This window comes from Micromesistius poutassou (assembly GCF_964030765.1).
Source record: "Micromesistius poutassou genome assembly, chromosome: 13".
Classification (NCBI taxonomy): Eukaryota; Metazoa; Chordata; class Actinopteri; order Gadiformes; family Gadidae; genus Micromesistius; species Micromesistius poutassou.
The window spans coordinates 15968835-16040923 of record NC_140283.1 but is presented as its reverse complement, the minus strand read 5'-3'; the positions used below and the strand labels follow the sequence as shown (position 1 = coordinate 16040923).

The following is a 72089-nucleotide window of genomic DNA, read 5'->3' as shown; positions in this document are numbered from 1 at the left end:
CCCTGTAGTATCGGCTGTGCCTATATCGCTGCAGCAGGGATTTAGTAAAGTATATTTATATTTGCTCAGAATTCACTGTATGCAACATGCATTTCTATTTACGTCATTTAAATGTGAGATGTTTTTACATCTGTTATCAGCCAGTGTTGTCTTACATTCTTTTGTTTTGTACAGTTTTTTATTAGTTGCTAGTTTTTATTAGATCTCCTATTTTCATGTCTCTGCATGTCATTTCCATCCACTGTTAAATACACAATGCACAGTGCCATTAAGTTAACAGGAGATGGTTCTTTATTAATCCCAGATGGGTCATTTGGATGTCGCAGCAGAAAGTACAGGATGTAGCAGAATTAAAATGAGATAGAGAATAGAACTACAAAGATATAAAATATAAATAAATAGAAAATTTCTCCATACTCACAATGAGAGTAATACAAAAAAAGACCAATATTTTTGGATGCAGTCATGGATTTTTTCTTTGTACCACAGCACAGCTACATTTCAAGAGGTTTTAAAAAGGTCCTCTGGATCTATATATAAAAACAGAAACACTTGAGAGCTCTCATATAAACAGTGGTACAATAGAGACTGTCCCTTTGACCAAGCTTTACTCAGGAAGTGATCTCTCAACGCCTGTTTGTTGACCCCACTGAGATGGCTGTCAATGACTCACAACTTGACAGCTTGTTGTACTGGCTAGATACATGAGCTCAAGCAAATGTACCTTCCTTGACTGTTGAAAGGCAATTTGAAACAATGCGAATGGTTAGGTCAGTGGTTTCCAACCTTTGCTTTCAGGTGTACATTTTTATCAAGACCTTTTGCTGACCACCTCATAAGCAACCGGTAAAAATAGATAAATGCGCACACACAGTGGCTGGGCAAAGAGTGCCAGCGTTCCCTTTCTAGACAAATATTACCGCTCTGCAAGAAGGCCATGGCCAGTGGGAAAAAGTGGAAATAAAAAGTCAGCAACTATGCTCCCAGTGGGTTAATTTAGCAAACACAAATCAACAAAAAACACCAATGGAATACATTTGATCAAATGCACAAAAGTGAATTAAAAAATATATATATTAAGCTATAATGCTATATATTTACTGAACAATATTTATAAAATGTCATCAATTATCTATATTATTTTTTTATATTATTAGTGTAAATGTGCCCAAGTCGGGAGTACCCCTGCGTACCACCAGCAGTATGTGTACCACAGGTTGAAAAACACTGGGTTAGGTAATCTAATGTGGTGTCTTCCTACTTTGTGTGTATTTAATTCAAATACTCCATAATTTAGAGCAAGGTAAGTGAAGCACTTGCAAAGCACTTGAATGTTATTGATTGTTGTGTATTTTGATGTGTTTGCATAGTATTCCTTCTTGACTGTGTGTGTGTGTGTGTGTGTGTGTGTGTGTGCGCGCGTGTGTGTCTCTCAGCTGACTGCTAAGAACATCCAGTGCATGCGGACCTTGCTGAACTTGGCCCACTGTCACGGTGCCGTACTGGGCACCTCCTGGCAGCTGGTCCTGGCCACGCTGCAGGTAATGCTCACACAACCCCTCTGTCCTTTCTCCCCATGCCCCACCCTCCCCCTCCTCACCACCACATGATGTGCTCCATGCAATGTATTCGCCATACACATTGGTTATTTTGACTAAGGTGCCCTAGGTACGATTTGACAGTTGTGTTACACAACTGTGTTTATAATAATGCATACCGACCACATTAAGTGGCACACATAACATCAAACGCACTTAAAAGCTGTATCCAGCAAGTGTGTTGCACCAGCAGTATCATCGTTTTCCTAATGGAGTTGGACCAGCCTTTTTAATGGTGTCTTGGCCCCTGCTAACGCTTGCCTCCCCCTCCCCCAGCACCTGGTGTGGATCCTGGGCCTGAAGCCTGGCCTCGGGGGGGCCCTGAAGCCCGGTCGGGCCGTGGAAGGACCCAGCACGGTCAGTGTCTCCATCTCAGCCACTCTGCATGTGTATGTGTGGAGTGACTGCGTTGTCAGGCACCAAACCCTTCACCCACTCACCCGTGTCTTTACTGTTATAGTACAAACTGTAACGTTCAACGGTCAACGGCACGTACACCAGTGAATATTGTAGTATGGTTCCCACTTGTTCCCGTCTAGCATGTAATAAAAAGCTGTGTCGGCACAAGCTGTCTCTGGGCTTGGCTTGAGTCACCGTACGAGTCAACATACGCACACACACCCGTGAACAAACTGTTGTTGTGTTTGCGTAGGTGTTGACCACAGCCGTAATGACGGACCTGCCCATCATCGCCAACGTCCTCTCCAGGCTTTTTGAGAGCTCACAGTAAGCATCGCCTCTTCATGGATAACGACGAATGGTCACAGCCTTTTCTGTCACGCCCTCTTCTTGACCAATGGTTGAGGGCTGACGGCCGGGGGTCGGTGGTTGTGGGCCAATGATTTTGGAGCAATGGTTATGGTTAACGGTTGTGGGGAATGGGTTCTGCTACGTGTCCTTCAACCAGGCAAAGGTAGAAAAAAACGTAGATGACCAACATTGTCTGGTGATTTGACGTTATCTTGTTTCGAAAGCATCAACATCGTCTTTTTTTTCCCCGGCTTCATAATAAACACTTTTTTTCCGATAAGCCTTAAAATCATCGGCTCATCTGGTAAGAACACCGACATATAGACAGCCGCCGGCCGGCTGAGTTCAAGCGCTGTGTGTTTGTGGCCCGCAGGTACCTAGACGACGTGTCTCTGCACCACCTGATCAACGCGCTGTGCTCTCTGTCCATGGAGGCCATGGAGATGGCCTACGGCAACAACAAGGTTGGCACGACGCACCGCCAGCCCTCACACTCGCCCTCCTGCTAATGCTGCTTACAAGAAAATGACTCCAAATGGTGTTTTCTGGCTCCGGCAAACCACTTAACGTTGTTCTGTGCAAAGATTATACAGTGCTGGGAATAAATGCCATGCTCTCAGAAACCATTAGGCTACAGTGTGATTTGCCCTTTTGGTAAAAGCAAGGCTTTTCTTTACTCTGTCGTTCACATTAATGTATTGGATCAATGCAAGATACTGGGGTGATTAATTCATACTGCCATAGTATCCGCGCTTTCCCATCTAACATGCCTCAAACCCTCAAGAAATCCAGTAAATCATTACTTTCTTTGACATCTTGCACATTCACTTTGTGGATGGGTTGTGGACAGCTTTTTTTTTAAATTATTTAAAAAAATTTTTTTATTTTTATTCAAAGCCTAGTATTGATCTTCTTGTGATGATGTTGTCATGTTAATTATCTTATATCATAATAGGATAATTGACCCATTTATCTGTAGTCTAACAGTCTATTTCCGTAGTGATGGGTGAACTTTGGTGTACTGTTACTGTTGTTTGGCCACTGTACAGTATATGCGCGCCTGCAGCACAGATGTACATAACCAGCATTCCACGAGAGAGAGAGGGCAGTGATCTTTGTATATATGTATTTATTTATTTGTTTATTTGCATTCTGTGTTTTCCTGTTGTGCCCCAGGAGCCCTCGCTGTTTGCGGTGGCTAAGCTGCTGGAGACGGGATTGGTCAACATGGATCGTATCGAGATCCTGTGGAGGCCTCTGACTGGTCACTTACTGGAGGTAAAGCCTCTCTCTCTTTCTCGCTCTCTCTTCTTTCTCAGTCTCTCTCTGTTTCTGTCTCTGTATCACTGGTGGTGTAATTTTTGTCAAACATACTGTTTTCGTATTTGTATATTTTCTTAATTGTGCTATTGATAGTGTGAAACAGTTTATAATGGCATAAAAGTATGGAATGGAAGTATGGAAGTATTGGACAACTGGTTCTAATGACCAAACAATGCCTTTCAAACCAAACAACAAATTTTCAACAACAAATCAAAGTTGTCTATCTGTTTGTCTTGTCTAATATGTCTGATATAATGATCTGGTCATCTTGTACTTGATTAATGTTGGTCTTCATCTACAGAACAACTCCCTCCGTTATGAAAGGTTGAATGTGTGTCACGAGTAAAATGTGATGCAAACGTTTTTTCTTCATCTTGTCTTTCTCCATCTCTCCTCTTTCCTGCTTCGCATGTGTTTTACAGAAGGTAAGCTGGGGTCCTCGACAATAAACTACTGCCCTGCTTTGCACTTGTGCTCGCGCTCTCTCTCTCTCTCTCGCTCTCTCTCTCTCTCTCCCTCTCTCTTGCGTGCACTCTCGCTTTCTCTCTCTCTCTCTCTCTCTCGTCCTCTCTAGCTCGCTCTCTTGCACCCTCGCTCTCTCACTCTCTCTCGCTCTGAATGTCTTTAAGTTCTTCAAGTTTTCAAGTCTTAGTTCAAGCTTCAAGTTCATCCTCCTGCGTCTTAACCCTTCCCGTCAGCATGTTGAGAGTTGTGTGGTTTTCATACTCTCTGTATTGCCTTGGCTCAGAGGCTTTGACCACATCTTGACCTAATCTCTCAAAATGTACACTATAGCCTTGGACTGTAGATGTACTACAGCTACAATGACCTCCCTCACACCTACACATTGAATCCTGCACCTTGCAAAAAGAATGATACTGACTCTTGCCAGCAAAGGATTGGGTTGGATCCTGTTGGCTACTCCTTATGAGAAACCAACAATTTGTTTACTTTAAACAGTTATTGACTGGCACATCGATAACAACAGTGGTGGTATAACTGCAGGCAAGCAAAAACAAACAGAAAAGACGATTATCTTGTCTTCGGAGCATCAGAGCTCTTTTATGCTCTTCTGAGCATAAAAACTCAAACACATCATTCAGATGTGAACCAGCAGGTTTGTGTGTGTAGGTCTGCCAGCACCCTAACTCCAGGATGAGGGAATGGGGGGCCGAGGCCCTGACAGCGCTCATCAAGGCCGGACTGGCCTACAAGCACGACCCGCCGCTGACACACAACCAGGTCAGTTCAACCACACAACCTCACGCTTCTGACAGCTCATTGGCTGAAAGGTCCCTTGTGATGCAACAGGAACACAAACATTAAAGGTGCGGTAGGTACGATTTGAGAGTCTTAAAGGGAAGGTCGGAAGAGGGCGATATTGTTTAACTAAACAACTAAAACAAGTCCCGTCAATAAGCAATCAAGATACTGTTATATGTCTACGAGTAAGACCATGAATCATACTTTAGAATATAGGCGTGGTAGAATAAACGGATCCATTTCATTCCCCTGAGAACCACAATATGCTTGGCTGAATGTACTTCTCTCGGTATACAAAATAAAACTAATAAAGGCTGATCCTGGGCCCATAAGAGCTTTATTCACTTCTTCCGAAATGCGTATTATTCCTCGACCGGTGTTTCGGCCGGCAGTGCAGGTCTTCTCTCGGCACACTCTCATATTGATCTCGCTCTTCCTGCTGACCAATTGAGTTGCATTTCATCCGAGCTCTCCAAAGAGCCTCCAACGCCCACCTGCCCCGATCCATAGGCAACGCTAGCAGGGTTGTGGTGCCCGCAGTGCTTTTAAGACCATGGAATTGTATTGGGACTGGGTAGCATTCAATACGTTGTGAATCTGTACTTTCGACAGCTTCTTCTTCTTGGCTCCGCTCCTTCTCTCTTAGAGAAGGACGAAACGCAAACACACCGAAACGCAAACACACGCTCATCTTATTTTTGTCTCCTTGTTTGTGAGACAACCAAAGATATGCATGTCTGCACATTTATTTTTACCAAATTATTATTTAGTAAGAAAATAAATGTGCTTGCATGCAATTCTTTGCATATACCAATTGAATTGTGGCGGTTAGGGATGGGTTAGAATATTTGATTATTCGATTATTCGTTCCCAAGGGTCAAAGCCGATTTTTAACATTTGGACCGTTAACATTTTTTCCCATTCAAATAAACAAGAATTAACAGACTGAACTAATGTTGGTTCTGTAGCACTATTCGTTTTTTTTATTACACAATACACAAGATATTACACAATACATAAGATATTAAGTGATTTCTTGCTGATGATCCATGGCTGCCTTTGTGAATGTCGGCACACCTCAAATAATTGATTATTCGTTCATACCACCCACTGATTATTCGATCATGAAAAATTTGAGTTATTCACATCCTGGCGGTATACTTTTCGGAAGCGTAAAGAGACAGATTTCACTTAAAATCTGCTCAAGGGTACCTAGATGTACCCTTGTTACATAAGTGCTTTGTTTTTGTACTAGGTAGATGACCCTTGCCTCTTCAATCTCATCGCACTTAATCAATACTGGCCCCTGTATGGTTCTTCAGCCTCAAAACACATCCATTTATGAAACATTTTCCCACCCTTTTTCTCAAATGTTTTCCCTCTCTTTCCCCACCATCCTAGCGGGTGCAGCTCCTGCTGCTCAGCCCCCTGAAGGAGTTGTCCAATGTGCTGCACGCAGACATCAGGCAGAAGCAGCTGGAGAGCGTGCTGCAGATCCTCCAGAGCCAAGGGGACAGCCTGGGGCCCGGGTGGCCCCTGGTCCTCGGGGTCATAGGGGCCATCCGCAACGACCAGGGGTGAGTGTAGAGGGGCAGAGGAAATCACGAGGATTCAGGAGGGGAGGGATGGTGGAGGACATGACACGACCAGTGGTCTCTGTTAATAAGTGGATATTTTAAAGGGGTTTGTACCTACATTATGTGTTGGTGCTTCACCCTGTTTTGGGAAGTGTCTTCACAGTTTTCTTTGTTTTGTCACCAATACATGCTTCATGTGGCTCTCGTCATTTGTTAGATATTTTGGTTGTCAATGTAAATGTTGTTCGTACCATTATTGCTTACATTGAGCTACACAAGCTAACTTGTATTGAATGATGAAAAACCCTGAGGACTCGGTGATCGTAACATTTTTGTTGTAGAAAAGTCGACACGTCTGTGTTTTCTACTGCTAATGTATAACACATAAGTTTCACACCAGCACCCTAACCACTATGTTTTCCCTTGCTTCACCCTCCCCTACCCAGGGAGTCCTTGATCAGAACAGCCTTCCAGTGCCTCCAGTTGGTGGTGACAGACTTCCTACCCACAATGCCTTGCACGTGCCTCCAGATCGTGGTGGACGTGGCCGGCAGCTTTGGCCTTCAGAACCAGGAGCTCAACATCAGCTTGACATCCATCGGCCTGCTGGTGAGATGAGACATGTGTCCACTAGCCGAGCAACAACAGATCTAGTCGTAGCAGTAGAAGAAGAAATATAGGTGTTTACCGGAGGTATAGCCAACTGAATGGTTTTGGTTGAATTCCCATTGTTCTCACATTGGGAATTGAGCAAGCCATACCATAAACCCCTTACTGCTCCTGAAGGACATGTTTCCTGTATCATTCTTTAGATGCACACTCCTGCTTACTGACCAAATCCAACTATATATGTGTTCCATCATCCACTCTGCTATGATTCCTGTTGCACAAATGGTTGCCCGGGAGATGACCTACTGAAGGGCTGACACCGCAGTTGTGAACCTGCCTGAATGGTCAAAATGATTCAGAGGTTCATCACAACTGAGACACTATGGAGAAAATAATGTTCCTGCACAAAACACCTTTTGTGCAGTCTTGTCGCCAAATCAATGTTGCATTTTTTACAGCGCGCTGGTTAATTATCCTGGCCTTCACCATAGATATTTTATACAAATTCTGTACAGTATTGAAGATGTGCAAGGCCCATTATCGACCTTTGGTCTCATGGCTTTCCTTTTATTCATAAGCCTTGTGAGATTCCATTATGGTAATAAGATAGCGATGCTGCCCGAGGCCTTTCTCCCACCCCTTGCTTCAACGAATCCCACTCCTTCTCTAAATGAGTGTTTTTCAAATTCAGAGATGCGTGTCGTGTATTGAGCCGGATGAGGGTTAGGCGTCGCGCTCAGGGACGCCCACAAGTGAGGCTGCGGATATGGTGGATCAAACCCAAAACCTATCCGGGGGCCTTAGGGAGTCAAACTCCCTAGCTTCTACACAAAACCATCCCGCCTCTTGTCATGTGAACATTGCATACGGATGTCTGCGGCTCCCATTAAAATATGCTTATTTTTTCCGCGTTATTTTCATCCTTCACCTCTCTCCTGCCCCGCCTCCGCAGTGGAACATCTCGGACTACTTCTTCCAGCGGGGCGAGGCCATCACCCTGGACCTGGAGCGGGAGGAGGCGGCGGTGCAGAAGCAGGCCCGGGAGCGCGGCGAGACCCTCAACCGGCCCTTCCACCCGGCGCCGCCCTTCGACTGCCTGTGGCTGTGTCTGTACGCCAAGCTGGGCGAGCTGTGCGTGGACCTGCGGCCCGCCGTGCGCAAGAGCGCCGGCCAGACGCTGTTCTCCACCATCGCGGCCCACGGCACGCTGCTGCAGCAGGCCACCTGGCACGTGGTGGTGTGGAAGGTAAGGTGCCTTGCGACGCCTCGGCGTTCGGTCCTCCGTTGTCGTCGAGGGCTTCGGGTTCGGTTTGAAGACGTTATCGTCGCCCCCCCTTTTCCGTTTGCGCCGCAAACACGCAAACGAGACAATGAACACAAAGCGTTATAAACAACACGGCAAACTCAGACAACAATCGACGGGGGAACCGTTGAAAACAGCAACGTTTGGTGGACAGTCAACGGAGCGTGGCCGTAGGGTTCCAGGTGACCGTGTTGTGTTCTACCGCTCGTTCCATCAAATAGAAGACTTGAACTCTGAACCTCCGTCTCCCAGGTGCTGTTCCACCTCCTGGACTGCGTCAGGCGCTCCTCCACCACCGCTGACAAGGAGAAGATCGAGTCCGGGGGCGGGAACATACTCATCCACCACTCCCGCGACACGGCGGAGAAGCAGTGGGCGGAGACCTGGGTGCTGACGCTGGCGGGCGTGGCGCGCATCTTCAACACCAAGAGATACCTGCTGCAGCAGCTCGGTGCGTATTCCACAGAGGGTCTTATCTTAGCAGGGGGCTTCATCTGGTGAAGGTGATATGTGATAGGTGATGGGTATGCTGTTGCTTATCTGAAGGTCACTTATTAAGAAATATATCTTGGTTGTTGAAGTAGCAGGGTGTCTATCTGGGAAAGGTCTGTTGAACTTTAAGGAGGCAAACTCACAAATATCTAAGGTAATATTCGTGACATTTCCCCCTCTGAAAACATCTTTGCCTTTTAGATTTTATCGAGCAATTTTAATTTGTAGATTGCATTAATCTCTGCATACTTGGTACTACTACTGCACACCACTGACTATTCTAATCTCTCCCCCCTCCCTCCCTCCCTCCCTCCCTCCAGGGGACTTCTTCAAGGCCTGGGAGGTTCTGCTGGACCACATCCAGTCCGCCGCCCTCAGCAAGAACAACGAGGTCTCCCTGGCGGCCCTCAAGAGCTTCCAGGAGATCCTGCAGATCGTCACGCCCGTCAGAGACTCGGACCGGCCCATGGACGCCCTGGCCTCCCTGGGGGTCCCCCCCGTGCTCATCGACCCCCTCTCCGCCTCCGGCCCGGGCAGACCCCTGGTGCGCTCCGATTCGCTGGTGGAGCGGCTGACGCGCTACAACGGCGCCGAGCTGCAGGCCCCGCCCCCGGGCGAGGAGTCGGCGCTGGAGGACTCGGCGCTGTGGTGGTCCGCGTGGAACACCTGGTTCCGGACGGGCACGGACAGCACGCGGCCCCCGCCCGCAGCCGGGGCCGGCGCCGCCGCCGCCCCGGAGAAGCACTCGTTCGTGCCCAGCCAGCCCTTCCTCACGGCCCTGGTGCAGATCTTCCCGGCGCTCTACCAGCACATCAAGGCGGGCTTCAGCATGGACGACCTGCGCAAGCTGGGGGTGATCCTGCACGGGGCCGTGTCGGTGCCCATCAGCAGCGACGCCTCGCCCTTCATCCTGCCCTCCTACACCGAGGCCGTGCTCACCAGCCTGCAGGAGGCCGTGCTCACCGCCCTGGACGTCCTGCAGAAGGTAACCGGGGCCCCTTCATTTTTTTGGGGGGGTCCCCTCTTCGGAGGGGGCCGATATCCATTTAATGTGAGACCACCTTCCCGTGCTAATTTCTAGCCCTACTGTTTTACATTTTACATTTTTCTAGCCCTAATTATTTACATAACTTGAATATTAGTTATTGGTATAAACAGGCTTGAGCCTCCCAACTTGCGATCACAAGTTGGAGTGATTCAAATGACTTGCACGTGTCTCGGGTTGAAGCTGTGCTATGGGAGAAGTGGCATCGGGGATGCAGTGCGTTCACTGAATGTCATCTTTCAGTGAAGATGGAATTCGGTGAAGGCGCACATCACCTCAATGCAGTTAGTAATACATGAAAGGAATGCATGAGGTGAACTAGCTGTATAATATACTTTGGCACTGAATAATTCCTCACTCAGGAGATAAGTTCTCCGTTAAAGTAGGAGGCCACTTGCACCATAACTGAACAAAACGCGACGTCCTTATATCACAGAATTATTGTTTTCATAATTAGAATTTTTTTGTGTTGGACTTTTCTTATTTTCATGTTAATCAATTAGATCATAAGACTGTAAGCCTGCCCCGGTTGAACCAGTTGTGTTCATTCCTTCATTGTTTCTCTCTCTCTCAATCTGTCTCTCTCTCTGTTCCCTTCTCTCTCACTCTCTTGCTCTCTCTCTCTCTCGCTCTCTCTCTCTCTCACTCTCTCCCTCGCTCTCTACGCATTCTCTCTTACTCTTTCTCTCTCACTTTCTCTTTCTCGCCATGCTCTCGTTCTCTCTCTATCGCTCCCCCCCTCCCCATCTCTAACTCTGCTTCTCTTTCTCTCTCTCTCTCTGTCTCTCTCCCTCCCTCTCTCTCTCTCTCTCGCTCCCCCCTGCTGCAGGCCATCTGCGTGGGCCCTGAGAGCCTGCAGGTCATGTACCCGGCCATCTTCCAGCAGCTCCTGCTCTTCGTGGAGTTCTCCTGCAAGCCGCCCCAGTACGGCAAGATGGAGACCAAGCACGTGGCCAATGCCAAATACAACCAGGTAGGGGAGCTGGGAACACGGTGGGGGGGCCCCAGGGACCGGGAAGGGGAATAAGACACTTCCTGTTGAGCCCATCTCTCTCCCTCTCCCTCTCTCCCTCTCCTCTGACTCCTCTGTCTATTTCCGTCTATGTACTCTGTGTGTGAGTCACAGTCCTTCTCCGTCCAGCTTATCGCTAAAGAAAACAACGTACCTCCGGTTCACCGGTCAAGGCATCGCGTGGCATTCCCGCCTGCCCGCCCACACACACACACACGCACACGCACGCACGCACGCACGCACACAGCACACTGCCGAAGTGCTGGGCACTGTGCGAGACACGAGATCCAGTAGATGTATGGTCTCTCCCTCGTGTTACGGACTTCCTTTGACGCTGTACCATAGTGAAGTGCCAGCGAGATGTACCTGTTTGCGTCATTAAGCTGATGCTCTCATCCCAAGCTACTCCCAGTGAATTATAGCAACGTGTCATTAAGGAACCAGTAGGGGTGAGGCATATTGTGCACGGATGCCTACAGGGAGACTGTGGATTCGGTTTGTAAAGTGTCTTCGCTTCAAACACAAAAGAGAACATCATTTCGTTTCCACAGGGAGGGAGCACGGTTCCTCGGGTTTGATTGCCTTATTCATTAGAAAACAGAATATCTTCAATCAAATTCTCTTCCATTGTTACTTACTTAACATAGAAGCCTTTGCTCGTCTTGGGTTGTTTTTTTACTTCCCTCGTTGTTCCCCCAAAGAGACCAGAACATCCCGTTTGTGTTTTTTATTTGATGAATTTATCAATTTGTTTTTATGAATAAATACAAGTGTCTCTTCCAGCAGCTGCAGGGCTGACATCAGCTTTGTCTTGGCTCTACCTTTAACCACTTGATGTGCTTGAAAGCAAACGAATGCTAGCGCTATACACGCTCCTGAAAACCCCCGTCCCGTTGGCCTCTGAGCCATGTAGGTCAGTTCATGTATCAATCACGCACAGATCTTCACCGCGTGGACATGTGTTGGTTTGAGAGGTTTACCCAAAGCCCTCAGTTGAAGTCCAAAACACGCCCAAACAGATGTTCCGGGTGGTCGCTGGCTCCCGGAGACGTTGTGTGTTTCTGGTCAGGCATTTGCGTCCTTTTGGGTCATGATCCAACAGTTACTCCTCAATGTGTTCCAGACCCATCCGTCCTAGACCATAACCACCCCCCCCCCCCCCTTTGCACATCTTCCCTGTTTAATGGAGGTCTTCTCTCGTTTTGTGTTTCTCTGGGACTGACTCGCGGGACGATTTGAAATCATTTTAATAGATCCAACTGTTTGCTCCGGTGAGTTCCACCACATGACACAGCCCCCCAAACCCCCCCCCCTCCCCTCCATCTCTCTATTAGTATTGACCTACCACTAATCGCTCTGTATGGTCGGCTAGCTGTATCTACCGCACTACCCTCCGCGGGTACTGGTTTGTTTCACTGCATGGTAGGCTTTTGTTTTTGTATGTCTCGCCTACATTGCTCACCCACTCACAGATACTAGTGTACCCCGGCTGCCGCCAAGGCGATGATGCGTTTCCTGTTCCTGTGCACAGCTACACGTGTCCGGTGTTTTCCCCCCCCCGTCTTAATTTTGGTTGTGTTTGGGTGGTGTCACATGTGCCCATTTTGTTCTGTTGTGTTCTCATTAGGGATGGGCGATAATGACTAGTTGTAAATTAGGATTGGTTGTTTTTATTGTTTTCGGCTGTGACTTATTGTGATGATGAGTAATGCATCCTAGAATTGTCACACGATAATGTTTTAGTAAACTAGAACTGGTAGAATCCAAATTCCCCCCTTTTTTGAAGTACATCATGAACATCCGTGAAGTCATGTTGTACTCAGATATCATAGCTTCCATTTGTTCTTATATGTAGTAAGATTTCCTATCCTACCGATTTCATCAGTCCCATGTCCAGTGTCCCATGGTTATCATGATGATGGATGTAATCCTCTCCTATCGCCCAACCCTAATGGTCATGCTTAAAGACACACTTTATAACAGTGGGTTGTTGTAGCCATTGTTGCATTTATTAAAATTATATAGCGGCAACAAATAACAAAAATCAAATTTACTTTGTGCAAATAAAAGTAGATATCTGTAAGCGTCGAAGCTCTGCCCAGCCAGAGTGTGTCTTTTAATGCTGCTTTGAATGTGGGCTTTGACTTATAGCGAGAGATTAACTACTTCTCCTGCTCTGTTTGGAAGGCCCTCTGTAATCACTGCTGTTTTCTGCTGCCTTCTGCAGGCGGAATGGGTTGCCTTAAACTACGTGCCCTTTGCTGAGCGCTCCTTGGAGGTGGTGGTGGACCTGTACCAGAAGACCGCCTGCCACAAGGCCGTCATCAGCGAGAAGGTCCTGCAGAACATCGTCAAGGTACTGTTCTGGTTCAAGTTATTGAATTATTTGTCAAATGCGCAATATAACAGGCAAGCAGTCATAGCTGGCAATGACATTTTTGTGTCCCACGTTCTCCTTAACAATGCAAACATTTTAATAAAACTAGAATATATGTACAGTATGTATATATATATATATATATATATATATTAAATTGTAGAATGCCTAGCCTAGTCCGGTTGAAACATGGAAGTCTACGTCCTCCGTAATCTCGGAGTGAATGCGATGATCTCTGAACTATAAGGCATGGAATAATATTTTTGTCTTTTACTCTTTCTCTCTTCCATTGGCTACATGGGCTGCTAACGTAGCCAGTGCTTTGCATCACTCGTCCTGCCTATATAATCTGACAGGCAGGCTGCCTGAAGGCTTCTTCAGCCCAAGCTACCATGTGCACAGTGGTTTGTCATAACATACTCTAACTGAAGGGCGTCTTGTGTTGAATGTATCGCCCTGAGTTTTACAGTGTTGTCTCTTCCGTCCTAACCTCTTCTAATGCACTGACATTGAGAGTGAACCCTTTAGTGGTGCTCTTAGACGCGGCTTCAGGAAAGCGGCAGGCTTCCCAGCACCGTAAAGTAGGATGTCTCAAAGTGTTTTGATAGGTCAACAGTAGAAGGTGAACTAGAGAGCAGTTGAGTTAAAATGAAACCTTGCCAAGTGCCGTATCCCTCTGTAGCTGAATTGAGGAAAAAGTTGACCTTTTATTGACACATCTATATGAAACATTGTATGCTCTCTCCCCTCTCTCTTCCCCTTCTTATCTGAACCCTGCCCAGACCCTGAGGATACCCCTGGGTCTGAAGTACTCCTGCCCGTCGGAGACCACCTGGCAGCTGGCCGTCTCGTCCCTGCTCAAGGTGCTGTCCATCGGGCTGCCGGTCGCGCGCCAGCACTCCTCCTCCGGGAAGTTTGACACCATGTGGCCGGAGCTGGCCCACGCCTTCGAAGACTTCCTGTTCACAAAAAGGTGCGTTTCACACACGGCCCCGACGCAGTGTTTTTAGGTCGAGGGGCAGGGCAGTCTTCTAGGGGTGAGGGCGTTTGACTCGTAGCAGAAGGGGTTGTGGGTTTGAACCCCGAGAGCCACGGTCTTACCTGTAAACCGGTCACCTACTTCTTAGTATAAAAAGATCCCAATGTTACTAAATGGTAATGGTTTAGAATACATGAAGGGGATGTTTGGAGCAGCGTGGTGATGGCTTTTGTGCGTGTCGGTCCTTCTACAGCAGCCCTCCGGATAACTTATCCATCCAGGAGTTCCAGAAGAACGAAGGCATCGACGTCGAGGTAAAAGCCGGTACCCGTGTGAACCCGGGTCAGCCCTCTGCTACGCCGGGGCTGGCGTTGACTCTGATGCCCTCTCTGCCCTCTCTGCCCCTGCCAGGTAGTGCAGCTGATCAGCACGGAAGTGCTGCCCTTCGCCAACTTCATCCCCAAAGACTTTGTGGGCCAGATCATGACCATGCTCAACAAGGGCTCCATCCACTCCCAATCCTCCTCCTTCACGGGTACGAGAGCGACGCTCCGCGCGGTATCGCATGACACGCAGCTCACCCGTAGCCCATCGTAGGCTGGCGCTAAAAGCTCCGGGTTCCCCTCTTCTCTTGCAGAGGCGGAGATCGACGTGCGGATGCGGGAGGAGTTCTCCAAGGTGTGCTTCGAGACGCTGCTGCAGTTCTCCTTCAGCAACAAGGTGTCCACCCCCCAGGAGGGCTACATCTCCCGCATGGCCCTCTCCGTGCTCCTCAAGAGGTCCCAGGACGTGCTGCACCGCTACGTGGAGGACGAGAAGCTCAGTGGCCGCTGTCCCCTGCCCAGGTATGGCTCTGTCCTAGTCAGCACCCCCCCCCCCCCGCTTTGTCTGTTAGTGGCGTGTCCTCGCTACACTGGCTCCCAGCAAGGGGACCAGGTGGGTCGTGGATTGGCCACAATAAGCGTGGTTAGAAAGGTTGTTTATTTTTCTGAGAGGCATGCATGCCCATTCTGATTCACCGCATCTTTGGTATGCTTAAATGATGCAAAGGGGAATACTATATTGAAGAGAGAAGACGTGGAGAATGTTATTCATCAGTTCTGACACGGTAATGAGATGATTTGTTTGTATTGTGTGTTATCATCTCAAAACGCAGTGAGAAATTCACTGTGGAGTCTTAAGGAATTTCTAAATGCATTTCTTTGGTCTTTTCTTTATCTGGGACCTGCTGTTCTGTGTTCAGCTCACAGTGGTGCTTTCTGTCCGTCTGTCTGTTCTTTTCAGGCAACAGGTGACTGAGATAATCTTTGTCTTGAAGGCGATCAGCACGTTGATGGATTCACTGAAAAAGACCCAGCCGGAAAACGGTGAGTTTGAAAATTGGCCGTTGAATTAAGTTGATGGGGAGAACGAGTAGAGGCGACAGAGAAAGAGAGCGAGAGATTTGAAAAATAGAATTTCAGATAAATATGCCATCGCACAATGGGAACCGATTTTCAAAATGCTTTTGATTTGTGAAAGCCTATTCGTGTTTATTTACCCAATAAAGTCGCCTGATGGGAAACTTTCAATAACAAAAAAAACTCCACAGAGATATCGCTTTGAACCGTCCTTGAAAGAAGCTTTTCTGTCCTACACAAAGGAAGAGAAAAAAACACCACAATCCTGTACGCTAAAGTCAATTTTTTGATTGCTTTCGATTCACATTTCATGTTCTCCTCCCCCCTCCTCCTCCTCTGTCTCCTCCTCCCACCATCCTCTCCCCTTTCCTTAACCTCCTCCACCTCTGTCTCCTCCTCCCACCATCCTCTCCCCCTTCTTTAACCACCTCCTCTTCCCACCATCCTCTCCCCCTTCCTTAACCACCTCCTCCTCCTCCTCCCTTCACCTCCTCCTCCTCTCCTCCTTCCTTCACCACCTCCTCCTCCTCCTCCTCCTCCGTGTGCTGGGCCTCCAGTGGACGGGGGTATGTGGGCCCAGGTGATCGCCCTGTACCCCACCCTGGTGGAGTGCATCCCCTGCTCCTCGTCGGAGGTGGGCCTGGCCCTGAAGGAGGCCCTCGGGCCCTTTAAAGACTTTATGCAACCCCCCGTCTCCAGAGTCCACAACGGGGAGTCCTGACCAGGCTAGCCCGGCTTTTCTATCACGTGGGCGGGGGCTGGTTGGCGTTTCTGTTTCCTTTTCTACAACGGAGCATTCATGAATGTCTTTCTTGACCCGATCCCACACTGGCTCATGCGCTCGTACACACACACACACACACACACACACACACACACACACACACACACACACACACACACACACACACACACACACATATACATGCGCGTGCACACATACAGGTATACACAAACGCAAACACACAGGTATACACACACACAAACACACACAGGTATACACACACACAAACACAGGTATAAAAACATGCAAACACACAAACACACCACACACAGGTATACACACACACACACACACACACACACACAGGTTTGTGTATACACACACGCAAACACACACTACCCACATCATGTGGACAGACTCTGAATCCGAAGTGACCCGCGGCCGAGTCAGACGTGAAGGCTGCTCGTACCGCACTGACATCTCTGACGACTTGATCTACTAAAACACAGAGGACTCCGCCTCTCTCACTCCACCCGCTCACACTGAGAAAAGAAACTCACTCCAGCACACCCCGAGTCATGGGGCCAGAAAAAAGAGAAAAACCCAGTGTGTCCTTTGGAGATTTGGTTTATTTTTTCCCTACTGAGGAAACTATGTACAGTGTGTGGTGTGGTGGTCATGATGTAATTAAATTAAAACAAAATTAATAATAATGATAATAATAATGATACTTGGGCTTTACTGATCGAACAGAGACTTTTGCACCATTTTCAACCATGTGGGATTTATGCAAGAGAAGAAGCAGTGTTTACTGTCACATTCCATGTCATCATTGGTCAGCCATTGGAGGAAGGGATGTTCTTGTCTGCGTAAAATAAATGGGACAGTTCTACGAACAACTTGCCATGTTTGCGTGATTGTGAACTATTGCTATTTGTTTGGCTGTGGTGTTTTGCATACAGACACCTTCATCAAAGTGTTTTTATTATTGCATTTAATATTATCAATGGAAAATGCAGTCTAAACAAGACTGCATTTTCTTGTTTAAACAAGAAATCTCATCAATAGCGCAATTAACAGTTTGGCAGTGTTCATTTGCAGAGGGTAGGCCTATTCATTAATGGATTTATCCAATGGTTGTTTGCATGATGAATTGCATACCGACGTGTTACAATAACACTGCTATTAATTTAATCTGAGAAAGGTTATGAAGGTGAATCAACATCCAAACACTGTGAACAATATACAACATTTCACTAGTACGGCACAATATTGCAACATCTTATAAAATAAATAAATAAAAGATATATTTAAATGCATGCATTATTGGATCCTTTTTACAATTGCTCTGCAGAAAAATATTTGTAGCTTTCCCAGGTCATCACCAGAGGTTAGGATTTAAACTCGTGGATTGCAAATATTCAGGTATGCGTGCCGCTGGTATCTCGTCATACTAAAACATAATTCACCATCGGATTTTCTACACGGCTCATTTTCAAACTGGACATACGGTGGTGTAACGAAGCCAAAGGCGGGCGTGGATGCTGTTGTCTTTCAGGTCATGTGAGGGAAAGGACCGCGGGTTGTCTGGGTGAGCTGGGGGAAACGGTGAGAGGAGGAGGTGGTGGTGGAGGAGGAGAAAGGGGGAGGTCTGCTTTGGGCGGGGTTTCCTCTCGTCTAGTATTTCAAGTCTGCTCTCTGAAGAAGGGGAAGAATCTGGTGCAAGGACTTGTGGGAATGTTGCTGTTCTATCGGAGCTGAAGCCGAAGTCATTTTATGTTGAGGGAATTTTTTCTTTTTTTGTACATTTCTTGCGTTTTCTCGATGATTTTTCTTCTCGATGATCCCGACTCCTGCGGTGGACCATGTACTGGCTGAGGTAGTAGTTTGTGCTGTTGGTTGGGTTGAGACACTGCCCGCTATGGAGATGACTGCGCAAGCTACTGCCTTGCCAGTGCTGGTGTTGTACTACAACTGAAGAATGTTATGCGCGTTTCAGGTAACCCTAGCTCATAGTATTCCCGAGGTTTAAAACTCATCTGTATGGAAAAATAAATATTTTTTTTAAATATATAATTCGCCTTTTAATCTGCCTTTTCCTGTACAGTAACGTATAGAGTCGTCCGTTAAACAGCAGCATTTGTAACTGTATCATGTGTCATCAAATAAAATTGGTTTTATCCATTGGAAAAGCTTGTCTTATGTATGCAACTTTGGTGACCACATTGCATGACACGATGGACAATCTGTGCAGACTCGACTTTGAGTTGGTTTGATTTTTGCTTCAGATCATGTTGAAGAATGCTCTTTCATAATGGAGAGAAAAAAATAAACCTTTATTTTCAGTATTGGAATGCAACTCGTTTTAAACATTCTTGTTTAAGTCGATAGAAGTAACGTGCCATCGGACAGAGCATCGAACCGATTATCAGGCATGGCGGGTTTAGTAGAAAGCATGTAGGTCATTGGGCTGTTTCTTATGGTAAGAGGATCGTGAATTGTAACGTTATCCCGGTCTACCGCAACGCAATTTCCGGGCCGTTACTTACTATGTACGTCTACGCCAGTTAACCGTTCCCGGAGCAAAAAGAATAACTAAACGAGATTGAAAACAAGAGAATAAATATGTAGTGTATTCAAATATTTAGACGAATATAAATTCAAAACGTATGACGGAAATGGATAACACTCCTTCTCGCGCCACTAAACCCACGTAATCGATAGTCCCGCCCTCTCTTTCGCCATAACGCTCATTTGGAGCATCCCGTTCCAGGCGTTTCGTCGTGATCCGAGAACGCCTGGGAACGAGGTTAGCTGTTGCTATAGAGAAGTGACGTGGCCACTGCTGCCCTGTAGCATGCAGTACTCCATCTGCTTCCATACACACGAGTCCTCTCCTTACCGTGGCCTTTGTTCATCTACAGTTCACAGCGCATACAGGGACAGAACATGCTTTGTGCCACCTATAGGCCCATGTCCGGGTAATAGCTCCCACCCGGACATGTTAAAAACGCCCACATACTTCAAGATGTTTGCTACCCAAGGGCATTAAAAAAAATAACATTCTCTATAGAAAGTATAAGATATACTCACACGAACACCTTTACAAAGAATTGTGTCTCCTCTACAGTTATAAATGCCTACCACGAATGCAGCCCATTTTTACACAATGAGGCTGCTACTACTAACCCACTGCATTGGTCCAATCGATATTCTAGATATCTTTCTTATTCTTTATCTATTTCATTACAGTTCTACACTTTTATTTGATTCGGATGAGATTGGAGGGGGGGGGGGGTGGCTACGATCTGATTGGCTGCGATGACAGACAGCCATGCGTAGTCCGTGCACAGGCTGCTGTTTTAATCCCCAACCCCAGGGACTGTGTGAGCCTGCATTTGACCCCCCAGGAGGACTAGCATGAAATATTTATGAGTTCACACTTCCTGGTGTGTTACGGAGTTATGTTCATTTCGGGGCCAGATTATTCACACACAACATCTGCTGTGATGAAGGGAGGAATTCGGAGGGCCCCAAGCAGAGCAGGGAAAATGTGTGGGTTGTACTTGTTTGTTGAATAGGGTATGTTTTGGGGGGTTTGGACAGTTGATGGCTTACTACACACACACTAGCAGAGTGGACGCCAGGTTTAAAGAGAGGACTGGCTTCTCATGGTAGAACAGGGTTATTACTATAGGGGGATTCATCTTTCCGTATCTTCCGTATCTGACTTCGATTCTTGGAGGTCACAATTCCAAATTGATTACCGATTTTTAACCAATTTTCGATTCTCGGTTTATTACATAGGGGGGCTAAATTCAGGTTATTCTCCATTCCTTTGTGCACTAATAAAGGTAATGTGGCAAATGATTTCAGAATTAAGTATAAGAGAATGTTTTCAAATTTGAAAAAGTTATATCACCTGATGCAATAATGCACACCCACAAAGGCAAACCTAATATCGGGAAAAACAAAAAAAGGTGTTCTTGGAGGTGTGAATCGTTGAAGATAACGCAGTTCTAACATAAATAGTTATTTTTATGTTCTCGTTGTGTGTGTATTTGAGGTGCAACATCCAAACCTCTCACGATCCATCCGTGATTCAAACACGCTCGGACCGATGCCGGTGTGTGCACACAGTGTGCTACTATTCCACGCACTGCCAAGGCAATTTCTCGACGTAATGAGGGGTCGCCTCTTGAGGGGGCCGGGAGTAATGGAGGGCATTACACCACTATTATCCGCCAGTCATCCAGGACCCATCCGCGAGTAAGTGGTCCTACACAATCCACATTCAAGCCTAGCACTGAACCATGAGCGCTGACTAGGCCGTAGACACACATTGGCTCTGTGACCCCGCCCCCCCCCCCCCCCCCCCCCCCCCACACACACACACACACACAGCTTTAAGGAATATGTGCGGACTGAGACTATGGCCACAGCTGCAGGTGTGTGTGTGTGTGTGTGTGTGTGTGAGGGGGGGGGGGGGGGGGGGGGGGGGGGGGGGGGGTTACACGGTAGCCAACATTCCTCGCATGCCTTCATACGATTGGCCGATGGCGACGCGTGACACCCGGGATTGTGTGAGGGGGGGGTAGAGGGGGTCGGAAAGCCCTTTGGTTTGGCAGGTGGATCCCTACCCGGGAGTACGCTGTGGGTACGGTCTGCTGGAGACCGGGCTGGGGTTGTGAAACCCAATAGGACCCGATCCGCTTTACACGTAAAAAAAAACCTGGAGAAGCAGACCAGTCAGGGAAAAAAAAAGGAAGATTGTTCTTCTCTCGTTGGAATGTGCTGAGAAGACGGACGGACACACACACACACACACACACACACACACACACACACACAGACACATAATAGTGGAGATGAGTAGGACTTCATCACCGCTTGCTGAAGCTGAAGCTACTCTTCGTTATTGGATGGGGCCTGTATACAGAGAGAGAGGGGGGGGGGGCGTGGGCGACCTTGGAAAAACAAGCCACCCACAGGAAAGCCTGTGTCATCATTGCCGTCATCCAATCTGGACCACACACACACACACACACGCACACACATACACACATAAGGAGTAGTGCCAGATCAGTGCTGGTCTGGGGGTAGGAGGACACTGGTCTGGTCTGCTGGGACCAGATGGCTCCACCCAGGGGGAGCTAGTCCAGCCACAGCCCACCAGCCTTTAAAGTTCAACTTTTTAAGGTTTATGGGGACACGCATGTAAAAACGTGACAGGTAGCAGGTGTGAAGCATTTACCTCACATTCATTTCACCCTCCCGATTAATACGTCTCGGGGTATAAAACGTCCCTTCACTGAACGTGGAATTCTGCATTCAGCTCCCTTACCCAGCTCGTGTTAGGATGGCCTCTGGGTAAATAAGCCTCATTTCCCCCGAGTCGTTCGCTTCCAATGTGTCGTCTCGATTTCCGTGGTTGCTTAATCAACCCTGAGCACATTTCTTTTGACGAGAGGCCACAGGGACCATTCCCGTTTTAACGTGAATGAGGCTGAATAGATGATGCAGTGTGTCGAACATAAACCAGTCAGTCTTGGCGGTTTGTCATCAAAGCTCATGCTTGAACCAATGTCTCCCAAAGGCCAGGATAGATTCAATAGTCTAGACTCTTTCATAACTTCCGCTGAACAACATCACCACAGGGAAATCTCACTGATTTTGATTGTTGTTGAATCTTTGTCATGGCACCGGTCTTAGCATTCTTATTGAGTATTACTCAGCAAGCACTGCAATTGGAAATTGAATGAACCAAACTTACATAGTTCAAGGTTTATGCAAATGTGTCATTCTGTGCTGTACACGCCCCTGTTGCCTCCAGAAGAAAACACAGTTGAGGGTGTGTACTGTGTTATAATTTCCCATCTGGAGTTTTCCGCTTTATCAGTGCTTGGCATCACTAGCCTAGTATTACTGGCTCAGAAAGGGAGTAGGCCTCACATGGTCCATCCATGAGAGGGTAAATGAGAATAATATCCTCTGACTGTAAGAGTAACCGCACACTAAAGTCTGACCTCAGGCACAGCCCCAAACACAACAGCAGTCAGTGCCAGGTAGTGACATCACTAGCTCGGCGACCATTTCAGCCAATCAGGAATAACCACTGTTTTAAGTGTTTGGTTACCCTACAAGTCAAGTCAACTTTATTTGTACAGCCCTTAATCACTGTTACAGTCTCAGAGGGCCTCACAGGCCACATTATACGCCACCCCCTATTAACCCTAAGCCCTCCAAAGGGCAAGGAACAACACCCTTCATTATCTTCAAGGAAGAAACCGTTAGAAGGAACGCAGAAAGAGGGACCCCTCCTTCTAGGGATGGTTAGGAGTGCAATGGCTGCCATGATGGACGGACATAATGATAGCATAACAAGCAAAGCAGTTTCAATAATAACAGTCCGGTTACCTTTGGCCCGATGTGGGGTTTTAGTTTCTATTTTAATTAACAATAATGGAACAGGAGCAGGACTTTCAGACTTTGCTAATTATTTACAAGTCAATAAATAAACACTCAATAATTAAGACAACTTGTAACTGGAGAGATCATGGCTTTATTCACGTCATCAATGCTACCACCACAAGGAGAGGACCGTAATGATCCATTTCTTCTTGTTACAGAGTAAGACATGGCTTCAAAGAGCTCTTATGGAGATACCACATCATGTTTTTACATTTAAAAGCCCATTACGTAGTCCTCTTCAAATTACATCACATTTCCGAAATCGTACGAATGACTACAGTTTCTTCAAGTATAGGAAAGAAAATATACAGTACTAAAGAAACGGCAGAAATAATGAGGAACCTTTGCCCTTGGAATGGTATTTACACAGTTGTCCTAAGTAACCTTGTGCTTTAACTTGTTTGAGAGAAGACCTCTACTTGATATAAATACAATTAATCATGCATACCAATCTAATGCAGAGGAGAAAAACAAAATTAACATAATTCAATATCATGTTAGAAAAACATTAAGTATGTAGGAAGTGTATATTGTAGTGACACAACTATGCAGACTTCATTACAAAGGGTTTAATCATTGGACAATCATTGTTTCATTGGAAAACAGAAATGAGCGTCGGTAAACCGCTGAATACAAACGTAACATAAGTATACGATAAACTCAATATAGCACTCTGTAAATCCATCACACAGCTTCCTGAGTGACTAAGTTTTTAACTGCAGTGCATTGCTGCACAAACGTATGGCACAGGATTCTTTCGGTGTGTATTAGAAAGTTGATGAGAATATCTACTATTTTAAGATGAATTAAAACAGAAAAGGAGGGAAACAACGAGGTAGATCACTGGATTTACACTAAATTATCATTTTTAAATCACATTGCAATATGACGTCATTTTAAGGTAGGGTGATGATGTCGTAGGAAGGGCTGTGTACATTAAACGGACACCAATAATCGGAATACTTCTCCTTCACTTTTGATGAAAGCACCAGGAAAAAAATGCTTTGTTTCCTTTGTCTTCTTAAATGATCTGTTACCAACAAAAGTCTTTAAATGATCACACACGGTAAAATAATTAAAGTTACAGCCTACCGCCTAGCCTGACATCAGTTAAAGTTTTGTTCCATTAAAGGACTCGTACGTTAATCCTTAGAGATCAATTCTGACCTTTCGGATACTGTTGACCTTTTTGAGGGCATTTATACAAATTGACTGAACAGATTATTTTCTTTTAAATATAAACATCAACTAGGGCCGACAGAAAGCAGTTATGATAAATATATATGCAGCGTGTTCACGGCCGTATTCTTCACTAGTCCTTCAAAATATTGTTAATTATTAACAATAATACCAAACGTACATTCACCTCTCATCTTGAGTCGCCAACCCATTTTCTCACAAACCGCAAAAAAAGAAAAACATACATATATAAACCAATACATTTCTTTGACCATAATATACAACATTTTACAGTCTGGGATTGTAATACACAAACACTATTGCCATTAAGCTGGGTAAAGAAGGCCTACTAGGAGTACACTTTAACACCATCCTTTGCCCTGTGCAGTTGCCTTTGAAATAAATTAAAGATTTTAATTGTTTAAGGTGCGACGGCAGGTCTAATTTGAAAGCTTGGCGTTGGGTTTCACTTTAATGGGAAAGTCTCAACCCATGAGTAAGTTCAGGGTCGCCTAACCTAAGGCCAGCAGAGGATTGGTCTAAGACATTTTAAAATGGTGGACTCCATTTTAAACGCTGCTCAGTGGGACTTGTGCTGCAGGGTTCCCCGGTCAGTCTTAATCCTCTGAATCTTTAAAACACCAGCAAATTGAAAGATGTACGCCCAATTTTTCCCAATTTAAATACTTGACTGCACCCACTAGGTTTCTGCAGTAGCAATGGTTACGGTCTGGGGTTTGTGACCTTGCATGAGCCTTAGCTCACTTCCTGAATCCTCTACATCTAAATCCTTTGAATCATCGCTGATCCAGTTGCAGTTGAGCTCTCCGTGCTGAAACTCCAGCGAGTAAATCTCCCGTTCCAAATTCTAGATTCAGTGTTATGCTGAAGAAAACCTGTGGGATTTAAATAATGTTCCGTGTTCACAATCACGCTGATGACACTTTGAAGGACGTTTGACATGGAGGATCGAAGGATTGACGAGAACACAGACACAACGGCGAGGGCGAGGGGAGGGGGGCGTGGCTACGTTTGCGTGTTGCCGTACATCAAGGGAATGAGATAGACGGAAATGTCGTCCCCGGAGCCCAGCCTGTCGCCAGAAATCCTCCACCCTCGGTCCTTCAGCATGCCCCGCGCTCGCATGACCAGGTCCTGGGCGGCCATTGTGTACCTGATTTTAAAAAAAGAAGAAGAAGAAAAAAGGTGTTGAGAGAATAGGACTGGAGTGCGGCTTGGACGCTCCTCTGTCTAAAAATACTAACACCAAATCAAGCCAAGTGGTAGGGCTGTGCAATTAATTGAATTTTGATTTTTGGGTCAAACAATCTCCAAACTAATATAATCAAGTTTAAACTTTTTTTTTTTTTTTTGTATTTTTATTTTATTCATTAAATGGTTTATCGAAATTGCAGAACAGCTGGATACATATTTTTACATTATTTTCTATTTTAACATTTGGTAAAGTTCTCAGTTACAAAGTTTTTTTTTTGTTATTTCGTGATTTCAATATTGACCAAATAGTGGTGATTATGACATTTTCCCTAATCGAGCAGCCCTACCATGTGGTCAGAAAACCTTCCAGAGCCACCGCTTTGAACTTGGACGGTTTGACATTGTAAGCAATTCACATTCATTTCACAACGACACTGGAATACAGTTGACTTTAGCGACGTGAGAAGCAGCAGGGGTTGAGGGAGAGTTCAGGGGGAATAACAATGAGCCAACGTGCCTGTGCTGGTCGTCGGGGTCGCAGTTGGCCAGGAAACCGGTGACGGCCTCGGCCACTTCCTGGTTGGACAGCACGTCCCACAGCCCGTCCGTTCCCAGCACCAGCACGTCATCGGCTCCGTGGTCGAACAGCGTCAGCGGGTAAACCTTGACCTGGAGGTTTCGATAGAGACAGCGTAGGGCAAGTAGGCAGGATGGTTGTGGTGGTGCGGTGGTTTGACCTGCAGCCGAAAGATCTCCGGTTCGAACCCCATTACCGTGGATGTAAACGTGCAGGCGTCCTTGAGCAAAACGCCCGACCCCCCCCCTATCTGCTCCTTTACATACCGAAAGATAATGACTGAGTTGCTTGATGATAAGCAGTTTAAGGGTGAAATGCAAAACGGGTAAAAGGAGTCCAACTTTGTATGTTTGATGTGTACAAGGGGTCTCCAGATGTTGGGCTCAATGTTGGGCTTAAAGGACGATTACAGCCTGGAACAAAGCATCGGAACCCTTCTCTCCTGGTTTCACTGAATAAATAAAAAATCACTTCCTTGTACATATTCTGCCCGATAGCATTAAGTGTTTATGCGCCTAACACAAATGTAAACAATGGTAATATAGCCCTTTGGTCTAAATGATACACAAACGCCGTGCTGACGCATGCACACTGATTCCACAAGACTGATTCCTTTCAACACTCGTGACAGGCGCGGGCACGCGACATGTTCTTTGCTAGAATCGGTACAAGTAAGTCTCTTTGACAAGACGATATTGGTAACAGGTGTTTTAGTGAAGCCAGGAGAGACGGTGACGACGGTTTGATCACCCAGACTGGTCACGTCTGTTAAAAAGGTCTTCACCCCTCGACAAGGAAGTCATTCCTTTATTCTGTTTACACGAAGAAAAATGCCAGCTTCCCCTTTGTTTACTCATCCTTCGGCGAACACCTCTAAAATAGCTTGTAGACTTGGTCTGTCTCTTGTGAGGCACAATCCTTCAACACAATCCTTCAACACAAACAGGATTATAAGTGTGTGTGTGTGTGTGTGTGTGTGTGTGTGTGTGTGTGTGTGTGTGTGTGTGTGTGTGTGTGTGTGTGTGTGTGTGTGTGTGTGTGTGTGTGTGTGTGTGTGTGTGTGTGTGTGTTGAGCTGAGCACACGCTCTCGTTCTGAAAGAGCGCAACGAACGTTGCCGCTGGCCTGGGCCGGCGTATTAATTAGAGATTTAACGATGGCAGAGGCCCCACCAGCTCTGTTGGACTTAACATCAGCCAGACGAGGACACAGGACGATAGTAGCAGCCTGACTGTGCCACAGCAGATTGAGATTAGAGGCATTTTTCCCAGAATCCATGTACAAAGTACAGACCCAGTGCAAGGCCCGCGGTCACGTTTCAGTCTCGTCGCCGTGACTCACGGACCCATTGCACCTTCCTGACAGCATACGGCCTTACCTATATTCAACCTTGGAGGTGCCGACTCAAACATGGTATTTTATTTGACGTTTTATTGATAAAAGCCAATTTGTTTTTGGCGGTATGTTAAAAGGAACATTGGTTGCCGTGTGAACAGTGAAGTGTTAGCGTGCCGAGTTGATTCTTTGTTCACCCTCTCCGTGACGTTCCATCATGAAAAGAGTAATTCCTATTTGATTATTTTCTTACCAAACACTTACCGAACATCCATGACACCTGGCCAACACATAACACGACAAACATGGTTTTCCCCATACAGAAACATTTTGAAGGACTTTCACAAAAGGAAGAAAAACTCCTCATGAAGAACAAACTTGTGACAAGGAATGTAAAATATAACCCCCTTCAACTATGAGTGAACTCTGAGGGCGGTGAATTAAAGATCACGCCAGCATGTGGACATCAGGACCACTGGGCTATCTGTGGTGGGAGACAGCGGGGAGTGAATATGCTTGCTGTGGAATTTTAATTCCACAGGTTTGACCAGGAGCCCTCCAGCCAGGACTATGAATGGCTTGGGGAGGGAAATGGGCTTTTCTGTTAGTGGCTGGTGTGTAGAGGGGGTGGACAGCACAGTGACCTTCTGTGTTTAAGTTGCACTTATTTGTTTGACAGTTGAGTGGAAAAAAAAAAAGCCCTGAAAATATCCATTGCCCTGAAGCCATGTTTCACAATCACATATGCCAAACACTTGTTTAAATTCCTGTCTAAAATCCCCGCACATGATGAGTCAGATTGAATGGTGAATGCTCTTCTCAATATGTTATGATTCTTAAATAAATAAGTGGGCTTCATTTAAACATATTCTATTTGGCAGCTCAGACTGAGAGCATACGTTGCTGTAGTAGAACTGGATTTACTCCAAATAGGCTTTAGTCCAGAACCAGCGTTGACAGCTTTACTTGTGGTTTACTAACGTCAGAGAGTTTGACTCCCAGCCAAAACGGTTCTGGGTTTGAACCCCAAATGTTCCTTGCCTCACTGTAATCCTTTAGCAAATTGCCTAACCCGTACCTGCTCCTCAATGGCATATATCAAAAATCCTTCATAGATAAAAGCTTTGGATAATTGCACCACTGATCATAATGATCATAAGTATGAAGCATGCGGTATGAAGTACGAAATGAGTTGATTCAACAACAATAACAACATGCAGAATGTGCAGCAGCCCTACCTCTGGACAGCAGGACAGGAACGGCTTGATGTAGATGTTGGAGTCATGCACCTTCAGATCGTGGTCTCCAAGACCTCTGGTGACGCCGATAGTGGCCAAGACCCGTGCCTGGGGAGAACCAATCAGAGTTCAGTAAGGCGCCTTCCGTCTCTGCCATGCTGTGTCTGTGGAGCGGTGCTGGAGGATGATTCCAGACTCCAGATTTCAACCCTCAAGTGTTGCAATTCCGAGCCGTTGCTAATTAGGCAACCCAGATGTTTGAGAGTCAATATAATAAGTAGACAGGCAGCACTTCATGAAGCTGCTATACCCAACTGTACTCTACAGGATTCCTGGGTGTTTGGTAAACTAGCATAATCATAATTTCCTGTTTGGAACCAACTTATACGTTGAAGCATGCATTAAGCAGCCGATCCTTTGCACCCTGTGATATGCAAGACGGCCTTCTCTAGGTTAATGAAGGCTAACAAATAGAGCATCAACCACCACGAACGATTGCACAAATGGTCAAACATGCCATCTTCCTCCATCTATCTCCTTTATATGACCATAGATGGGCTGCTCATTTGCATGACTAGCCAGCGATTAAACAAATATAAACAACTGGCGTGAAGGCATTATATGACTAACGCAGCTGAAGACATTGCTCTGGATACCAAGAGAAAAATGAAAGCATTTCAATTCGCCTGATGTACTCCGTTACACTCCCCAGGCAATGGCCTGATGAAACAGTTGACCTTATGAACTTTCCACATCGTCTTCCAAAAACCCCATCCCCAGCACAAAGCTAACACATTTAGTTAATTGAATCGTAGGGGCTGAGAGAGAGAGAAGCCCGCCACCACAGCCAGAGAGAGAGAGAGAGAGAGAGAGAGAGAGAGAGAGAGAGAGAGAGAGAGAGAGAGATGAGAGAGAGAGAGAGAGAGAGAGAGGAGAGAGAGAGAGAGAGAGAGAGATGAGAGATGCAGCAGGCACTCCTGCATGCAGAAGATATCTTGGTTTTCCGTAATTCTTTCTTCTTTACACACACACACACAGCGAATACCAAAGCCCCGTGGCATGGAAAATACCTTGGATGGATGTGGAGTAAGACATTGACTTAAACACAGAGACGAGGAGCGGGGGTGTGTGTATGCGTTTCAAAGTGGCGGCGGGGGCTCCTCGGGCATAAGAAGGTGGGGGGGGGGGGGGGGGGGGGGGGGGGAAATATCCCAGGATTAATCGCTGAGCGGCCTGGCCCGGCAGTCCGAACGCCGCTCTTTGAAGTGCTCTGGCATTCCTCTCTCTCCCCCTCCCCCCTCCCCCCCCTTCTCTTCCTTCAAACAGATCCTCCCATCCATCTCCCCCCCCCCCCTCTCACTTCAAAGGGAGGGAGGTTTGAGGTGGAGGATGTCAGGGGTGGGGGGGGGGGGGGGGGGGGTGGGCGGAGTAGGGGGGAGGGCACTGCCAACTGTCCGGGAGCTGTGTAGTGGGTAGTGTAGCGTGTGTTTGTGTAGTGTTGTGTTATCTGTGTGTGCGTGTGTGTGTAGTGTAGTGTAGTGCGTGTGTGCGTGTCTATATGTAGTGTAGTGCGGTGTGTGTGTGTGCATATGTGTGTGGGTGTGTATCGGGTGAACCCAAACAGAGGTTGGAGGTCTGCTGTGCCCCCAGCCAGACGGTCAAAGCACAACTCTGACGGCTGAGTTGTCTCTGTCTGTTCTACGTAGGCTGTGTGGGAATCAGGAGAACCCTTGTTCTGGGTGTGCGCGTGTGTGTGTGCGCGTGCGTGCGTGCATGTGTGTGCGCGCCAGGAGGGAGGGGGAAGGGGGGGTCGGTTCAATCTGTCAGCCGATTATATTTCAGCCATGACCTTTCGTGTCCGTGTCTCAAAGGCGAGACGCCGTGCAGTATGTGCAGTGTAGTATTGCTGCTAGGCTAGGCTAGGCTAGGCTAGGCTAGGCTAAATGTGAACACTCAAATTGGCAAGATGCCACTCGGGGTCTTGACTTTCTTCGTGACATTAAGCGTCGATCCACATTGGGATTCAATGCCGTTTTTTTTTTGTTACCTTCTTAACATACACCCGTTGATAGAAGCTTGTTTCTTTACGTCTCCGCTGCGGTGTTACAGCTGCATGAGTCCTTGGATGAGTCCTTTTGATTCTGTCCAATCAGTACCAACCACCCACACCCACACCCACCTCCACCTCCACACGGACCCTTTCCTTCGTCCGTCTAGCTCCCTCCCAGCAGCAGTTCTTGGATGCAGAGCTCACATGAGCCCCGTCCGGTGGACTGGGACACGGAGCCACAGCCATCTGAGTAATTGGAGATGTTTTCCATGCCACAGGGCTCGGGTGTGTGAATCGGTGTGTAAAAGAAAAAAGCGACGCGAGAAGGGGAAGATCAGGATGTTTTCTGCATCTCCCCCTCTGTCTGTGTCTGTGTGCCTCTCTCTCTCTCTCTCTCTCTCTCTCTCTCTCTCTCTCTCTCTCTCTCTCTCTCTCTCTCTCTCTCTCTCTCTCTCTCTCTCTCTCTCTCTCTCTCTCTCTCTCTCTCTCTCTCTCTCTCTCTCTCTCTCTCTCTCTCTCTCTCTCTCTCTCTCTCTCTCTCTCTCTCGGCGCCCTGGTGAGATGTTAATTACAGGCAAGGCTCTGCAGGGCTGTAGGGGTAACTCTCAGTGTGTGTGTGTGTGTGTGTAGTATGTAACCTGTGTGTGTGTGTGTGTGTAGTACATAACCTGTGTGTGTGTGTGTGTGTGGCTCCTACCTTCTTCCCCTCTCCGTAGATCAGGGGGAACTTGAGGTCGTCCTCCTCGATGCTCTTGTACGCCCTGGGAGGAGGAGGAGGAGGAGGAGGAACACATGTTGAGTGCAACGTATTTTGGGCTCAGTGCACACAGCGTACGCTCGCTCTTTAGACACACCCACCACACACACACACACACACACACACACACACACACACACACACACATACTATCACACACAAACAGACATACACTCTCAGACACGCAGACTCTTTCACTCACTCAAACACACACATACAAACACAGACTCTCACACTATCTCACATAGACATAGACACACACACACACACACACACACACAGTTGCCTCGTTGACTGGGAGAGGGGGAACTGATGAAATACAGGGAAGGCAACACACACTTCCACACACCCCCTCCCATTCCTCCTGGTTACTTCTTTTCTGTCAAATCTCCCTAGCGACAGCCAATGATGTGTCAACAGATGTCTGACATCTTATCTGTGACTACTGCCACTGAGGTGTGTGTGTGTGTGTGTGTGTGCATCTCTGTGTATTTTTGTATGTGTGTGTGTGTGTCTGTATGTATGTGTCTGTATCTCAGTGTGTCTTTGGTGTGTGTGTGTGTGTGTGTGTGTGTGTGTGTGTGTGTGTGTGTGTGTGTGTGTGTGTGTGTGCACGCACGTCTTTGCCGTGTGTGCATGTGCTCGTGTGCGCGTGTGTGTGTGCTTGTGAATAAGGAGCTGAGGGATGCAGTAAAGCTTATTCTCGTTTAAAATTCCCCCCGATTGATCAATAATTTAGCCTCTGCAGACAGGGACCAGACCAGCCGTAGAATATGCATTTAGGAAAAATATGCTGCATGTATTATTTAGGAACGTGAATATGTGTTCATAGTGTGTATGCAGAGTACATAATGAATTTGTCAAAAATGTGTGACAGGGCAGATGGTAAAACACACTAGAGGGGAATTCTGACAACATACGACGGCCCCAAAGGTTTTCTAATAGAAGTGTTAAAAAACTGTAGAAAATATAATGAGCAGACGGCTTGGGCAGAGCAATGCAACGATATCTACACGCATTGTTTTCTACATCCCGCATCGCTCACTTGCACCCGGAATCTACTAAAAGGATGCAAGCGGTATTAGCGTATCAAAAACGCTTAGAGCGGTTCCCCACCGGACATTATTAATTCAGAAGACAATTAACAGAACACTTATTTTTGCAGCCCTGTTAAACGCAAGCCGTGCGATGTACTCGAACAAAATATGATTTGCAAGTGCAGTAGAAGGCCAAGCAACACCTTGTAAAGCAGTGCTACTCTAGTCTCTGTGGAGAGGATTAAACACAGACCCAGCAGGGGGTGGAGTTACTGCTGCTTCCACTCCCAGCGACCATATGTTTCCACCTAAACCCGCGCACGTTGCACCACACTCAGCACTTTCCCTTCACTTGCTTTCTGACGTTTTTTTTTTTTTTTTTTTTTAAACACAGTCCGCTGTCTACGCGCAGTGCAGAAGAAATGCTCTTCTTAGGACATTAAAACACGAACATTAAGAGTCTAGACTATGAAGCGACTGCCTAGGGGCTTTGGCATGGACCTAAATATATAATAATAAAAAAAGAATACCACTGGCATCAAACGCTCTCTTGAAGAAGAGGGGTTGCTTTGTTTTGCTAGCTTTTAAAAGGATGTTGAATAAGATAAATCAAAAAAACAACTATTTCACTACTGTTCTAAGGCATGTAGACATGAAAGAAAGCAGGAAAGAAAACTCCCTGTCCCGAAAGCTCCCGTTTAGGGACAGTCTCTCCACACTACAGACAGACAGACGGGAGAGACAGTCCACGGACGGCGAGAGAGACAGGCAGCTAACCAGTTATGCGTGACAGCAGAGGATGACGTGGAGAGGTGATGGGGGATAATCCTGTCCATACCTGCTCTCTCCTGGGGATACAGTGGCCTTTAGAATAATGGAGGGACCTGTGCGTGTGTGTGTGTGCATGTGTGTGTGTGTGTGCGTGTGCGTGCGTGTGTGTGCGTGTGTGTGCGTGTGTGTGCGTGTGTGTGTGCACCTGCCTCCCTGCAGGTGAAGAAACTTGCACGGCTGATTAGCGTGCAAAAAAAAAAAAAAAAAAGGCTAGAGTGAAATCTAGCTTTGAGAGCTCAGCATTTTTATGTGCACACACACACTCTCTCTAACTCTCCTCTAACTGTATTTTGGGCTGACATTCAAAGGGAGCTCTGAGTCAGCACCGGATGAGTCGGACCGCCTGGCACACAGGACACTTCTGGCTTGGACGGGCGTTTCTTCACTTTGGTAGACAAGAGTAGTGGAGGACTTGGGTTTATGGTAGTCTCACAAATTGTTTTTGTGACTTGAGATTAAAAGTCGCTAAAGAACACTGAAGTTTGATGGCGGGTGAACGAGCACCAATCTGTCGAGCGGGCGTTTCACTTTCTTTCCCTTAGATTTTTTTTTTCTTTTTTTTTCTATCAATCGTGTTCCTGGGGGGCGGTGATCTGTCGGTGTGTGTTTGTCTTGACTGAAACAAAAAAGATAGGCCTGACCATTGTTGGAAGGGAAGACCAAACGGGTCAAGAAGGTTATTCGTCTGTCGATTATGCTGTCATGGCTTTCGATCTTTCGCCTGCAGCTCTAGCACAGTAGTGCGGCTGCGGCGGATTGTATTGGAGGTTTAATTAAACGCAGGCAATCCGAAGCATACACCAAAACCAAAATTTACCCGTAGCCGGTGGAAAGACAAGAGAAAACATCCTGTTTTCATGTGCGTGCGTGCGTGCGTGTGCGCGTGTGTGTCTCACACACACACACACACACACACACACACACACACACACACACACACACACACACACACACACACACACACACACACACACACACACACACACACACACACACACACACACACACACTCGGTTCTGCTGTGTGCTCGACTTGTCATCCACGTATCCGTCAGAGATAAAATCAAATCTGAGTAGCAGATTTGGCCTCTGTAGAAAAACACTCGTTCAAATTCGTCTTCTGAAGCCTCCATCTTGTTAATCCACCCAACAGTGTGCAGTATCCCACCAGAAGGTGTTGGCTTTACCATCGAACTTCTGGAACCGAGACTAGGGTTACGGTCCATGGCTGTGGGTAATGACACTGTGCTTTGGGCCTGTATTGATCTGGTATTGGTACCGGGTGAACTCCAGCGGTCTAGGACATGGATGTGACAGATGATAGTGGGACTGGAGGTGGAGTAGGAGAGGAGGGTGATGGACAGAAACAGATGAAAGTGTGTGTTGTTCTACTGAAGGAACCTGAGGGAGGCGTGAAGCGGGGATGGGAGAGGGGGGGCGGGCAGAGATGCCTTCAGGGCATCCTGGGGGGGAGAGAGGTGACAACTCCATCTCTCTCTCGCTCTCTCTCTTTCTTTCACTCACTTTCTGTCTGTCTCTCTTTCTCTCACTCTCTCTCTTACTCTTTCAGCCTCTATGTCTTCCTCTTTCTAATAATATAAATAATAGAAATCTATTGCATTTATATAACGACACCCAAAGCACTTTACATAGTGTGTGTGTGTGTGCATGTGTGTGTGTGTGTGTGTGTGTGTGTGTGTAAGTCACCTCTTCCACTACCTCATGCACTCTCTCTCTAAAACTCTCTGACTCCATCTATCCCTCTCTCTTCACTACCACCACCAACACCACCCCCCCAACACCATCACCACACCATCAACACAAACCATCAGCACCACCACCACCAGTACTCCAACGACTACCTGCACTCTCCCAATGCCCTAGATTGCATTTCTATCGACCTGACTAACGGACGGAGGGAGGGAGAGAGAGGAGAAGTGGGCGAGAGATAAAGAGAAAGCAGGAGGCGGGTGGTGTACTTTTCTGTTAGAGCCTGGCCTTGATCATCGCTGGTGCCTTTTGAGGAAACTGGAGGTTTGGCACGTGCCAATGCATGCACACACCCACATACATACTGATGTGTGCACACACACACACACACACATTTTGATGTGTGCCCACACACACACTCGTATGCACACACACACACACACACACACACACACACCAGTTTGTACACACCGACATACATTTTGATGTGTGCCTACACACACACTCATATGCACACACACACACACACACACACACACACACACACACACACCAGTTTGTACACACTGACATACATACTGATGTGCGCACACAGAGACACACGCCCACACACACTAATTACGGTATGAAAAGTACTCCATTTATTGTAAATAGCTGTTGTTGCACCCTGTCTAATTGAATGGCTCTATAGGGGGCTGCCATAGGAGCAGGTGTGACTGACTGGTGCATTTAGAAGCCAGACGAACACACCTCCAGGGGAAACTGGTTAAAAATACATCACAAACATTCTCTCCCTCTCCCTCCGACTCACTGCCTCTGCTGCAGCGGCCTGATTCTATTTTCTCTCAGACTAACCTATATTCTGAGTGTTTGAGCTTGCAGTCACATCACCACCAAACAGACCGTCTACCCTCTGTCTGTCTGGCTGGCCTTTTTATCTGCTCTCCTTTTTTGGGCGCAACTTCCCCTTCCCCTCACCTCAATGCTGTGTCCTTCTGACGCTGTTTTTAATGTTTGTCACCAACTCAACAAATGAATGAAGCAAATTGCTGATCAATAACTTAATTGAATTGGTACTCTTGGTTATCACACTATACATATGGATTTTCTTTAATCCATGACTCCACTTAAAGCACATAGTTAATTTCCTCACTCACTCAATCATACATTCACTATCGCCCTCATCCATACACACTCTCACACATTCACCTTCATTACATCCTCAGTCATCCACTCACACATGGACAACTGCCAAGCAGCTCATTGGGTAAGCAATTAGAGGTTAGATGTCTTGCTGAAGGGCACCTCCATAACTAGTTAGCTACAGCAGGAAAAAAGGGATTTAAACTGGCAACACTCCATCCTACTACACTTCGTTCACTTTCTCTCCCTTTCTTGCTCTTTTGGTTCTGCTGTGTGCTCGACTTGTCATCCATGTATCCGTCAGAGATGAATCCCAGCTATGTCACTAATGTTTTCCACATCAGCCATGTAGTAATGATTTCCTCCATGTAATGATTCACTGGGGCATAATTACACAGATTATGTCATTTGGCTCAAATTGTTCCTTTGTAAAATGCAATGAAATCCTCTGACCCGAGTTAAAGCTAGGGTAGGCAATTTGTAGAAACCAGCCGGAGCAGCTTGATTTCGAGAGCATCCAACCAACAAAATTTGAGCCGAATAAAATTGGACGGGTACAATTTCTGAGATAATGTGATATATTGATTGCTATTGGGATGTAAACAAATATGATGAAATGGCTCTAAAATAAATTGCCTACCCTTGCTTTAAAGAGATTAGAGATGGCCAGTAAATGGGTATATAAAAACCCTGTGTACAATTATACTAAAATGATATCTGGTTTCAGTAGATCTACATATCTGCCAGTCAGATCCAACAGTTCAAGGAAGCACAATGTAGAAAGTGTGTTTAGAGAATTCAAATCAAAATCCGATCAGCCAATCACCCACCAGCCTGACATGGTGAAGTCCCGGTACAGCATCCTCTTCCCCACCTCTTTCTTCTGAACTCTCCGGGCGAACTCCAGATGGGTGAACTCATTGCCCAGCAGGTGTGGGTGCATGTAGGCCTACAACATGAATACAGGCAAAAAACCAATACATCATCAAACTACACTTGAGGGAGATTTGATTTACTTTATTTTCTACTATTAATTAATTTCAAATTTAACTTAACTTTTGGAAAATATCTTTCTTAATCGTATCGAGAGATTCAGAGCAACAGGGTTAGAGTGAGCGAGAGGACGAGAAGTGTGAGATGGTGTGTGAGAGTGAGCAGCGCTCAGAGAGTCTAAGTAAAGCATTGTTTGACCAGCGCTGCACTAGGAACCAGTGTCTCTGTGTCGGTGTCCTTCTCACCAGGAACTGCAGCCGCTGTCTCTCAGACTCTGGAGTGAACTCGGTTGACATGGCGATGACCTCCCCTGACCGGATGATCACAGCTCTGAGGGAGAGGCACGCACACACACACACACACACGCACGCACACACACACACACACACACGCACACATGCACACGCACACACGCACACAGTGCAATATTGACAGATAAAACAAGAGCTTTAACAGTTGCTTGTGTATGGGTTCAGTTTCACTGGAACATATACAGTATCAGGATAGTAGAATTGTCTAGTTGTGTTATGCAGATATAATGCAAATGATTGAGTGTGTGCATGCGTGTGTGTGATTATGTCTCACCTGCTGTCCCCAGCATTAGCCACATAGAGCTTGCCGAGTAAATAAAGGACGGCCAGAGCCGTGCAGCCCCCAGAGACATTATAGACCCCCTTATCCTTCTCTATCTGGACATCCTGAGGACACACACACACACACACACACACACACACACACACACACACACACACACACACACACACACACACACACACACACACACACACACACACACACACACACACACACACACACACAGGTTATCCAGAGTTGAGGCATCGTAACATACATGACATGATTGTAAAAGCACCACGGTTAATTCAAGGTTGTTGTTTTAATCCACCGATGATATTCATTATTCAACACACCGAACACACCAACTTCTTCAAGATCAACTCAAGACAAACCCCCTGTTAATAAGCCAGTGCAGTAACCGACAGCGATTCCATGAGAATTAAAAGACCTGTAAGAAAAACTGAAACAAACATTCCTTTGTTATCACCATCGTTACTGGAGAATGTTGTTCACCATAAAAGGGAATTAAAACACCAACAACTATAAACCACAGAAGACTGATCAACATATGTACGCATCATACACAACCTACAGTGTTATATATGAGCATATGTATTCAAAGCCCTTATTTAAGGACTTAACCCTCCCACCCATCCCTATAAATAGCAGCATGGCTCTCATGGTATTACCCGTTTCCTTGCTGTGGTTCCATGAACATAATGCATAGAGCCGTGTATGTAATTGTGTTGTGTTTGAAATGTAAAAAGGGACACAGACAAAAAGAGACTGTGGGTTAAGGGTGGGATATGCACGTTTGACAGAATTAGCCAATTACATTTTTTGTTAGAATTTGGTTAAACTCTCATTACACAAGTTGCGTGATGATTTTATCATATTTTATTTAGTTAGCTGATAACAGCTATCTACAGAAGTAACCTCTTCAAAGTGGTGTCTTGTGTTTCATGTTGGAAAAGCATGCATAAGGGGAGTGGTGGGCGGGGCAGAGGGAAGCAATGAGACCAATAGGAACAACCTTTCTGAATTTCAAATGGCACAGCAAATCATACATAATGCAGCTTTTATGTATAGCTATGGATTCATGGTGTGTGTGTGTGTGTGCGTGCGTGCGTGCGTGCGTGCGTGCGTGCAAGAGAGACAGAGTCACAGAGAACAACATTGTATGAGGAAAAATGTGCAGACGACACACGGATAAATCATGAATCCATATCCAGGGAAACATATCTGTCAGGGGACTCTTGAAAAAAATGAAAGACGTCTGTTTGAACGACGACACCTTTCCTCCCCGTCTCCTGGCCCGCGGATTAGCATCTGGTTACAGTCTAATATATGTGGGGGCTTCTCCTAGCAGCCACAGCCCATAGAGGTTCCACTCTGCACTCCAACATGCTCTCTGCACTACAGGGTTTGGCGGGATTTCATACGGATTGTTATCATCAATGTCATGGACGGACCCAAACATGTCACGTGTGTACACACACACACACACACACACACACACACACACACACACACACACACACACACACACACACACACACACACACACACACACACACACACACACCATTGTGATGATAAACAGCAGGAAGGGATTCCTTTGTATAGCATTTCAATGTTTGGGGAAACACACACACACACACACACACACACACACACACACACACACACACACACACACACACACACACACACACACACACACACACACACACACACACACACACACACAATGAATGTCAGAAGAGAAAGGTCTGATGAGGACAGGCTGGAGGAGTCTCTACACCCGAGACCACTTTCCCTCCATTTCATTTCCAGGACCCAGGGTGAGAGACCTGGACCCCCCCACCCCCCCCCCCCCCCCCGTCCCCCCCTTCCCCCCTCCCACACCCGGGTCGTCCTTGATGTTTACACCTCCCTCTGTTGTTTATCAGGCTCTGGCAGCCCATTCTCAAACACCCTATTTCCACAGAACAGTGACTCATGTTTGGGGGCTGAGGTGGTGGAGGGTGGGAGGCTGATCTCGGTGGGTCTTTTTCCCGATAAGATAACAACGTTTAATGAAACCTGAGGTGAAGGAGAACAAAAACAACAAAACAACGGTTGGTTTCCCTCTCTACGGGAACTGTGGTCTGAAATGAGTTTGCCTGGCGACCACATGGGCGTTTCGCTTCTCGTAACGACACTGGAGCGACGCTCCCTCTGTTCCTCCAGGGGTCTTTTGATAGACGGATGGATTAACATTTGACATTAGCATTTTCCACTCCATTAAATAGTAAGCCATTGAAACATGAATTAACATCAAGACATTAGTAAGTCCGTTTGGTTCCTATCCAAGAGTGAACTTAAGCATATGATCTGCGCCAGTTGAGATTCTCTGATTTAGCAGACTAGGGTTATATCTAAAGCGAGGCTGAGCTCAATCAAAGCAAACAACCAAAACTGAATTCGCTTCAAAGAAAGTAAGACGAGATACAGAGACAGAGGGGGCAGATATAGAGAGACAGAGGGGCAGAGATAGAGAGACAGAGGGGGCAGAGAGAGACAGAGGGGGCAGAGAGAGAGACAGAGGGGGCAGAGAGAGACAGAGGGGGCAGAGAGAGAGACAGAGGGGGCAGAGAGAGACAGAGGGGGCAGAGAGAGAGACAGAGGAGGCAGAGAGAGAGACAGAGGGGGCAGAGAGAGAGACAGAGGGGGCAGAGAGAGCAATGGAGAGAGACAGAGAGAAAAGAGGCAGAGAAAGACAGATAGAAAGGGAGGGAAAGGTACAGTGAAGAATCATGAGAAAACGTTTGAATCCAATCCTTTGCAAGCATCTGTACGTTATCTGCAGTGGATTTACCTAGAAGCTAATTTACTCTGCGCACATTACTCTTTGTATAAAGCCTTTGCTAAAGCCTATATAAATATATCGACATAAAATACACTCGTTTGGTCCATGTGTCAGCAACGCAAACAAAAGACTAGTCACGAGGTAGTGGCTTCATCCAACATTGCGCCCTGGTTGCATCTTGTGATCTGAAACTAATTACAAGCTTTACCCTGCCACCTAGTGATCAAACTGAGACACTACACCTGTTGTATAATGACTGCAATGTTGAAAAGTATGGGGATTTCTTTGATTTAACCATAGTTGGTTAGGCTTGTAAATAACTGATCGGAGGTTATGGTCTAAAAGGTAATGTTTTAAAACATTTTTAAAAACAATGCATTCAGATGTCCTTAATTTGTTGTCCAATTTGACAATCCTCTGTGGTGAGATTTAAGACTTTACAAAAGTGGGCACAACTCACACAAAAGATCCTTTAGACTTTCCGATTTGCACACTGCCTGTGTAGTAATTATTTAAGGAAAAAACAGTCACATTGTGTTCCATAGTAGTGGGTGTGAAGGGTCTTGTCAAACCTGTCAAAACCCACGTCACACTTGCTTGAGCTAGGGTGTGGAGCCAAAGCGAACACGTGGAAAAGCGAACACGCTGGAAAAGTGTTTTTAGACAGAACTTCTTGCAATTAACAGAGAATTTACCCCGTTTGATAGCTTTCTTTGATAGCATTTAGTCAGAAATAACACAGAAATTTCTGAGAGACAAATGGAACCGTTTTCCATTGAAAACACTGATTTTGGGGTTTAAGTACATGTACATGAAACACTGTAATACAATATATAAGGCCTTTTATATACTGTGTTTCGTCATGCTTCCAAGTGGGGTGAATGTGGGGTAGGGGGGCTATAACCTGATGTATCTGAGAGAGCTCACTGCTCGGTCGTACATTTACCGAGGATCAATATGAATTGACTTGTCTAGATAATTACTGCACAATGAATGTTGAGTGGGTTGAGAGATTTTCCCTCCACTCAAACACAGCCCTTCAGTATGCAGCTGCTTTGTTGTCAATATGGTCTCTTCCATGATTGCCTTGCTTTGCATTGTGTGTTTTGAGTGCAGTCTCTTCATTATTGTATAGTTATGGTCCTGTGAAGCTTGTCATTCGATTCAGCCCAGTTCAGTGGGCCAATATTTGACACACATGAGTTTAGCAGTCAATTTGACTGCTCATTGCAGTCAGAAAAGCCTTCAATAACATGAGTGGGGTCATAACTTTTTGTTTTTGTTGAGGTTGGGAACACATAACAAAGTGGAGGGAATTCCCATGTAAATAATTGCTCAAGATAGTTCTTTACTTTGACGACTACAACTAATATGTATCTAGATATATTTTCTGTATTCATTTATTTTAATCTAATTGTAATTTATATCTCTTTATGTATTAACAACTAACCTGTACTCTCCCCTGTAACACCTGAATACCCATCCGGGATTAATAGCACCACTGTATCATAATTCACTGATCCCAGACAGGAAATCTGCACTTGCTGTAGTGACTAGCGTCTTTGAGCAACCAGCCTCACATTCCCTGTGTGCGTGGGTGTGTGCAGAGGAAACTGTTCTGCCATCCACAGCGAGGGCTGTTTTTGTCTCCACCACCACCACCACCACGCCGCCATCCACACCCACCTCCTCCGCCCGCTCACCATGTCTTTGAAGGCATTCTCCAAGGCCCCCACCACCAGGCTCTCGTGCGACACCTTCTTCTCCGTGAAGAAGCGCGTCTGGGGCGGGGGCGTGCCGGACGGCCCCGGGGCCCCGGCGGCCCCCCGCAGGGACGCGGCCCGCGTCAGGGAGCGCTGGCTGGTGGCCGAGAGGTGCTGCTGCTGCTGCTGCTGCTGCTGGTGGTGGTGGGGGTGGTAGTGGTGGTTGAGAGGCTCCTCCCCCATGCAGGTGGGCGGCGGCTGGCCCGGGAGACGCAGGATGTCCAGGACTTCCTGGAGGTGCTGGGCGATGTGGCCGTGGAGCTGGCGCGACGCCGCCACCGCCGCGCCCGAGCCCGCGTGCCCGTCGAACAGACCCCAGTAGTGGAGGGTCAGGCCCTCGCACACCTCCTGGTGGTGGGGGGGGCGGGGCGGGCACACACACACACACAGTAAGAATGGGACAGACAAGAACGCGCATGCACACGCACAAACATACACCCGTAGAAATACAGTTTCTATGAGTGTTTCGTACAGTAACACAGCTTGGTACAAAAAAAAAGGTTTCGCTGGGGGAAATCGTTTGCATATTCAGGTCGCAGCACACTTTAGGCTTCCTCGCCGCCCTTTAAGAAATGTCACAGGTGTAGCATATACTAAACCGCTCAAAGCTTCAAAGTAAAAGCCCTATCTCGTATCTACAGGTGAATTCCTTCTTAGCTTACCATATGTCCTACTTGGATGACGCTTTGTGTTGTATAGGGATGTGTACTTTGTTTTGTTTTGATTCATGCCTAATGGGATTGTGTTGTATTGGGGAGAGTAGTAATTGAAAGCAGGTGGTGGTAATTGTATGTTCATTTGGCCACACCCAAGAATTTGTTTGATTTGAAAGCACGGTGCCCAAGATTGCTGCCCTGTGGATAGAGAGTGGAGAAGCACAAGAAACCGTATCTTTAGGAACTATAAAGGTTAAAAGCCTTGTTTATGTGGTGAAAAGGAAGAAGGACCGGTTGACGAATTCTGAATCTTAATTCAGTTCATATAAGATTCCGGTTTTGGATTCATGCTTAGACTTTTCGGCTTTTCGGTTTCAACATGGATTATTCTACTTTTAAAACCTTCATCATGGACGTTTGGTGAGGTAGGAGCTTTGGACTATTAAATTGACTTATTTAATTGAATCATTGACTATATCCAACCATGTCTGTATATTGTAACTTGAACCATTTCTTTATTGGTACAACAAGCCAAAACTAAATTTGGTTTATAATTTCTCCAAACCTAAATAAATATCTTGCTTGGGCCATGCTCTTACTTTGAAGGCCCGCCACAGCACTAGATACACTCTGTGCTACTTTCTTCAGGCCAGTATCACTGCAGCAGTGAGTCATGGCTGGTGCTTTTGTGTGTTGGTTGTAAGCTCTCGGCCAACTCGAGTGCTAGTGTAGGTGTTTAAATCCATCCGGAAGGGATGGATTTAGCACAAAGATGTTCACACATAGGATTTATTGGGATGGCTTTTAGTCATTTAGGCCGTGCTGATGTGTGTGTGTGTGTGTGTGTGTGTGTGTGTGTGTGTGTGTGTGTGTGTGTGTGTGTGTGTGTGTGTGTGTGTGTGTGTGTGTGTGTGTGTGTGTGTGTGTGTGTGTGTGTGTGTGTGTCCCAGTAACCTGCTGACAGATTTGGGTTGAATAACCTCAGTACCTTTCAAAACACAAAGCAGGTCAACGTCTAAATACATTTTACCCACAATAGAAACACTATCTTGGAAGACATTTAAATACAGAGCGCAAGATAGTGTAGTAGCAAGGGTAACTCCCCATTGGAAGACACTGGGTTTGATGTCCACAGCCTACCTGTAGGCATCCATGAGCAAGATCCTGGTCTCTAATCAATCCTAATCTAATCCTCTTTGATAACATTAATCTAAAATTCACTTAGTCGCTTTGGTTAAAAAGCATTTGCTACAGTCACCGTAACCAGTTGAAGCATTTCATAATGAAAAACATTCAAAACCTCCTTTTATGTTTCTGTTAAGCGCCTTATCGGAAGGCGCTATGCAATAAAAGAGATTCTTCTAATTCTAAGCGCGTTAGCGTGATAGTGTGATCTAGCTGCTACATGGACCCGCCGTGGTCTCTGCTACCGAACCCCTCCCTGGGCAGAGTGTGTGTCTGGTCTCACCAGGCTCCCCTGGAGGCCCAGACCCTCTCCGTTGGGCAGGGAGGACCTCCGGCGGGACGTGGGGGTCCGGTTGGCGCCGCCGCCGGTGGCTGGAGGCTTGGGTTTGACGGTCAGCACCTCGCAGCACGCCTGGTCCTCGTTCAGGGAACTCTTCCCGGCGTTGATCACCCTGGAGGGAGGGAGGGAGGGGGGGGAGGGAGGGGAGGGAGAACGTCAGTTTTACATTTTCAATCTTTAAATTTCATATGAAAGACTTCATTTTTTGAATCATATCAAAGATTAGATTAGACGATCTTTCACCGTCTAATCGAATAAACAAATCAAAAATAAAAGTAAATCCACAAGGCTATATTAATTAAGCAGCAATGACATCAAAGTATTAATGTTTGTAAAGGCGTAATTGAACAAAGCATTGCAAGACGGGTTTTCTGTGGACGTACTCGTTATTATGGTACGGTACATGAGGCATGAGGCGTTGACTGTGAGAGGAAGGTAACACGTGAGGGCCAGCATACGTAGCATAGGTACTCAGCCATGAATCATACCACTTCAGGCAGGTGGTGCAACGTGACCGTGAACCACAGTGGGGTTAGAGACAACAGACAGACAGATGGACAGACAGCGGTATTCTGAAAATGCTGCTCTACAAAATCTGTACGACTATGTGCTGCTGGCATGAACTCACTAGGCGCACAGTTCCAACCTCTCTATTGTCGTGAAACTGTTTTCTATTTTCTTAACACCACAACAAACGTGAGGTCAATGCCCTCTAACTTCAGTCAGCTGCTCCGTGCGCCCTTCATAAAAAAATTAATGAATTAAAAAGTCAGGAGTTGAGTGGCTCTGTAATCCCTTTGATAGGGCTGATAAGGTTGATTCTTTTAAAAGGCATCCACATCCATGATGTGAGGAGACGGCTCCACTCTGCTCCTAGCCCTGGATGCGGCGTGTCGCCTCACATAACCTGATTAGAGTGACATCGCGCGGCCCACACGCCCTGACCTTAAAATACAGTTGACCGTTGTGTCTGTGCGCTTTTATTGTTTTAGGGTTGTTGTTTTTTTCTTATCGCCATGGGAGGAGGAGGAAGACTGAGCGTCAGAATATAACTTAACGAGTAGGTGATGCATCCTACTAAAGGATCACTTTAGTGATCACATTTTTCAACGTGGACCCTATTTCCCCATCATTTTGTGTGTAGTTGACTAATGACGACATCAAGCCATTTCAGCCACGAAATGGCTCCATGATTGGACTACAGGTAGCATAGCTCAGTGTTATCTGAAAGATTTGGGTGAAGGAGGGTCGAGATTGTAGTGACAATGGGCAAATTTCCTGCAACAACTAACTCTTGAGCAAGACTTCTGTTTGAGTAAGTCTGTTTAAAACACAAAAACAGACAGGATCAAGCAATGTATCGCCCCATAGGGTTACATTGCAACTAGCTTCATGGCTGCAGTGGCTTACAGAGGAGCTCTCGTTCGATACTGGACCAATTTGAAAAAACATTGTGCACATTAGTCACTTAGACCCCAAATGATGGGAAAATAGTTTTACGTCGTCAGAACAATTCTCTGTTCATTTTTTATTTCTAAGGTTCATTATCAACGGGCGCAGACCAAAAGGCCTCTGGACGCAATGGGATAGACCTACAACCAATCAGAGCAAATAAAAGTCACACAGCAGCAGCAGCAGCAGCAACCATCTTGGTTGTTTATGAAAATACCTCGAAGGGGTTCCCACAAGGCCCACAGGTCACGTGCTCAAACCGCCCCCATTTCAGATAAACAGTTGTGACTGGCCAGGTCTGCTGGAAATCTGTCTTAACAGGATGGGGGCCAGACACACGCCAGAGCAAATAAAACATGAGCTAAAACATGAGCTTGCAGATTTGTCTGGTTCTCAGGCTAGGGAAAGCAAATACGGTCCAGGTTGAAAAGTCCCGTACTTATCCTTTCTAAAGCATCTTTCAGACTGGGAATCCAAACATCCGAGCCAATCCCTGGCCCCGTACAACACAACAACAATCACAGACAAGGGCCTTTCAGGCATTTAGTTGTCAAACCACTTCTTACAAACACGAGAGAACGCAAAGACATACGCTGTCAATTTGCATTGCCGTCCTTCCCGACAACACACCCTCAAGGGCCCGTCGACACCATTGTCCAATTCAGTGCTTTGTGAAAGGTTAGCATGTGACACAGACATGTGACACATTAGTGCGCTGTTAACCAGCCACCAGCGCTCTCTCATGTGCTCTGCTCCGCATGGCGCCTGCTCCCTCCAGCCACGCAGAGCACTGATATCATCTCACTCCATCCCTACTAAACAAAACACGGAAAGAACGGCTGGGAGGGAACAATATTGGAAAAATGAAATGGAAACGAATGGGAGACTTATCGAGGTGGTTTGTGTTTTGATCCGGATCAAGTGTTCACTTTTCCTTGTTTTTTTCAGAAAGGTCTTCTGTTTTGTGATTGACACCTGCCGCAGAAGGAATGCTAGTCCAGGGGTGAGGGGGTTTGTCCCCCACTCCAGATGTTCTGGGTTCGAACCCCGTTGACTGTATTTGACCTACATGTGTCCCCCCCAGGTAGACTGCATTAAGGATAAGTTGCTTTTGATAAAAGGGTCCAACTGATTCAATAGTAAAAGGCATGGTTGCATTTCTTTAAGTAATCTACAACCTTTAGAAAGAAGGCGTCAGGTCTTTAGACTTATTTTCCCTAGACTGGAGAGTTCAATGATTATAAAGGAGTACTGGTTATTGGGATACAAATTGTAGTTTTTCGCTTTTTAAATGTTTGCTTGAAATTTTTTTATACTTTTTTATAGTTTAGTTTGCATTGCTCTTTGCTGTTGGACCGTCAGGTGATCTTTAACTTGATTCATCTTCTTCTTCTTAACTCTGTTGCTTGCTTTTTGCTTTTATGAAACACCAATTTTCTCATGATTATGAATGTTAACATTTCGTAAACTACGTTATTTTCCTACTGTACCTTTCAATATATGTATGGTCACGTGGTTCTAACTTGGGACTCTCATGTAGGAGAACATCTTTGTTTTGAATGTGATACTGGGTGGCGGAAAATATCAGGAGGCCAAAGGTTGAAAAGTTCAAATGATGTGGCCTTTAGTCTGACCCGGTTGGCTCAAGGCTGGAGGCAGAACAGACCTGACCCACAGTTCTGCACATAACTTACCCTGACGTGTGTGTGTGTGTGTGTGTGTGTGTGTGTGTGTGTGTGTGTGTGTGTGTGTGTGTGTGTGTGTGTGTGTGTGTGTGTGTGTGTGTGTGTGTGTGTGTGTGTGTGTGTGTGTGTGTACACACATTTCAGAATAGCAAATATTTTACTAATAACTAGTTATAATGCATAAGTGCACACTAGCTTTCAGAATTGAAACTTTCTCAGGGTGAAAAAGAAGGTTAGCTTTTTTTTTTTATGCTCCAAAGTACCCCTAGCTAGGGGTACGCGCCATTTGAGAACCACTGCACTAGAACATACTTGGCTTGGCTGCACATCACACGTAGGCCTATACCAATCTATCTATGACTTTAGACTTCATAAACCTCCATCATCTACATTTTCTTGCCCTGTCATGCTGTCGGCTTTGAATCTGTTAAATGTTTTCCGTATTTGCCTATGTTGAACCCTCTCAATAATGGATATTCGCTCCCTCAGTGCAGCACAGCAAGGTACAATGATAACATTTCAAGGAATGGACCAGTTGCCCCTGATGTCTGTCAATTAGCGTTAATGACCTAGCATGGCGCTAGCCAGGGAGTGAGTGAGTGAGTAAGTGTGTGTGTTTGTGGAGTCTATTCTGGGCACAGGAAGCAATTATGCACCTTGTTGAACATCCTGGAGTGGATGTGTGTGTATACAGCTCATGATAATTCCAATATGCTCTCCCGACCATGGTAGTCAGATTTCACCAACACAACACTGACTGCTGCAGCTGCCCGGGTGAACTACTGAGTCAGTATAGGTGGCCTTTCAGCTATCTGTGTCACTACTCTTTGCTTCTGTTGAGTGGGCAGCAATGGTTTCCAAACATAGCATATAGCAAGCATAGCCATGGCTTCAGCCCTGGATTCAATGCATTCAAAATAAACCTGGATCTCTTCTCTATGCAAACACCCACACTTGTATTCAGTCACCAACAGATGCTGGTCGTAAAAAAAAGAAAAACCCACATCAGAGGTTTAATGTCTATGGGAAGTGTCTTCGCTAAATTGCTGTTCCCCACATCAAAACAACACACATGGCGCTTCGGTTATTGAAGGTATCTCTGACTATAATGCACAGTGGATTGGGCCACTATTCTCATTTGTGTTATACATACTATAATGAACTAGGCAGCAAGAAATGATGAGGAAATGCTTTCCTTTCTTGGGCATATTGACAAACACACGTCGTCATTCAAATGCAAAATAATTTGGTTTGACCTTTGCAAACGCTATTAAAAACAGAGTGTGCCTCTTGTGTGCCAGCTACCCCGTTAAACCCAATGTTGCTTCAGTTTGAGAAACAATAATAGTGGGCATACCGTCATAGCTTAAAGACTGAAATCTCACAAAATGGAATTAACTCGACAAACATCCGAACACAGAAACTGTTAAAGTGCCAATACTGTGTGTCACTAGTACAAAGGCTGACTGGTAGTAGGTGGTGTTTGTAGGCTAGGCAAACTCTGCCCGGGGGAAAGCCAAGTCTGGCATGACAGAGATTGACACTTGTTCTAATGGAGGTAAATGGCAAGGCATCATCTGGGTGCCCTAGTCATGAGAGGGTTTTCAGCCCACGCTTTCTAAAAGTGTTCTCGTTCCGGAAGGCCGGTACTGTTTTCCAACTTTATGGTTCTGCTTCAGCCAAAAAATGTCTGGGAGAAATAAAAAGCAGAAGAGCTGCTCTTTGAAAAACATTTTGCTCCACATCAATATCAGCCTAGGGTGTGCATTCTCCTTCTCTCGTCACGTCAACATTGTCCGGCTGTAGGGGTTCAGACGTGGCGACAGAGAACCTGGTAGGCAACAGGTTACAACTCATCAGCCCATTGTTTGAGGAGTAAGAACAACAAAATTGGAGCTCTTAAAACATTGTGTGTCTGTGTCTGCCTGAGTGGGCCAGGGAGATATGGCCAAAATCTTCTCTCCTTTTAAAGGGAATTTAAGATATAGAACAATACAGATTTGGCAATTCAATAAATAAACAGTCCACATAGTAAAGCCTATTTTTTAATACACCAAGAATTAATTGAATACTTGACAAATAAAGTACTGGGTATTTTCCCGTTATATTTAGAAGTGAGAGTGAAAATGTAACAGTTTCAAGTGAACCTATAGAAACAATGTATATGTATAGTCTTCACCCAGGCTATAATATGAAAATGTTAAATAGCAAAGGTAAACATAAAACAAAGGCTGCATCAGCAACATATGGGTTAAAACTTGGGAATTATGAACCGCACACTTGATGCCGATGCATTCCTCACCCCCTGTTACTGGGGCAAACAATCGTGTGTGAGGGTTGGCTTCACAGCAGAGGATATGCTTTACTTGACCCAAATTCTTCCCTTCCACGTTTTCTAAGCAATCCACAAATCGCCGATGTAATGACGAGCAACAGATTATCTTTTATAAGAGTGAAGCACCACTACTCCGTATCGACAATAAGGCCATTTATTCAAAAACAACGGCTGGGTCTATATACTTATGCCTAAGGCTGGCACATGACTGTTTCTGCAGGCTATGCCTACAATGCCATGTGTAATGTAGCATTATGCCTGGCCTAATCAAGTCTGGATAATAACGTCCTTATCATACAGGAATAAGGACGAGATTGTATTGTTTTTCTCCCCACTAGGCAAATATTTGATGAGCAATCACTCTTAGCACAGTAAGCAGAACACTGGGAACAGGTTATGTTGTTTTTGTATTGAGTCATGCAATATACCCACACATGTGACTATTGTAGCATATGCTCCAAATAATATTTAGCTTTTGGCAATGTCTTTACAATGCACCTGTGCGTTCCAGTGACCGCTAGAAAGGCAACCGTGGCCGTCATTCTACCGTGATCACCCCATAAATAATAATCTATAAATCCTACAAGTGAGGCGCGCTTGGTTCCTGCGGGTCCAGAAACCAGAAAATCACAGGTTCATCCAGCATCAAGGATGCTGTGAGACGCAGCCTACTGGGATGGAGGATGCACACACTTACTCTGCATAGCCGGTAGACCAGGGCAGCCTCTTGCTCTCCTTCAGTATGAGGATGGGTCTTGCACTGTGGTCCGCCGAACACTCAATCTCGTCCGGGGACAACCCCAAGAACTCGGGTCTCATGTACGGGAATTTCAACGGCAGATCCGAACCGCTCAAATGGTCCCCATTTGCACCAGTAGCGATCATGCCCCCCATAAAATGTGTCACCGCAGATTTCACCCGTGTTAGCATGGTCATGCCGTGGTCCGGAATGCCTGATTGCCCCCCTTGAGCGATACTGCACTGTTTCTCGATGAATGCGTTTCGCACTGTGAAGGGTTCAGTTTTGACAACAGTGGCGTAATTGATTCAGCTCTCGGTGAACACGGAAATGCATCTCCTCCGCGCAGGATCATGTGACTGCCCAGTTGCAGTAGGAGGACAGCTTTTACTGGCGTATCAGTGAGCAGGAGATTACTGTTGACTGCGCCGGAGGTCAAAGGTGGGTAATCCGACATGACTATTGAGTAAAGTGTGTGTGTGTGTGTGTGTGTGTGTGTGTGTGTGTGTGTGTGTGTGTGTGTGTGTGTGTGTGTGTGTGTGTGTGTGTTCCATATAATGTGACCAAACATCATACCCTACAATTATGAAATACGAAAAATTGATTTTTTTTGCACGCTAACCCAATAACGCACGGTAGGTTTTCTCAGAGGGGGCTCTTAGCTAATGGAGCCCTATATCTGTGCTTGCCAGAATACAGCTTAGTCCAGCCCGTCAATATCAGTTATCCAAATGTCAGCTGTCCCTAAGGGTTTATAACAGTGGCTAGGGAGTTCAACTACCGTCCATAAGATTCTGGGTTCGATCCCTAGCATTCTAGTCTTTACCTGTAAGCATCCTTGGGGAGATACCTACAGCTGCAATCTATGTCCATACCAACTTCCTGCTCTATATTATAGTCAGTTTGAGCAGATTTGTGTAAATAGCAAGCTTCAGCCTCCCTGGTAGAGTCTAAATAAGGGTGATCAGCCCGGTCTATAAAAAGCAGCTGTGTTGGTCTCATTAGAAGCTGTGTCTTCCAGGGGAATCAATCCCAGATGCGCAAGAGATGCCAAATTGGCAAGACTTTGTAACATCCCATCCATTATTCATGGGTTTGCCAGGAAAGCACATCATTAACCTAAATACGGTGCAATTGTGATCATACTGGTGATGATGGTGTCTAAAGAGGGGAATGCCTGGTGGCACCTGGGGTCAGTGGGCAGTGGAGTGAGGCTTAACACACACACGCACACACGTACGTGCGAGTGCGCGCGCACACACACACACACACAGTTATGTACAGTACAAAGTAAACAGTATTTTTGACTGCTGAATACATAAATAGCAACAGAATGTATTGAATGTCCTAATTTAAATGGCTGAAATGATGTTGCCACTGGGTCAGTACTCCTGAAATGCACGCTTGTGACATCATCTGCTAAGATTTTCAATTGGACAAATATGTGTGTGTTGACCATAACATGACCCTTTAATTCCATCTGTTCTACCTGGTTTGGGTCGGACAGGCATAGAGGTGACATTTAAAGTAGGCAGTTTTTTCAGAATCTGCATAATAGGGGAAGCTGTGATTCTGTTTCTAAGTATACTTGTATTAGGTCATCCATTTCCATCCGTCTCTTCGTCCATTCGGCCATCTGTGGTACCTGTTTATTCCTCATCCCAGCCGAACAAATCAGGGAGGCATGGTTGATTGGACGCCAGTCAACACACACACACACACACACACACACACACACACACACACACACACACACACACACACACACACACACACACACACACACACACACACACACACACACACACACACACACACAGCGTTTAGTGGCCATTCCTTTCCAATTTAATTTGAAATGGGAAAGGCAATATTTATGCCCAGAGGGGCGTATTTGTGGAAACAAAACTGCTCATTGGTGAGGAATACAACTTTAATGAAAACATGAGATCGTCTCTAACAACCTCATAAAACCTCCCTTCCCTTTTTTTTACCCTATACACTTTAGGGATATCATTCATAGATATTAAAGTGTCATGGAGGAATATGTTTAAGTCGTTTAAGTAAAATTAATTTTGCGGTTTTGTTCGTCATACATTTGATCAGTGGTTGCGTTTGTTTACATAATCATGCATTAGTTATGCATTACCCAAGGGGGAGCCCTAATAAGACTATATATCTATGGTGTATCTAATAATAGATCAAAATAGAGCATCAACATTCAGGTTCATTCAGGGTCAGGTCAGGTTAAGACCAGGATGTAAAGCTGTGTCTTGGCCCGCTGCAGCCACAACAATAAGTGCTGTGGAAACATTTGACAATATCATTGGTTCAAATTGGTACGCTATTTAAAAATGCTATTGTCAATTAGCATACGAGGTGAAAAATGTGGCTAATATGTGTTAAACATGATTCACTGAAACACTGGTTGGCCGAGAGAAGATTATGACTGTAATGACAGGGTCACTCTGGGGTGAGGCCACTCCTGTGTGTGTGTGTGTGTGTGTACACACACACACACACACACACACACACACACACACACACACACACACACACACACACACACACACACGTAAGACGGGATAATCCGCAGGTGGTTCGTGTGTGACTAAGCATGGTCTTGTGGGCTTGCTGCTGGCTCTATGCTTGCTGAATGCTTTGTCTTTGCGACTGAAGGAGAAAAGCTTTTTTGCTGTGGTTCATTCAGGTGGTTTTCATTAAGACCTAACTTGCACAGACACAATTTCCTCTGTCCCTCTGTTCAGTTAAAAACTAAAGAACCTTTGCCATTGGAACAAGCACAGAGTGATATTAAGTATTAATAATATGAATGCATATATACATATGTATCTTTCAATATCGATATGAAATATATGTGATGTATGCAAAGGTTTTTCACTGGCTGAAGAACTTGGAGGATTAATAGTTTGACCACCAGATGTCACTGACGGTCCGAGTGTGTGTGTGTGTGTGTGTGTGTGTGTGTGTGTGTGTGTGTGTGTGTGTGTGTGTGTGTGTGTGTGTGTGTGTGTGTGTGTGTGTGTGTGTGTGTGTGTGTGTGTGTGTGTGTGTGTGTTACACATTTCAGAATAGTAGTGTGTGTGATGACTAATTGCATGGCTAGGTGTTGCAGTGTGACTGCATCGGAATGGCCGATTTATAGGCGCCAACAGGCATCGTTCAGTGACTTTTTATGTAGCATCTGCCCCAACACCTCCTCATTCTAACGTTATACGTTTCAAACTCACACCATTCTTTGCTCTACAAATGAAAGAGGGTGAAACAATGCATCCAAACTTTAAAGGTCCCATGACATGCCACCAGGTGTGATTAACTGTTACAAGCCATTTTGAAAATCTGGCTCTTATGATATCACAAGTGGGCGTGTCCACCTAGATGTGTGCTGGATAGATCAGTATACCAGCTTACCCAGTGGAAACGTTGCTCATCTCTCTGTCACACATCGAGGTGGACACGCCCACTTGTGATGTCATAAGAGCCAGATTTTCAAAACGGCTTGTAACGGCTAATCACACTCACACCTGGTGGTATGTCATGGGACCTTTTTAAAGAATGATATTTCAATGGTATTTCAAATCATAGTCATGTTTAAATTTTGTTGCAACGATAGTGCTGTAGGCCTGTGCTTCCATGCTGTTTAAATGTGGCTTGTATCATCAACACCTCCAACTGCCATCGCATATTAAGCCAAGCCAGTATTTTATTCCCATTTTTATATATAATATATACTGTATATTCACATTCTTATCCATTTTTTTTTTCTTCCAATTCGTTTAATATAATCCTAGAAGATGCAGTCATGGAGAGCCCCTAACCATCTTCTGATTAAAGGACATGTTTTCTGTCAAGTATTTTACATCACATCTCTCCTCCAGCCATCTATCAACAGAGGTTTTGGTCATTGTATAAACTGTTGGTGTCCTATTTGGGAGGGAAATATTACATTGGCAGATATGCTCAATCCTATTAACTGGATTTATTGATCTCCAATGTTGGGAGTAGCAGGGTATTGATCACATCAGCCTCTCAGGGCCCCTACCAGACAGTGACTGAAGCAAACCAGAGAGAAAATGGGACTTTGTTTTCCATCATGACTTCACATTTGATTCTCTCGACAGATATGACGGGGGTTCTTTTTTCATTTTAACTAGGAACACAGTGTGTTGGGCTTGCATGTCCACGGTAGTGACAGATACCAGTCACCAGCCAATTACAACAGAGACGGGATACCAAAAAGGAATGGATAAATAAATGGCCCTTATAAAATAAATAAAAGTGTTTATTATCCGTTTAATCAGCCATTGTTTGGGTTTTCCACATAAAGTAGATCTGTCATTAGAAGGGAACAGAGGGTTGGAGGCGGTTGTGGTTAGGGGGGTTAACCTCCGTGCTGCCAAAAGGAACTGGGTTTGATTCCAGTGTCCACAGCTATATTTGTAGGCATCCTTGAGCACAACGCCTAACCTTTACCTGCTTCTTATTCAAAAATTGTAATTTATTGTCTCTCACAAATGACTAAAATAGTAATAGTTAGTTATAATAATTATTATATGGTTATAGTCAATACAAAACCATGAACTTCATCCGTGAGCCGAGACCAATTTAGGATTTGTTTCATGTTACGAGCAGAACTTCTGCGTCCATTTACGTACAGTTGAAAGCGTTTCTAAGGACATGTCATGAAGGAGCAGCTATAGGATGAGGCATCATCATAGCTGCTTATCATGATGTATCGCGATGGCCGTAGCCACCGCTTGGGGGCGCTACTGCACCCGGTACTCAGCTTGGTCTTCAGCCGTCTACGCACGCAGTACGCACCACTCCACTCATGCCAGCTCCTCCGCGCCGTTCGATCCAAATCAACCATTCCCTGGAATCCAACATTCCAACACGGATGGGTTCTTTGGCTATTGCCGTCATGTAGTGTAAATATTGTGAAATACATGAGGTGTGTGTGTGCGTGTTTCGTGACACAGCACAGCCCACATCCTCGCGGTGAGCCCGCTGTGTATTGATGGAGGTAGACACCCCATCCCTCTCAGGCGACTGATCCATCGCGGACAGGCCGCTTCCTCATTAGCGCGCCGACGCGGCCTCGCTGGCCGGCGGACGGCGATGAACACGAAGCAGGTCCGTCGTAAATCATCGGGCCTCGGAGCCGGTTCACTTTGCTCGTGGTTACCTGGCAACCACGTGTATCGGGCGCTCGTACAGGAGAGGTATGTTTCGAATGATGGGGTGTCGTTTAGGTTAAGTGTGGAGTGGTGATGTGTGTCATCAGAATAAAATTATATATAAAATTGTACTAAGGAGATCGAAGCTGCTAGGAGAGGCAGGTTAGATATGCTGGCCTCCATTTTTGGTTTGGCGTGTGGTTGTAATAAATAAATACAAAAACAAGTGTACAGGATAATCGAATACTAAATAATCGATCATAAATATGGAATGTATATCAAATACAAAAGATTAAAACGAAGAGGGAGGGACTGGGCAGTATTCCGCAGTCACCCTGCAAAATCAGACAACCTTTTTCATAAAAAGCTATTTTTCACTATACAAGCTTTTCCAATGACCTTTCTGTCATGTCCTGCAGAGGCCTCATCAAACAGCCCTGCCCAGTGCATCGCCCAGGCTTTGATCAGCAACATGTCTTTCATCCCGGGCTACTTGTTGGTGTACTGTGGTGGTGGTGGTGGTGGTGGGGGTTGTGATTCCTTTATGGAGCAGTAATGAGATGATTACAGCACAGTATGTCCATTACCATTACACCTACTAATAGAAGACAACTATAATAATGAAAAGACTAATGATGGAAGAAGTATTAATCAAATCAAGTCATTATCAAATTATTATTATCAGCGTCAAAGGAATATACATGCATAGAGCTGCTGTTGAGTTCCATTTATTTGTTCCATTATTTAAAGGATAACACATGAGCACGGTGCAATGCTTGGGGGAAGCTGTGCTGTGCTCAGAATATAAAAAACACAACCGTGCCTCCTTGGATGTAAAAAACGTATCACAATTACATAAAAATGACCTCAGTACGCATCATAATCACAATAAATATATCAGTAAATGCATGTGTAAAATATTCATCAGTAATGTGTTGTGTATTTCAGCTGCGGTGGCCTGCTGCCATTCTGAGTGTAACTTTAGTCACGTTACAGGGCATGTTTGCTGGTTCCTCCTTCCTCTCCACAGGCCTTAAGTAGGCTGAGTCTATATTTGTTTGTCGGGGAAGCCTGATTGAGGGTTAATGGGGGTCTCGCTGTTCTCAGGAGCGTCCAGGGAGAACAATGCAACAGGATGGAGGGCTTTTAATGTGGCGTGTGTGCGTGCGTGCGTGAGTGTGTGTGTGTGTGTCTGTGATATATTTTTATACATTTCTAAATTGGCTTATTTCATACTTAATAATCTGGCTTTTGTTTGTTTTTCGTTTTTGTTTTTATTTACTAGGTGTTTTTTTTTGTGCTTTGATTACATAACTGAACGTAACAAGTTTGCTGACCGTTGGGATTTTCCCAGATCATTTCTATTGTGTTTCGGGGCTTTTAGGAAGGGCCAGTTTTCAACCCTAATTAAAAAGCGGTTTACGGAGAATGGGACTCATTTCCTGTAAGGAAACATCAGTGCGGGGTTGTTTACTAGACCGGGCACCGAAACATTGGCAAGAAACCTCCTGGGGAATGCGTTGTATGTCGTGGCATCGGATCAAAAGGTATAACCCGACGAATAGTTTGAAGATTTGTACGATTAAGAAATCCCTGTGATGCTGCCTTTATCCCCCCTATCCCTCCTAGCAGAAATGATTCATGTTGTTTACTCCTCACACCCCACTCCTATCACCGAGACGGCTCCCAACGAGGACTGATCAGGGGTTTTGTTCTGCGGCGTCGTGTGTCTTCGGCATAGCGTTTAACGTGAAGCCACCATCTTCTTTTTCTCCTCCTTCCTGCATGCAGATGGGATCAGCTGCTGCTCCTGTGTCTGGGTCCCTGCCTCAGAAGAATCCCCTTCCCACCACCTCCACAGGTTTCAGTAACTCAAACACATGAAGGATGGCAGACGATAGATCTCGTGCTGTCATGCTCTCACTCTCGCGCTCATGCTCTTTCTCTCTTGATGTTGCTCTCGCTCTCTCTTGCTCTCTCTCTGCGTGTGTCTACCTTTCATGTTCCTGCATTCACTTAAATTGAACTGAGAATACAGTAATCAAGTTGTAAGGAAATGGTATTTTTCCCCGGCATCAGAGAAATCCCCTGAAATAGCTTGTATGCATTACCTGCGCCCCACCAAAAGGCAGATCAGAAGGCTCACGACCTCTTTTGATCGGCGGCTTTTCATTTAATTTCGAGCGAGGCCCTCCATCAACATTCATTCCATACGTTGTCAGTATGAATGTATCAGAAGGCTAATTGGGATCCCGTGCCATTTGTGCAGGCTCTCCAGGAGTTGAACCCTGAGGCTTGGTCTGGCCTTTGTTCTGTCTCAACAACCTTTTATCCCTGGACACGGGACCCGCAAGGTCTAGCACTAGTCAGTGTCAACAAACCCTTACGTCGGGCTTGTGGGCCATCTGCCAACTCAATGACTATGATAGGAGGAGATGGGGAAGTAATGCTGTGTGGGTATAGGGCTTGTACATCAGAATGCATCATGGGACTTTTTTTTGGTGCCGAGCCATTTAGAGAGAGTACTCAAGACAGTTGTGGTAATCTCAAATCCTAAATCGACGTACATATACTGTATTGTAGGCTAATCGAAAAATAGTTTTGCCACGTCTCGCATTAGAAAACCTGTGACAGTTTCAAACACATCGGTGAGAAATTGGTTATCTGTGTACTCAGAGATATCCGGAGACAGTCAAACAGTTTGAGAACAACGGTGCAGGGTTTTCCTGTTTATAAATACCAATGTTATACATCAGGAATTCACCGTGGTAACCCAAATACAAATGTTTGGGCATTTCTCTGCACAGCCGACCTGGGGTCACAGATACATTCAGGAGGATGGTGAAAAGCATGGGAAGCCATTTTCCCTCCACTGCAGGAAGCCATCGGGATAACCGCCTCAGACCATCTCCGGAAGAACCCCTCAGACATAATAACGTGTGAAATGTGCTTCCTGGTGTCTTCAGCTCACAAGCAAATGTTCCCAATGGGGAATATATAGGATGGCTTTGAAGGCTTGATGATCAACTGAAAAGGTCTGGGCTTGATCCCTAACATCCGCAGGATGCCTCACCCCTGGATTCACTGGGAGTCACTATGGATACAACTATGCACTAATTGACTAAAGAGTAGATGAAATACTTTGGCCTTACATGGCTAAAGTAGAAGGCCATGTTATCTATGGGATTAACCAGGCTTTTAAGGAATCAACCATTAAATAAATTTGCTAGCCCTGTATAATCGCCAAATATAATTGGCCAGCTAAAGAGAGAGATGCTAAAGGACTACATTTAGCTTTAGAAGAGAGAAAATCTAAAATTTGAATAAAATGATATAATAACTGGACTGTGAGGAAATGACTGTTTGATCACAACATCAGCTTCACAGGCAGACATCTTGTTCAGTACAGCAATGTATTTATATTGAAACATATTTCCATGTGATATTTACATTCTTCTCGGTATGTGCACAACAAATGCATATGCTCCAAAGTACAACAGAATTACATATATTATATATTATATACTCCTATTTACAAATACATTCAACATAGAAAATCACAACATTCTTCCCAAGATATTGTTATGCTTAAAAGCTCATGCGCCAGAAAACGCCATATGGATACAATTATAATATGTACAACAGGGATACAATTGTATTATATACAGTACTATACAATGCAAGATTTTTTTTTGCCATGATTAATATTTCATGATTGATTATCTCTGTGGCTTTGGGACAGACAGTACACCATAGTAGGAAAACAAAAAGCTTCATTGGTCAGACGAAATGTCTTAAGGGATTTCAACCACAAACCCAAACCCAGACTCTTGTAGGAGCAAGGGAAGGGGGGGGGGTGTAGCAGTAGTAGTTGTAAATGACAGGAAATGCTTTGACGTGCTTTATGAAGAATGTGTCGGGTTTTCCTTGACATTGTGTGGGAAGTGTCAAGGACACACACACACACACACACACACACACACACACACACACACACACACACACACACACACACACACACACACACACACACACACACACACACGCGCACAATAAAAATAAAGTATATTCCTTTTGATATTTCTATATTCAGGCACCACCTCTTTCTATATACAGTCGCATAATGTAAATACATGGACAGCGTGGATGTGTTGATGTAAGTGTGATCCCCACCTGCCCCGCTGAGGCCATCCTGAGGCCACAGGGTTCAACACACACAACAACAACAACATCAGTTTGTCCCGGGCAGCTGCCATGGAAACCTGGTCAACACTGCAATTGTTTTTTTGAGTTTGCCTCTTTTTTTTCCCCTTCGCTTTCACACACTTGGGGGAGGGGGAGGCACCCCCCCCCCCCATGTCCTCCTTGGCTTGGCTTCTCCTCGGTATTCAGCCGATGAACCAGACACAGTCTTCCCAGATGCTTTGCTGTTATTGGCAATAACAAGCAGGGATTCATTATAACACAATCATCTCATCACCTTCGGTATTAGAGGTCTGTCGTCACAACGTCCTCCGCCACACACCAAAGTGTAGAGTGGTGGCCGGTCGTTGGGGCTGGTGGGTGTGGGTGGGTGTGTGTGGGGGGGGGGGGGGGGGTGGCGGTGGCGGTGGCGGCGTCTGGAGGGGGGGGGGATGAGGCGTTATTCCGCTTGGATGGAGGGGAGCGAGGACTTGGGCGAGTTGTCCAGCTCCCGCCAGGTGCCGCTGCTGCAGGTGGGGCTGCGGGTGCTCATCTTGGTGGGCAGCGTGGTACGGCGCACGCTGCTGTCGGAGTCCTCCTTGGACTTCAAGCGGCGGTCGCGCGGCCAGAGGCAGGAGAAGCAGTGGGCGAAGTCCTGCAGCAGGTGGCCGCTGAAGATCATGTAGATCCAGGGGTTGCAGCAGCTGTTGAGGCTGGCGAGCAGCACCGACAGCGTCACCGCCGGGTTCTCCGAGTCTGGGGGGGGGGGGGGGGGGAGAGATGGGAGGGAGAGATGGGAGAGAGAGATTGGCGGGAGGTATTGGTGGGGAAGAGTGGGAGAGAGAGCGCGAGAGAGAGATGAGCAATAAACAACTGCAGGGACTAGGAAAGACTTAAGTCACAATTTTTTGCTTGATTGCATCATTCAATTATTGCATTATCCAATCAGTTTTCAGATGGCAATCCAAATAGAGAATGAATGTCATAATTTTATTCAATTACTCTTATCCCATGCACAACTTGTTAAGATCTACTTAAAATAATAACTTAATGATATGAAACAAATACATTTTTCCATTTTATAAATGGCTTGGATTCATTTCAGATGTACCAACATGTGTCTCTGTTTAGTAACTCATTATAACAAAGTGCAATTCATGGGTGATGAATTGATTTAAAAGATTCGGGAATAGACGTATTTACCGCCCAAATTGAAGTTTTCATCCCACACAGACCACATCTGCACGATAAAAAACGGCGCCCAGCATACGATATAGGCCAGGACAATCACAAAAGTCATCTTCACGGTCCTCAGCTTGGCTCTCGATATGGTCGTAACGCTGCTGACAGAGCTCTTCCCAATAAGTCCATGCTTGGCCCCGGACGCGGACGAGCACTTCTTCGTCTTGTACTTGATGTTTTGCCATATGCTGTGGCAGATGAAGCCGTAGCAGATCATGAGGATGAACACGGGGATCAGAAATATTCCCACCGTGATCCAGGTGATGTACGTCTTCACGCCCCACGGCTCCACGAAGTGGCCCCAGCAGTCCATCACGTCCGAGCCGTTCTTGATCTCGCTCAACGAGAAAATGAAGAACTGTGGCGCGCTGAGCAACAGGCTGCCCACCCAGGTGGACACGATCATGATGAAGGATCGCCGCGTGGGCTGCTGCAGGGTCTTGAGCGGGTGGCAGATGGCGATGTAGCGGTCCACGGTCATCATCACCATCATGTAGGTGGACGCGAACATCCCCATCACCTGCAGGTGCTTCACGATCCGGCACAGGAAGTCGGGCCCGTAGAAACGGTAGGTGACCTTCCAGCACAACTGCGGCAGCACCTGGAAGAAAGCCACCACCAGGTCGGCCAAGCTCAGGTGCTTGATGAAGAGGTGCATCCGCGACGTCTTCTTCTTGGTGTTGTACATGGCCAGCAGCACGCTGACGTTCCCCACCACGGCCACCAGGAAGGTGATGCCCAGCACGGCTATCTCCAGCTTGGCTACCTCCTCGTTGCGCGCAAACGGATCCGAACCGTTGACCGGGCTGAGCGTGAAGTTGTCCGGTGTCCCCATGGTCGGCTCAAACGTGGGACCGAATGCGCTAGAGTCGTTGTCTCCGGTGGCGACGACGGGTAGCAGCGCGAGACTAGCAGGGCGCATGGCACCGCGTCGCTGCGCGCCTGACCCGGAGAGCCAGAAGGGACAATGCAAAGTGGACACCGTGGATGGGGCTCCGCACTGGTGCTTTTGTGCTCCGTTCGGGTGCTGTGATGCCTGTCGTTCTCCGCTGGCTTTTGACAGTTGCAAGTGCCTTTTAAACTCGAATCAAATTTCAGACAGCGTGTGCGTAATGCGCGTAATCCTCCCCTCTCCTCCTACCTCACCAAACCTCGATCCGAGTTACCGCCCACTTTCAACGTCATATTTTGTATGGAAAAGTAACGCAAACAATATGAGCTTATCTTATTTTACAACATAAGTTACTGTATGAAGGCTATTGCATAATTTAGAAGCCTAACCGTTTGGAGGCTTAGTAGATCAATGGATCTTGAATGAACGCATGGAGAGAAAACATTTCAGAAAATGTCCAGGCTGTAAAAATGAAACATTAGCCTATTTCTAAGAATTTGTTATTTATTACTGCACTTACTGACAGGACGCAAGTTGATAAGTTCATAAAAAACTGGGCAGAACTGCACTTTTTAATGTTACATATTTACTGACAGGACGCAAGTTGATAAGTTCATAAATAACACATTCTTGATAAATGCATAATTTTGATGAATGCTTTAAAAATTCCTAAATGCACACTGCCAATGTGTGGGGAAGGGAGAAAGACGACAAGTATTCTGTTTGAACTTTTGCTCTTCTCTTTTGTATAACACACCCTGCTCTCTTTTTATCTCTCCCTCTCCCCATCTCTATCTATCTATCTATCTATCTGTCTATCTGTCTGTCTCTCTCTGTCTTGTCTCCGTCTCTCTCTCTGTCTTGTCTCTGTCTCTCTCTCTGTCTTGTCTCTGTCTGTCTCTCTGTCTTGTCTCTCTCTGTCTTGTCTCTGTCTGTCTCTCTGTCTTGTCTCTCTCTGTCTTGTCTCTGTCTGTCTCTCTGTCTTGTCTCTGTCTGTCTCTCTGTCTCCACTGACTTTCTCTCACTCTGTCTCTCCCATCACGTTTCACATCGTATCACATCATAGCTTCCATCCTCACTTCTTCCCTGCCCGGCGTGCACTTCTATATTGTATAACAGCTCTATATATGTCGTGACTGAGAGGCGCGGCGGCTGTGTTCAAAGAGGTGGGGTAAGGTGTCCCTTTCGCCGGTCACAACACGTGTGTGGGGGGGAAAGTGATAGGAGAGCCTCTACCTCCCTTTGGCACCGCTGCCCCCTTTGTTCATTCTGATTGGCTCTCACGGTGGCGCGGCGAAAACCTCCAGTTCTTCTTGTTTCTCAATCAGAACCCACGTATGTCCTGCTTGGCTCGCTCTTCTTAAGTGTCCCCGCTCGTCCACGGAAAATATTTGGCTAATAGGATGATCAGCATTAACCCCGATGGTGTTTCCATCACTTATGTTCCACATCCTGTAGTCTGCGGCTCCTCCGCTCCTTGTTTTGTGGGAGGGTTAAATTATTGTGTTTGTGTGTGCGTGTGTATTTTGTGTGTGTGTGTATTTGCAATGTGTGCATGTGTTCCATTAGCCTATAATTATAGAGAGTTTCTAAATGTGTCAGCGTGTTGAAAATCTGTGTTATTCTACGCTCATGGGCATACTGTTATACACATAAATTTCATGTTATACTTAGAAACATGCAAAGCCTGTCCATGTATTTCTATCCACGTCTGTATTTGATACATAACTTTCTAATGTGTTTTTAGAATTCATTTTTTTTGGTTTCATGTAAAAATCGGGTCCACAATTCCTGTTTTTGTTTGGGTTTTTATCTTTCGAGTGGGCGGAATGCGAGGAAGTAGGCATAGAGAGAGACGGGGCTCTTAAGCGATGCCCGCATTTATTTGCACAGGCCTTAGTCCGGTCCTGTCTGTTAGCAAAACAACCTGTTGAGTCTGCTCTGTGTACGCCCACCCCCCCACCATCATCACCACCACCACCACCACCGCTGTCTGTGTATATATTTATAGACTCTGTGTCTTGGCTCCGGTGCCTGGGCCCCCTGGAACCCAGGGAATGTGTGCTGGTTCCCCCCTGGCCACCGCAGTCTTCCTTAATTCATCAACCTGACACTCCCGTCCCCCCACCAGCGAGGGAGGGACCCCTGGCTTCTTCTGGGTCCCACAGATGTACTCGAGCTCTGGTCCTCCAGGAGACTTTAGTTTAGAGCAGGACATCAGGGTTCAGAGCCGGAGTTAGTTTTAACCTAACCAAGAGTAAGAGAAAAACTTGACCTAGACATTAGTTTAGACCTAAACTTTAGTTAAGACCTTTACTTTAGTTTAGACCTAGACTTTAGTTTAGACCTATAATTTAGTTTAGATTTTAGTCTAATCCAAGACTTAGTTTGGTCTAGTCCAGTAACACCCTCTTTTGATGGTGTTTCTACATTAGTTTTTATATATTACCCCTCATCAAAGACTCTGTGGACTTTGTTTAATTTAAAAGGAAAGGGTACAGCACACCTCTCTAAGACTTGCCCTTTGCTTTTATATTTGTATGCAGCAAAGTTGAAAGGCAGTTTGTTGAAGTTCAGCAGCGTTTCAATTTGAATCATCTCATGAGCAGACATTGACTGATCGGTTGTTGTCCCTTGGCTATACAGCTTCTTACACCTCCATGTTAAGTTTGTGGTCCTTGTCTGTTGCTTTGTATGTGACTTTCATCAGCTCACACTCAGGGGGCACGGAGGGAGAACGTCAGACCATACACTGCCCTACTTGGAGCAGCTAATGTGTGAGGAAAATGTGCATAAAGGACCCATAGAGTCTTTTAATTGAAAAAGCAGGGCCCCCTTGGAAACCCATCACCCGATACGCTAACACACGCGATTACCTCCCACAAATAAAGTGAGTTTGCTTTCACAAAAGGCTTTTTTCTTTTTTTTAACCGCACGTTGTGTTTGCATAGAGATGGAGATCAGCTATGCAAAGGTCTTGCAAAGGCCGCATCAAATTAGAAGATTGTAATCATCTGTTTACCCTATGGATCATCTCATGAGCAGACATTGACACAAACTGTTGGGGAACAGTATATAGCCAGGTCGTAATCCCACTGGCGCTGGTTTTATGGAGGTTCAGTGCCCTTGTGGGCAATACATGGCTGCCTCGGTAAACAAAAGGTAATGGTTTATACCTTCAGACGCTAAATGAAAATCCCTTCACTTGCTTCCCAGTGCAGTGCAAACCGTTATGCAACCGAGGGGCAATGGACACATCCACAGTTAGCCAGGTGTGACTTCCAGTACTCAGCTAAACCTCGGTGTTAATAGTGAACAGACCGTGAAGCAGCGTCGTGTCATTTCATTTCATGTATGATGGGATACTTATGTGCGACGTCCGTAGTGCTGTATACATTTACATTTACATTAACATTAAGGGCATTTAGCAGATGCTTTTATCCAAAGCGACTTACAATAAGTATACAATAGGAAAGTGCAGAGAAGAGAAGAATTGCCCGAACGTTGTTTGTGACTTTTTCCTTAAATTATATACATCATCTGTGTTTTATGGCATATATTCTCTAGAGACGCTACAAAGAATATGCGTCAACCACATGCATTAATAATTTCAGTTTCACTGTAATTATCGCGAAGCAGGTTGTGATTGATAACGTTCCCTAGGTTAGTAATTACTTTACTGTCAACCATCTCCCAAGAACAGTTATTATGTGGGTACCATATTGCTTTAAAACAAATTACAAAAATGACAGACAATTTGTTCTTTATTTGATATACACTAAGTATACACTTATATACTCTACAGGAAAAAGCTCCTTATTATTATTTTTCTGTATTTATTTAATGAAGAAAAGACATTCACGGTCCAAACCACACAGAGAATCATGGAGTGAAACTGAAGCTTGAATATACAGAAGCGAGGGAAATGTGTAGTCATAAATTAACCGTGACCATTAAGACGTTCTAGGACATTGCCATGGCCGGCCACATGCTGGATTGGGCAACTGGCTGCCAGGCACCGACACGCACGCACGCGCACACGCACACACACTTTATACGCAGAGGGATGACAGGAGCAGAGACGAGAGACAGACTCCAGATAGAACCGGTAACAAGCATCACACTGCATGACCTTTATTAAAGACCCTCAATCTTCCTTCGCTTTTCTCGTCTCTCAATTGAAATCCAATTTGTATCGGGAACCATTTTAGATGGATGGGCTGCGTGCAATTCCCATTGTTACCTATCATAGCCTGTATAAGGTAACACTAAGGGTCAGGGGACACAAAAGCTGTATTTTAAAACATTGCAAACTCCCACTGTCTAAGGTATGAACAAAAGACATTGATGAATGAACAAACAACATATTTACAACATAATTTACTTCCCACAGGCTACCTGTGATCTTTATTAGTTACACATGGGGGATTCTGTGGAATGAAAATAAATTCAACATTTTTTATCGTTCAACCACAAAGCACTAAAGCATCATCAAATAGTACCGTCACTTTTTCCAGTGAAAGACCGCCGTTTACAACAAAACGCACCCACAACACCGCCTCATCACCTGCTTGTACTTATGTCCTTGGAAGCCCTGTTACCTCCCTAAAGGTTTACTCACTCACAGGTGTATGGTGGGAAACGTTGCACTACGGTACTCATCGGAGGTTAAAATAAAAGAAGCACTTTCGCCTTTTCGCTCTCCCTTCGTCCATAGCTGTGAGTCACAGTGGGTGTCATGAGTGAGTGTCAAAATAGAGTGAGTGTTGTCAGGAGAGGAGGAGCTGGCTGTGGGGGCGACAGGTCCTTTAAAGGATGTGGAGGAATGAGTGCCTCGCGCTAACAGGGAGGTGATAAGCCGTGCACTATAGGTTGGTCACTGAGGCTTAGGGACAGAGAGCAGGGGGAAAGAAATGAGTGTATGAATTACACTGTATGACATGACATACCCGTCCCACTCACAGCCCTGATGCAGAGAGGAGTTGGATAATTTTATGCACATCTTTTTTCGTCTTTTTGTGCAAATCTTTTGCGTGTTCGCAGAGGAACCGCGAGGGCTTTTATTGTCCATCATGTTGATTATTATTTTGAACTTTATTTCCTTTTACTTTATCGATGAATCTGAGTGAACCACAGGTGACATATTTGTTCTTCTACTTTCGGGACGAACTCGGCCAACGTGTTTTTGTGGGGCAAACAGGAAGTTTATGTCCACCTCCTCCTTCTGCTTCCGCCGAGAAATCCTTTCCAATGATTCATTTTATCTAGACATTTTGTTGCACAAGAGAATCCCTACAAATGAATCCTGCTTTAAAGTTTTGATGTGTGAAGTGTTAATGAGGCAATAAGGTAAAATGAAGACGAAAAATACCTAAAATACTACGTCAGATATGTCCTCTCTGCGTCAGACATGTGATGGAATGTTCCTACATTCATTTCTTTCCCCCTGCCCGCCTCATCGGTTGTGTGGTCTAACGCTTATTTCAAAAGGAAAGTTCAGTGCGCATAATGTTCTCTAGTGGACACATGTCGTTAAAGCTCACTTAGCAGTGGTGAACTGAGCGACCGAGACTCTAAATAAAGACCTTGTCATGTGAGGTAAAGTTCCTAGCAAAGGCGCCACGCTTCTCAATGACCCGTACAACGTTAACGCTAAGCTACCGACCGACAGACGGACAGACGTATGTGAGCTAGGCTTCCGTGTGATTAGGCCACAAACAGCACATGGCGGCGGATCACTCTGTCATCGGCCGCGGCCTGTCACGGTGTCTGCGTCCGTCCCATGATCGAGACCCCGGCACGCTCATAACGGCGCTGTCTCATCCTGATGCGTGACCGCGCCGTTCTGCTCCGGCGTGTCGCTAAAGGTTAGCACGGGGTTTAGCATTAACCGACGCCCGGGCTCTGTTGAGGAAACTGGAGGAGGAAGATGAGAAGGTTTTGTGTACAGTAAACTACGACTTCTGCTCTGGCCTGTCGCTGAAGGTTTAGCATATAGTTTAGCATTAACCCGACGCCGGGGCTCTGTTGAGGAAACTGGAGGAGGAGGAGGAGGAAGATGAGAAGGTTTTGTGTACAGTAAACTACGACTTCTGCTCTGGCCTTTCGCTGAAGGTTTAGCACGTAGTTTAGCATTAACCCGACGCCGGGGCTCTGTTGAGGAAACTGGAGGAGGAGGAGGAGGAGGATTTTGTATACAGTAAACTACAGTTTGCATTGCGGAGGCGTAGAGTGAAACCCCCGGGGAACGAGATCCCTGATGTGGGCGGGACTCTGGGCCCCCCCCCTCGGCAGCCAATCCCTGCCCAGACAACTTGTTGTGTTCGGAGACCCAGCAGGTGGTCTGCAGATGTGTGTGTGCCATGCTCAGTATGATACGCGGAGCGGATGAGAAAGTTGCTCCTAAACGTAAACACGGAACTAAGGCAGAGCTATTTATTGCACTATTGGGGAACGCGGGGGGGTGTATTTATGTAGGCCATATGTATGCATGTGTGTGTTTGTGTGTGTGTTTGTGTGTGTGTGTGCATGCGTGTGCATTCATACGTGCTGGGAAACTGGAAACGATTTGTCTTGACCGATCATTAATCAGGAGAATTGGCTGAAATGTTCTCACTGCTCTTATTCTGAAGGCTCTGTGACCCCACACAACCAGAGAACCTTTAGTTTAGGGTTTCGCAATATCTTTTTCTTTTTTCTTTGATCATTTTGTTCACCCATTCATTTATTTATTCATGGTCAAAATAAAATCAAAGTGTTGATTTTGTAGCCAGTAATACAAAGGAGCACTTAAATCCGTAATCATTCATTTAATCATCATTAAAAAAAGATTATTCAAGAACTACTATACTAAATATCCTGTCTTGAAACGCTTGTTTACAATCCTACACCCACTATCTACAGGATGCAGATGCATTCACATACATTAGAGGCTGTAAAGATAGAACACACACACACATTCACACATGCTCATACAGATACACATGCACACACTCACACACACACACGCACGCACGCACGCATGCACGCGCACACGCGCTAATGCACACGTTCGCGCACACACACACACAAGCACATACACGCACACTAAAATGTAGACATTTAGTCCTCAAAAATACAACTTATTTTGATCATTCATGAAACTGTTTTTCTTCAGGGTCATGACAACCACCTAACTTTTGGTGTCCAAAAAGGAATATAGTTGAGGCTGTTGTGTAATATGATTTGTAACAGCAGCCAATCGTAGACCCTCACAACTAAATAACTATAGCCAGACCACACACACGCACACACACACACACACACACACACACACACACACACACACACACACACACACACACACACACACACACACACACACACACACACACACACTTCAGACTTGATTAAATTCCTATGATGAACAAACAGCCAATAATCCCATCTCGGGGTTTGGGCCAATTAGCTCAGAGGTATGAAAAATAACAGCCAGGCTCTATTCCTTATAGTGTGTGTATCCCTCCTCACACCATGGAGGTGGGGGCGGACCCTGGACTAGTGTCTGTTGAGGGCTACAGCAGAGAGATCTATACGATCCATGTGGAAGTGTCTTGGAATACGATATGAGCAATATCAGCCAGTAGTGGGGAATCAAACCCCTAACCCTGGCAGTGTTGATGCTGTGCTCTACGAGTTGAACAGGACATCTATAGTAGTACATCCATAGTAACCACATTAGGACTTTGATGTTGTTCATATTTTGTGACATGCAGCATATACATATGGTATGCTGCAATTCCAATGATATATGGTGGTTCATGTATGGTTGCAATTACACATTTTTTCTGCTCGTCTTTTCATGTCGCAAGATCAGTCACCGGGGGGCCTTTAGATAATATAAAAGGTTCTCAGATGCAATATGACATGAACCATAAACCTTCATTATTGTGGAGCCTGCGGAGCTACAGTATATGAATCCCCATAAGCCCAAGACTGCGTCCGTCTCTCGAAGGATCCGCTATCAGAAAAAAACGATACAGTTGTATTCCCTGGGTTGTTTTCATCATACCTTTCTCTCTCTTTCATCCTCCCTCTCTGATCCTCCCCTGTTCTTTTTTTCGCCAGTTCGATTTTCCACTCATTATCATAGTTTCTTCTATCGAGCAGCTTCCCCAGTGTTTTATTTTCGTACTTCAAGGACACTCTGTGAATACTACCTTTACGTTGATCCAACGCCAGTTGGACTTTTAGACTTCTAGACGAGGATCCCCTTCCCCCGGACCCGTGATTGCTCCTGCCAAAACTGAATTGGTTTCCAGGAGCTGGAGGTGGAGGTGGAGGAGTAGGAGGTGGAGGTGGTGGAGGAGGAGGAGGATGGTGAGGAGTTGGTGGAGGTGGAGGAGGAGGATGGAGAGGAGTTGGTGGAGGTGGAGGAGGAGAAGGTGGATGAGGTGTAGGTGGTGGTGGAGGAGGATGAGGAGTTGGTGGAGGTGGAGGAGGTGAAGGTGGATCAGGAGGTGGATGAGGAGTAGGTGGAGGTGGAGGAGGAGGTGGATGAGGAGATTTTGTGAGAGCTCATCCATAACAATGAAGCCTTTTTATTTTATGCATTTATTGAGCGGTGATTGGAATGGATCTCCCCGTGCTGAGCAGATCAAAGGGAAACTCTCTGGGAACTCATCGGCATGATCCTGTTGCAGAGGAATGTGTCAGGTTTTTCCAATCCATTTCCAGTATTTCAGTCAACACTTGTCAGTGAACAAAGAACACATGTGTGCTTGCCCCCGCAACCTCCTCACGTCCCTGGACCCCCGACCCCCTGCGTGCCCGGCCCCCGTGCCCCGCCCTTGAGCAACGCAACATAAATAGAACCCCCAACCACGTTTCTCCTGATGTAAGCTTTGTGTGATTATTTTCCGCTTTCGTTTTTTCCAAGAACACATAAAGAACGCATAAGCACGCAAACAAACAATTCATTATGACGAAAGCGCAATGAGGAGTTTTGTTCCCTTTGTTAACTTCCCAAACGGCACATCTGTTGAGCACATGGGCCGGTCTGGTAGCTGTGAGCAAGTAGGGAATAAAATAAAAAAGGATTGCTAGGATTGAGGGGAAACAGACGCAACACACAATGTATGACTCCCCTGTTAGCTGACAATAAGTACCAGACCCAAACCATTAGGGCATATCCAATTTGTTACATTTTTAAAATTTTAACACAAAATAAATATGGAAAATCAAGGGCCTCAGGGGGAACGGGAGGGGGTAAAACAACAATAAAAGCCAGCTGAGCGAAAACCTCAACCGAACGAAATAGAGGCAGCAATCACTTATCAACTCAACAGTACAGTAGAACCCATTAGCAAACTGAAAGCTGCTGGAAATCTGCAAATTATTGTTTAGCAAAATATGATCACACACACACACACACACACACACACACACACTGGAGCGATCTGCACATTAGAGAGATCTGTGGGAAGCTGGGAAGGAGATAGAGCGCAGAGTGAACTGCTGGCAGAGGTCCTATATTTTCCCTTGCCATATTGGTAGTCAGACAGCGGCCAGAAACCTAATCAACACACACACACACACACACACACACACACACACGAACGCATGTGTGTGCACGCGCAAACAATTATGATTGTGAAGTATTCAACTTTTGTGACTCACTATTCCAACAAACCGTTTCATTATTTAACAGTCTGCCTTCCCTCGTTCCATTTCTTATTTTTCCTAACCTCTGTGGAGGCTTCCTCTGGTCTCTGCGTGTCAGCGCCAGCACGCTTGTGTCTGTGTGTGCATGTGCGCGGCCCCCGTCGCCCAGGATCACGGGATTATCTCTGAATCTTGACCCCCCCCCCCTTCAAAGAAACTGCATGGCGCCTATCCGGTTTCCCAAGAAAACGCACAGCAGCGCAGGACTACCTCCACGTCCACGTCCACCTCCACCTCCGACGGGGGCGGGGGGGGTCAAAGGTGCTTCCTTCCCCATCGCAACACCCTATATAGCCGACCAGGGTCTT

The 72089-nt window shown here is 45.9% G+C and overlaps 3 protein-coding genes across 4 annotated transcripts in view; 1 reads left to right on the top strand and 2 right to left on the bottom strand.

Moving 5' to 3' along the window:
* Positions 1-17702, top strand: part of mon2 (MON2 homolog, regulator of endosome-to-Golgi trafficking) — a 40570-nt gene extending 22868 nt beyond the window's left edge. The window contains exons 16-35 of one of the 2 annotated variants that reach the window (XM_084477681.1): positions 1437-1541; positions 1875-1955; positions 2251-2324; positions 2722-2812; positions 3525-3626; positions 4803-4913; positions 6336-6511; positions 6958-7120; positions 8073-8366; positions 8676-8874; positions 9236-9900; positions 10790-10933; positions 12226-12243; positions 13200-13328; positions 14132-14322; positions 14582-14642; positions 14740-14863; positions 14966-15173; positions 15613-15695; positions 16286-17702. In XM_084477681.1, coding sequence (XP_084333807.1) covers positions 1437-1541; positions 1875-1955; positions 2251-2324; positions 2722-2812; positions 3525-3626; positions 4803-4913; positions 6336-6511; positions 6958-7120; positions 8073-8366; positions 8676-8874; positions 9236-9900; positions 10790-10933; positions 12226-12243; positions 13200-13328; positions 14132-14322; positions 14582-14642; positions 14740-14863; positions 14966-15173; positions 15613-15695; positions 16286-16449 — 3183 coding nt within the window. In that variant the 3' untranslated portion in view covers positions 16450-17702. The remainder of the gene's footprint in view (positions 1-1436; positions 1542-1874; positions 1956-2250; positions 2325-2721; positions 2813-3524; positions 3627-4802; positions 4914-6335; positions 6512-6957; positions 7121-8072; positions 8367-8675; positions 8875-9235; positions 9901-10789; positions 10934-12225; positions 12244-13199; positions 13329-14131; positions 14323-14581; positions 14643-14739; positions 14864-14965; positions 15174-15612; positions 15696-16285) is intronic. The other variant, XM_084477682.1, reaches the window with a different exon arrangement.
* A 5315-nt stretch (positions 17703-23017) lies between these two features.
* Positions 23018-50862, bottom strand: ppm1h (protein phosphatase, Mg2+/Mn2+ dependent, 1H). Its single transcript, XM_084476761.1, has 10 exons — positions 50527-50862; positions 44301-44469; positions 42117-42524; positions 37572-37684; positions 37232-37316; positions 36824-36942; positions 31214-31277; positions 28467-28574; positions 25835-25986; positions 23018-25276 (listed from the first exon to the last, which is right to left on the bottom strand). Exons 1-10 carry the CDS (start codon positions 50763-50765, stop codon positions 25129-25131), a joined length of 1605 nt encoding a protein of 534 aa, XP_084332887.1. The 5' UTR covers positions 50766-50862; the 3' UTR covers positions 23018-25128.
* Positions 50863-60405: 9543 nt separating this feature from the next.
* avpr1aa (arginine vasopressin receptor 1Aa) lies at positions 60406-62219 on the bottom strand (the record flags this gene model as incomplete). The annotated part of the gene is made up of 2 exons (XM_084477429.1): positions 61149-62219; positions 60406-60701 (listed from the first exon to the last, which is right to left on the bottom strand). Exons 1-2 carry the CDS (start codon positions 62107-62109, stop codon positions 60406-60408), a joined length of 1257 nt encoding a protein of 418 aa, XP_084333555.1. The 5' UTR covers positions 62110-62219.
* Positions 62220-72089: the final 9870 nt, after the last annotated feature.

Bases quoted from the DNA above. Each gene is read 5' to 3' on its own strand.
- ppm1h (XM_084476761.1), bottom strand. From the start codon at position 50,765: ATGACCATGCTAACACGGGTGAAATCTGCGGTGACACATTTTATGGGG. The intron at 37,685-42,116 runs GTGAGCGGGCGG...GTGTGTCCTCAG, and splicing joins AGAATGCCTTCAAAGACATG to GATGTCCAGATAGAGAAGGA. The intron at 36,943-37,231 runs GTGAGAAGGACA...TTCATGTTGTAG, and splicing joins GACAGCGGCTGCAGTTCCTG to GCCTACATGCACCCACACCT.